The 72,089-nt window shown below is 34.3% G+C and overlaps 1 protein-coding gene and 1 long non-coding RNA gene across 2 annotated transcripts; both read left to right on the top strand.

The window, feature by feature from the left end:
- Positions 1-14,767: 14,767 nt before the first annotated feature.
- LOC123544933 (uncharacterized) lies at positions 14,768-53,006 on the top strand. Its single transcript, XM_053524394.1, has 6 exons — positions 14,768-15,203; positions 29,818-29,916; positions 41,109-41,216; positions 50,095-50,396; positions 50,794-50,898; positions 51,168-53,006. Exons 1-6 carry the CDS (start codon positions 15,140-15,142, stop codon positions 51,672-51,674), a joined length of 1,185 nt encoding a protein of 394 aa, XP_053380369.1. The 5' UTR covers positions 14,768-15,139; the 3' UTR covers positions 51,675-53,006.
- LOC123557704 (uncharacterized) lies at positions 31,373-34,832 on the top strand. The gene is made up of 3 exons (XR_008367275.1): positions 31,373-31,549; positions 32,614-32,725; positions 33,263-34,832. It is a non-coding gene; the product is annotated as an uncharacterized LOC123557704 (long non-coding RNA).
- Positions 53,007-72,089: the final 19,083 nt, after the last annotated feature.

Genomic DNA, 72,089 nt, shown 5'->3' with positions numbered 1-72,089 from the left:
TATGCAATGCAGTAATGGCGTTCCATAATTAACAGTATCGGTACTTTACAATTATCATGTTACACAAATTTCAGCACAAATCTTACAGCTTTTAAAACGACACATTTTTAGATTCCTCTTTCGAAATAATTTACAAAAGTCTGAAAAAATTAATAAATTATCCTGACATATCGAAACTAGCCAAAATCACATGCCGAAAAGTAAATTTACAGAATTCTATAGAATGACAAAAAAATTACCAAATAAAATTGTAATTCAAAAAATATACTAACATATAACAAATAAACTTCTTACCTCGATCGAGCACAAATTTCTAGCAAGAAAAATAAATCTAACGTAGATTCGTCTAATGTCGAAATGTGGTGTGCTCTAGGCATATCTAGTCCAGTTTATTTGTAGGGTAATGTCCCGCCAAATACTAAATTTCATGGGACTCACGACATATGCGTGAACTATGACTATTTGCTTTTCCAAGGGAATCATGATATAGCCGGGAATTCTGACTATTTTGGCGCGGATTGAAATTGACAATTTGAGGCCCGTTATTGTGGTTTTGGGGATAAAAGCATGAATTACTGAAGTTTATAAAATACCAACTTTCTTATTACTGAACTGATTAAAAAAAATACATGGAAATTTAAGTTATGAAATACAGAAAACATGAGAGGTATTTTATGCGAAAAATCAGACATTTATCTCAATAACTCAAAAATTTACAAAAAGATGATCCAATACCTACAATGAGGCCCGTATGTCAGTTTGTGACACATACCTCTCTAAACCCATTACCGGATAGCCATCCTTTTTATGAATCGGAAACTAAATTGAGCAATCTTGTTACAGAATCAAACAGAGAACATTTTTGTGAAATTATTATAAAATCGGACACACACTTTCTGACAAGAAATGATGCCACAGCCCTACATTGGGACCAAAATGATACACATCGAAAACAAGAGATGTTTAGCCAATAATAAAAACGTTTTGTAATGAAAGTAACAATAAAGGAATGGTATTTAAAATAATAGGATTTCAGAGTAATCTCCCTTTGCAAATAAAGCAATACCAAAGACCTACTGTTCACATGCAATCATCAGTTTTCAGGTCACTGTGACCTAGACCTACTAAACCAAAAAAGTCATCTGATCATAAGCAATCATCCTGTGAAGTTTGACCACTGTAGATCAACACTAACACTAACAAATGCAAAATAATAAACAAGTACCAATAGCTTCCTTGCTTGGTGCTCAGCATTAAAAGAGAAACAGGTCTCTTCTCCCATACCATCGTGGCGACAAATTCCTTCAGGAATGAGGTGTCGAGAGTGATAAATGTAAGGTTTAAAACTTCCTTCACAATCGAGCTTAAATAAATTCTGTATAAACTAAGCGCTTATAGATATTGAGCAGAAACAATTTTTAGTCTTGAGGACACTGTGACCTTGACCTTTTATCTGCTGACCCCAAAAACATTAGTGGTCTACCACAGGCAAGCATCCTATAAAGTTTGACAGCTGTAGGCCGAAAGGTTCTCTCGTAATTGAGCTAAAACTTTTTTTCTGTTTTGAGGAAATTGTGACCTTGACCTTGACTCTGCTGACCCCAAAAGCTAAAGGTATCGTTTACTGACCACAGCAATTCTCCTTTAAAGTTTGACAGGTGTAGATCTATGGGTTCTCTTGTTACTGAGTTTTGAGGGAACTGTGACTTCGACCTTTATCCTGCAGACTAATGACCTCCAAAACAATAAGGATCATCTACTGACCACAGGCAATCATCCTATTTAGTCTGACAGCTGTAGATCTATGGGTTATCCAGTTTAGCGGGTAACATGTTCAGTTTTGAGCTATCTGTGATCTTGACGTTTGACCTACTGACCCTCAAAAAACATGGTTCACCTACTGACCACAGGTAATCACAGGTAATCAACAGGCAATCAACTTATGAAGTTTAAACGTCGTAGGTCAAAGCGTTCTCTAGACATTGAGCGGAAACCAACTGGTATACCGACAGTCTGATAAACGAGCAAAACAATATACCCCTCTTCTTTAAAGGGACGGGGGTGGGGGAGGGGTAAGCATAAGATGTTCAGTCAGATTTTGTCGGAACCCGGGGCTTTGAAATACAGTTTCATTGTTTTATTAACTAAGTTATCCTACCTTTCACACATTTTAATGATTTTTAATGGAGTTTTATACCGTTACACATGGTCAGCTTTAACAAAGGTACAAAATGCGTAGTTAGCATTTTTAAAGAAAGCATTACCCCCCTTATTACTACTTTTGTATTATCCGACTCGATGACAGGCTCTGGATAAAAAAATGAGCATGACCCACAATCAGGACAGTTTAAATCACACTTAACAACTTAGAAACTTTAGATTTATTAGTTTCCGTTTCTATTCGTAATGTTTACAAATCAATTAAGGCAGTAGACTCATTTTGACACTCGGTTATTTCTGTGCAATTTCTTGTTATCATATAAACCAGAGAAAGCCGAAATACATAATCAAAAAGAAAATGCAATTTGTCGTTATTGGTCTACTACCTTAAAATCAAATAGAAGCAAGTACTACCAAGCAAAATCAGTCATTTCAAGCCCTCACAATATTCTAGTATATGAGTCGATTTAAATTTCTGCAGTTTTTTTATATGTGGTACGATCGAATTAATAAATATTCTCAAAACACGATTTTGGTTTTGATAAAGATTTAACTTTTTCAATATTTAATTGTTTTCATTTAAGCGACCTTTAACGATATTTCATTTTCTGCAGTATTGATTTATACGCTTCGTATGATTCCCTGTGGTTGTCCTTAGTGTAACAGTTGTATTATTTTAAAACTGAAAAGTTAAATTGCTTTCAAAATTATATCTTGAACATAAAGTTTTAATTTGTATTTGTTCTTAGCTAAAAACAGGATTTAAGACAGCTATAGAAAATTATGAAAATGACTTTATTGATTTCTTTCAATATTGGCGAAATAAAATATTTACCATTCCCTAAATATGAAAGTAAAGTTTATAAAAGCTTTCGGTTTGAAAAAATACAGGGCATTACTATAAAGAAAAGAATATGTTACTTCCAGTGTATAATTACTTTTATTAATTTATGAGAAGATATAAATAGTAAATGGTACATCAAAGACAGTAGATGCCACACCAAGTTGCACTACATGTCACCAAAGACAACATTAAAAAGTTCATTTTATGTTCGGTTTAACATCGCACCAATACACATATAGGTCATATGGCGACTTTCTTGCTCTAATGATGGAGAAAGTCCCCCAGGTGCCCCTCCGTGCATACTTTCATCATGAGCGGGCACATGCTTGAATCACCGTCCTTTTTTACTTAATATTAAAACATGAACAACAACTGCTATTAAATACACATTTCTACTTTTAAGGAGTTTTAATGTTCTACTACTACACCTCCTAACTTAAAAGCATTAAAACTAACAATCAAAATATTTACTCTCTAGTATTAGAAAACAACCAAAAGGGGACATAATGCTTGCAATAAAAGCAATCGAGACTTACTGTACTTGTTGAGCAGAGTAAGATTTAAATGGCGATAATGGCCAATTAATGCTCATGGTTTAAAGCAATAGCTTTGACCGTTAAGGAGATAAAATGACCTGAACGCAAAACTTAGGCAAGGAATTTGATATTTTCGATGTCCAAAAGAGGCCATAATTCTTGCAAAAAGCTGGATGGGGTTATGTTTCTTGTTGTACAGAGTCAGGTTTTAATGGTGAACAAGTGTTCCTAGTGTTAAAGCAATAGCTTCGATTGTTTAGGAGAAAAGCTGAACTAACAACAAATTTAACCAAGAAATCTGAATTTCTATGTCAGGAAATTGCCATAATTCTTGCAAAAAGCAAAATGAAGTCAAGTTTCTTCCTGTACAGAGTCTACTATTGATGTTAACAAGTGTTGCAAGTTTTAAAGCAATAACTGAGGAGAAAGCTGACCTAAACATAAAACGAGGCAACGCCGACGCAGATGACATTAACTCATAATTTCTTTTTCAAACATCAGATTAGCTAAAACTATACTTGTTATTTCCTCACAATGTTAAGGTTAACGTTTTTGCAAAAATATCTCAGGCCTACATAGCTCTGATTTGGAGGGCAAATATTCACCTCCTAAAATTTCATAAAATCCTTTGATACTTTCAACAGAAAACTTTACACAGAGTATGCTATAGTTGAGTTGGCAGCCTATGACAGTCTTAATAAATTGAACAAAGTAAACAAATCATGCTTCTAATGTAACTATGTCCATTTTACACCGTGGCAATTACATATGTCATGTTTTTATCCAATGGGGTATTTTGTTGTTAATATACAGTTAGTAACTACCATTTGGAGAGCTCAAGTTGAATTGCAATGCTAAATATGTACTAATTACACAAACCACATTAACAGCACAGTTATTATATATATTTGAACTTTTTAATTTTCCGTTTTAATATTTAATGTATCTGTCTGTGGTGTGACAGACATTAATGTCCTTGGTGTAATGATATGAAAATCGATGATATGTTCTCTCCACAAACGGAAATACAAAGAATTACATGGGAGGAGTTCCATTTTAATATGAATTTGTCACAGTCACAGAAATATACTCTTCCGAACAGAGGAGGAAAAAAGAGTTTATTTCAGTGATGGAAATGTGCTGTTACATGATTTTGTTACACTACAGACACGGATCTGTGGGAAATAATCTGGGAAAAAATGTTCACTTAATATTTATAATCATGCATTCCTGGTATCACTTTAAATATGTTTTAAAGCCAAATGAATGAAATGATTACATATTATTTAGTGTAAGATGGTGTAGTTTGAAACTTAAATGTTGATTTATTTAAGAACAGTCATTTTAATGCATATTTTGGGTAATTCAGATTAAGATAGCTAATATTTGGATGATAGTTTGAAGATAAATGATACGTTCTAGACTGAAATGTAATACGTTAAATTCATTTGCAATTGAATCATACTGATTTTAAAATATATAACAAACAAGAAAATCTGCAAAATTTTAAATTGACATTTACAACACTATCACAGCATTTTCTACAATATACAGAAAACTAGCGTAATGTTGAATGACAGATCGTAACAATTTCTCAAAAAGCGTCAACCACATTTAAACAAGAGTTGTTTGCAACCCCTCTAATGAAGACGAGTTAGAGGTAACGTCATAGACTATTTTTAGCCTCAATTTGGTGACTTGACCTTTGACTTTCTTCTTAACAGAACACTTTTCTGCGCAAGTGCCTAGAATGTATAGTTGATATTTAATCAGTTTTCAAAACCAGATGCTGTATTTGACATTTCAAGATTTCGCTTTTATTGGACGGCTTCCTGACAACATTAGATTTGGTTACCAGTTCTGTCAGGGCATTTTCTCTAGTTGTGTCAAGCTTTTCCCTTTACCTTTATAAAAAGAAAGAGAAATGCAATATTGATTTTTGGAAACATTACTGGAGAACTCCCTTCCTATCAGATCCTATAAAAAGAAACAAGGACATAATTATACAAATACATAAATCTAGATAAACAAATATATTGCACTAAGTCAGGGACCATAACTTGATAAGAGGTCTTAAACACTGTTCTCAAGCTGGATTTTATTAACATTATTTGCAGAAGGTTAAGTAATTTGCATACACTACACTTTTTAACATTTTTATTCATCTACACTATTTCGAATGGCCCTGGTCTAGCAAATGGCACAAGTTGAAAGTATAGGGTCATGAACTAACCACCGACAAATAATCTACTAATTTTGACCACGGTAGGTCAAAGCGTTTTCTAGTTGTTGAACGGAAACCAAATGGTCTACCGACAGACCCACTGACCGACATGAGCAAAACAATATAAACCCTCTTCTTTGAGGGCATAAAAAGGGCAATAACACCAGAAACAATCTGACAAAATCTGAAATCACAACAATATTTACTTTTCCACTTCATGTTTCTGATGAATATTGAGTTTCATTTTTATCTGCCCGACAGGGAGACTGTTCTTGGTATCGCAGGTTTCTGCTGAAACTAGAAGTCAGATGATTCAGGTATTTCTGTATTTAAAGTTACTACTACGTTTTATTTTCCTGTAGCTTGTCTTTTCTGTGTCATCTCTGAGTTAGAATCAGCTCTTTTAAGTATCTTGTCCGATGGTATAAGGTGCTGAAATACAGGGAAGGTCACTTGTGCCCTTTGTGAGGGTGCAGGAATTTGTGTTAAATATAAAACAGTACAAATCATAAATAGGAGTCATGATGACGCTATATCCTTCATCAGTAAAACTTGGCCTTGGAAGCATCAAGATAAACATTCTGACAAAGTTTCATGAAGATTCGGTCATAGATTACCTCAAGAGCAGTAACAAGCTTTCATTTCAAGGGGTGGCCTAGTATTTTATTCCACATGACCTAGTTTCAAATTTGCCCTAGGAATCATAAGTTTCACAAGTTTCATGATGTTTGAGTCATAGATGTGGCCTCAAGAGTTTTTACAAGCTTTTCCTTTGATTTGACCAGGTGACCTAGATTTTGACCCAATCTGACCCAGGTTTGAACTTGGTCTAGAAATCATCAAAATAAACACTTAATGCAAGTTTGGATCAAATCTAATCAAAGTAAAAATGAAATATCTATATGGCTGAATGGCCAAACTGGAAAAGTTTACCCCTTTCAGGAGCACCAGCTCCAGAACCTATATAGGAATCTGGCCAATTTTCGACAGGAACCGAGATCTTATTGATTAAATTTGTTTTCAAATGTGGTTAAAATGGAATTTAAAATGTCACTTCTATTATGTTCCCAAGGTGAAAGTAAACTAATTTTGGCTCTTTCTGGGGTCAGTTAGGGGTCGTAACTCCGGAACCAATGAATGGATCTGATGGTTTTATGAAATCAAAAATCTATTGCTGTTAAAGATATTTTGGAAATTTGTATCATATTAAACCATAAATGAAATCTCTTTATTACGGGAAAAGCCAAAATAGCAAATTGTGTCCCTTTAAAGGACTTATGATGGGAGCTTGCCAGTTTTTGAAAAGAAGGTATTAAACCAATACAAGTTGTGTGCAAGTTTTATTAAATCGACTGCTACATTGGGTCTCTGTTGTGTTTACAAGCCAAAAAAAGCATATTTTGGCCCTTTAAGTGGCCATAACTTTAGAACTCATGACAGGATCTGGCCAGTTTTCGAAAGGAACAAATACAAGATCTGTTCCAGTTTGATTAAAATCAATTCTAAAATGTGGCCTCTATCGTGCTCACAAGAAAATTTGAACGGACGCTGCACGGGCGCCGGACGAATGCGATCACGAAAGCTCACCTTGTCACTACGTGACAGCTGAGTTTAAAAACACTCTCACAGAAGCTGTGAAAAAGATTGTATATAGGATGAATCATACATTTAGTGCATGGATATATGTATTAAAACTCCGCGATTATTTTATCATAAATCTGATTGCAATCATTTCTAAAGTGTAAAAGATTTTTCTTGACTGCGATAATGTCTGAACAGTCGGAATCCAAACATATTTTCCAATTGAAGACCTCTGTTTTCTTTTACAATGCGAAGTGTTCCCAATCCCTCTTGAAATATCGATGAAGCTGTTGGTTCTTCTACAGTAATCTGATGCGCTTCTGTAAAAAAAATTGTGAATAGAGTAACTTTTAAAATGAAATTAAGCTCATCATTGTGGTATTTCTGCAATGAACAACTGCAATGGTAGCCCGAATACAAAGATAACAAGTGTTTCATGCGGTGCCTTTCAATGGTTTTGAATAAGTGTGGACACCAGGCCCCACTGTTACAAACATTTCACCCAAAATCAGTTTCAGAAATTCGTAAACGGTGCCAGCATGTTTTTTTAAGAATGTATTTGTTTCACTCAAAAATCATGCAAGAAATGTTGCTAAGACTGCCAGTACCACAAGGCAGCGAATAGGAAATGACGTCACTGTGACACCGGCTTTGCGTATTTTTTGCAAAGTATGATAGTCGCTGTAACAGCATGCCAAGAGTTTTCAAATTTTCACTTGAGTATGCATTCTCTGAAGAGGGAGGACTACCATGTTAAACGTTATCTGTTAGATGTCACCAGAAAGCTTTGACCGGTTGTCACCCTTAAGAGGCCCTTTATAGTGACATAAACGAGGTCAAAAATCTTTCTGTGCATATTTTCATGGGTTTTTTATTTTTTTATTTTTTTTTTTTTTTTGTGGGGGTGGGGGGGGGGGGGGGGGGGGGGGGGGGGGTTAACGAGGGTCTTTTTAACAGTATTTCATGTAACGGCGGGCAGTAAACCTCACCAGAGTTCCTGAATTCTTTACCAGTAAAATCCTATTGTCCACAAGTAACTGCCAACTTCCCGACATGAATTATCAGAGGTGCAGTGCGCATAATATAAGACATCTTTTATCAAATCGTCACGGAGAAAATACGCCCCGCCCGGGGATCGAACTTGTGACCCTGCAAGCCGTAGACAAACGCTGCATATTTTCATGTGTGTCAACCAGTGATAAGAAATTTATCAGTTTAGTTGATATCTAGGTAAAGCTTGTAAATATTCCATGCATTAAGAATATAATTTGTGTTTAACACTTATTCAAATACTACACACCTTAGTTTACACAGTTCAATCTTTTCTCTATACACAATACCCAAGTACTTTGTTTTTAAAATGTCACAACTATATTGCCATCGTTGCAATTTACATTTCTAAAGTTGTTATACAAAAAGCCTCGAATGCACATTCAAACATGCAAATCTGGTTAGATACGTAGCATTTGCACATTAATTGTTACATTTTACCGATGCAAGGTTGTGAAGCTTTGTGTGTACAAACTGGCATATATGTATAGCTAGGATGGCCTGCCTGTATACACAGGATACAAATATGGTCAGTCTGTACAACTCCGATACCAAAAGTGGCCTGCATTTATACCTAAGGTACCCATAGTTGCCTCGTTTTATGCCACGGACACTCATGGGCTAATTGTATGTATCACTAGCCTGACCTCTATGTATAATCATGTATACCTGGGATACCTAGGCGGTATTTCTGTATACCAAGGTTATCCGTATTGACATAATTATATGTATATATATAGCCTGTATGTATCGAGGGCTCTTCAAAAATAACGTAGACTTTTTCTCTAACTTTTATACGCTTTAATGAAGCAAAACAAGAAATATATCATATTTATTTGCTATCTTTCTACTAACTTCACTGCAAATTTGACTTGATTATGACCATACATTCAGGAATTACGCCTCCTCGAAAACAGTCACTTACATGGACTCGGCGCACGGCAATATATTTCAACGACGTTATCGGCGTCGTGCCTTCATTGTGATGCTTTCATTAAGTTTGCATTAATTCATATTGGTAAATTTATTTCATAAATTTTCATGAGCAGTACTTAAGTCATAAAATGTTGTTTGGTTAGAATAATAAAAATGTATGAACACTTATGACACACATCTCAGACAGGGTGCCCAACATTAGTACTTGGTCTTTATCTACGGCGTCATACATTGGCGTTTACATTTGCAGTTGTTCCCTTTTCTCCCTCCTGCCTTTAAGCAATTCTGGACAATATGAGAACCGTTTCTACTACTCGAAGGTAAAGACACAGATGAATGAATATTTTTGTGGCGTCTACTTTATTATTTATGAATTTCAGTTGCTGTTCACCAAAATTTCTCGATACCTAAACAACTGTCTTATTATCTTTGCGAGTCGATGACGACATTACATGCATTGTAAACAGTAATAAACACTTAGTCTAAACGTTGTTTTCTTCCGCCTCCCACGTCAGAATGACTCAATACTCAAGTTAGCCTACCCAGGATACACTCAGGTGGTCTGTCTATATACCAGGTGGATGGATAGCTCAGTGGTTTGCACACTGGCCTTCCAATCCTGAGGTTGGGGGTTCGATCCCCGTCAGCTACTCGGGAATTTTCAAAAACGCTTTTCATTGTTTCCCACCCAACTAGAGGTGTACTGGTCAGGAACCCAGGCAATCCTTGCGTGTATCAGTGCTATAAACTGGACACGTTAAAGAACCAGGCTGTCTATTCGCAAAGAGCTAGGCTAAGTTAGCCGGACAAGCCTGTATCTGATTTCTGATCTCTCTGTCACGGGGGCTTTGTCTCACTCTGTCCCTCTGGTCAGATCGCTCTGTGTCTGTACTAGTAGAGGATGAATTGTGCGCCCTGTGTGACTGCATTTGAACTATGTAAAGCGCATTTGAACGTGAAATTGATCATGAAAAGGACGCTATATAAATCTGGTATAATAATATAATATAATAATAATACCAAATATACTCAACGCATATACTAGCCTAGTGTCTAGCAATGGTATTCTGCTTGTATACCGATTTCTTTTAACCAGAAAGGCCTTTATGTAAAATAGGGATATCCATAATGGCTAGTATATATGGCCACGATGACATGTTTGTATATCCAGGCTACACAGTGTGGCATCAATCTATACCTTGGATACATATGTAACCTGTCTGTTTTCCAATTCCACCAAAAATGACCTGCATGTATAGCCATGATGGCAAGTCTATATACCCAAGATACACAAAATGATGTGTATGAAAATCGAAGATACCCTTAGTAGTCTTTACAGTCCCTGGCTCGCGGATTTTTCAAAGTCCGCGCTTCTCCGCGATTGGACCCTAGCCCGGACACTTTTATGAGCCGCGGGGATGCGCGGTTTTTCTGCCATCCCGTAATATATTTTTCAGCTTCAACCGCGATAAAAAGCAAGCAATAGATCGATTGCGATGTATCGCGAAGACATATCGCAGCGCATCGCGGTCAAGTACTGGTGGTTCTAGGTGAATTGCGGTTGATCGCCGCGATTTACAGGTAAGAGAATAATGATATAAATGCTATAAAGAGAGTAGAATGCATATAAACTGACAGGATTATTTAGAGGAAAAAATGACTAGTAAATGGCTTTTCGTCATGTTTAATAATGATAACTTCAACTTATTTTGCATAGATTATTCAGTTATACGTATTTTTATAATATAGTTACCATTTTTTGTTGGATTTAACGTCGCACCGACACATGATAGGTCATATGGCGACTTTCCAGCTTTAATGGTGGAGGAAGACCCCAGATGCCCCCCGTGAATTTTTTCATCACGAGCGGGCACCTGGGTAGAACCATCGACCTTCCGTAAGCCAGCTGGATGGCTTCCTCACTTTACCATTTCTAATATGTTACGTTTGTTTTTCATTGTGGCTGTATTATGTAAAAACTAAATATCTCCATAGAGTGAAAACTTAATTTTTGTTTATTATTATAATGATAAAATAATTAGAAAATGTCATATCCATGTAATTGATTTTTTCATTTATATAAAAAAACTTACAAAAGAATGGTTAAATATTTTTATCATAAACGTACAATCATGCACAGCTACTGAAATATAACACAACAGGATAAAATCAGATTATTGAGTTTCACCTGTACAAGAAGTGTCTAAACTGATGAAAGTAAATATGAATGAATAGGGAAGATAAATCGTATACATATATATATCAAAGACCCTGTCTTAGATTAATGATATGTATGTATTTGCTTTAAACTGCAATACAAACAGTCTACGCGTTTTTAAAATTAAATCAGTAAATGTAATGTGACATTCCGCTAGAAACATTTTGAAAAATGCGCGCTATATTGGTTATCTGGGGTGTTTAATTTTTCCCTGTAAAGTTTCCCAGTAATTCCGTGTAAAATTTATCGCATACTAATTTAAAGCACACAAAACATTCTAGTCATGTTTTGTTCAAATAAGAAAACAAAAACAAATTTTCCAATCGGGGTTTTTCCCTGTTTTTCCTATTGGAAAATGTCCCACTGGAAAAAATCCGATTAGAAAATTTTTTGGGTTGCCTTTTTTCAGCAAAAAAAAATTAGGCTTGGCATAATTCCGATTGGATTTTCAAAAGTTTCTCAGAAGACGGTTAATTTATGATGATAACTTTCACACACCATTTTAACACTATCTAAGCATTTTTGCACATTTTTTTTTTTTGAAAAAAAAAACCTCATCATTTAAGTCGGGAAAAATATCCAGCACGCCGAAATATGGATAAACGTTCTATTGGATTTTCAAGAAATTATTATTATTATCATCATCATCATCATCATCATTGTATACTACATTTTTATAGCACTCTTTTCTTACAAAATACGTTCAAAAGTGCTTTACATATAAGCATTTATATAATGTTCAATAAACAAAAGGTAATTGAACTATTATAGAAAGAATGTAAAATTAAGATATGCGATCAGACACCATATATCCAATCAAAGTTTGGGAAAAAAACGATCGGTCAAAGTTTCTTATTTGATATTATTGTACATAAATTATTTTGAAATAATGCAAAACACAGTCATATATTTTTCCCTAAACTCCATTGGAACCAAAACAGAAACTCCTGAGGTACCTAGAAAAGGCTGTGAAGTTTGCCAAAATCCTGGTTTTGCAAAGAAATCCAGGTGGCTGTTCCAAGTTACATAAAATCCCTCCATGCTTAAAGATGAAATGCTCTTGAAAGTCATTTTTGTATCTGACCTTTTGTCTCAAACTGTGACCTTGATCTTAGACATAGCGACCTGGCTCTTGCGCATGACATTCTGTCTAATCGAGTTGAACAAGAAATGCTCCGAAGAAAATATCGAACTTTGAAATCTACGTATGTCACTGACCTTAGACCGAGGTACACTGCTTTTGCGCCTGACACTTTGTCTCATCATGGTAAACATTAATGCCAAGTAACATCAACATCCCTCCAGGCATGAAGAAGATATGTTCCGGACAAAGACTGATAACGCCGCAGAATAAGAAAAAAAATGAATGTAATCAACTTTTGAACGTAACTGTTTTGCAGCTTTGTGTTAGATAGGATATCTAGTGTATGTGCAGAAAAATCAGAAGTTTCCTTATACAGTCCTACGACTTGCTACCATATCTATACGACTTTTCTTGGACTTAATTAATACTTATGTGATTATTGCATGTGAAATCAGAAATCAGTTTTTCACCGCAGGGAACTACGGGGATCCACAGATTATCATTACCACATGTTGTCTTGGGGCAGTTACCAATAGATACAAGATAAAGATCAAGTAACATTTTATTGTGTAATTTCATATGTAAATACATGCAATTGAAAATAGTCTACTTTCACGCACACGCACACGCACACACACACACACACACACACACACACACACGCACATTCAATAACTGTCTGATTAAGTATAGAATCATTTATTAATATTAATTAATGTATCTATCAAAACTTTTTATCAAGTAATGGATTTTAAATCACTGTCAAAAGTGTTCCGTTTTTTTTTTTTGTCATTTTCCATGGCCATCCGTTGAAACAGCAGGACTGTATAATTGTGAAAAGCACGGAAGGTTAAGGAATGGTATGTGTGTTGGCACTTTTGTCTCCTGGGAAATATACATGTATGGTATTTACAAAGATGACATGATAAAGTTTTGTTTTAATGTCGGAAATAATGCTTGTAGAACATATTTCAAGGCACAGACCTTTAGATTTAGGCTAAATCAAGATCTTTCTTTCAAATAAAATTTGGTTATATAATAAACATTAGAATATGAGTTTTCATTTATAAGCTATTTATAAATGCCAAATAAAGAAACATCGATGCTGTGTTGGGAGTCGAACCCAGACCACCACGGAAATAAAATGGTGCGAATAAAAATAAACCGCCATAATTCGGAAATTTTACTTACTTTTTGCTAAACCGATATTTCTCAAAATATTTTTTTTTTTGCTTTTATTAATTTAGGCCACACCAAATTAATTTCTTGGTCATCAGATTTTTTTTCAAATAAATTTAGGAGCGGGCAGCAAAATAAAAATCAAAATATTTGTTTTGGGATTTCACCTATTTTTGGAGCGGGCGAGGAGCGATTTAAAGAAAAAAAAGCAACGAGGTATCGGTATGGTCTACACATGTATATGTTTCCTACAGAATTGTTGACCAACTTATATTGAATGTCGCATAAAATACTCATGGTTTAATTTTTATAGAAAACTATAACAATTCAACCGGTAAGTATTTAGTATCTGACGTATCAGCAACATGATAAATTATTGTAAAAAATATTTACCACTATCTTCGTCTTGATATCAAGATGTATCATTGGTCACACACGTTGTATCTAAGTCTTTGCAATTAAATAAAATCATATACACCGGCTGAAACTCAAAAAAAAATTTTCGTACATATTCTTATAGAATCATTACTTTTTTATTATCGTGCACTAACCACTATTAACTGTTTGACATATTCTTACTTTATGTCTCGTTTTGATTTCATATATTCTTTTTAACATATCATCTGGGATCATCACAAAATAAATCTATTTTATTTATTATTTCCTGATTCTTATCTCAGTGTGCACATGCTACAGCACCCCAGAAACAGCACTGCTGACCCAGCATGATAATTAGATTTTTATTACTTGTAGTCTATTAACCAAATTAGTGGCACTGATAACTAGAGCATCAGGATGATGCTGGATTTGTCTGTAAGTCGTATGACTGTATATTGACATATTGTTTTGAGCTTTCGACCGCTGCAGAAAAAAAATGTTAGCGATTGGGTTACGTATAACTTCACGCCGAGTATTCATAACTTTGCATAAGTTGATACAAAAGCGTCCTGATAGTATAATCAAACACGTTTAAATTGGTACAAAATAGGGGGGAATAACTGATCAAACCTTTATGTTGAAGAATCGTCTCTTTTCATTCTTGTCAAAACCCGTTGGTCCCATTTTGAAATATTGTCTCATGATAACTTTTAAAAAATGCCAATATCGAATACAACTTTACTGATCTATCTATCGTGCGCACTAATGGTGAAACAGTATAGTGGAAAGTTGCCTTCAGAAACTAAGACTATCAATATTTCATTACAAAAAAATAACAAACGCTTATTGAGCATCTCTGTATTACAAAATATGATATCTGGACTTGCTTTAACAGTTCGAAATTGGTTGCTAGTACATTTGCTGCAAGCTGGAATCTCATTGTTTTGTTATGGAATCTACAAATTACTTTCGGAATTTTGAGTATAGCGTACTGGATTTTAAATTAGGAAAGTGTAAGTATTTCAGTTGGTCTGCTCTTGTCTAAAATATCAGTCTGCTTTTAATGATAAATATTCTTACTCTCTCCAGGAATGAAAGCAGTATTCTAATGTCAATTATTTTGCGGACTATTTCCTGTATTTAATTTCTGAATAAAGAATACTGAAGTTTGTGTGGGACACACCCATCATTAAAGTACAATTTTCATTTCGGATCAAACTTGAAAAATAATAGTATACCTGGAACTTATTCATGAGGTCACGATATTCCCATGTACGTATACCTGGACAACATACACTTTGAACCAGGAACATTCACCGATCCAACCGTCCTCTGCCCTTGTCAAAGGTAAACAAATATGCTGTAGCATTTTAACACGTATTTCACATAGGCGACGGTCAGGAGTGGAAGACGGTTGGATGTGTGTGTTTGTTACGACTCAAGGTGTCTGTGAGCTGGACATGGATTTTAAGCTTAATGCTGTAATTGTTATACTCTCGCAGAAAATATCAAGTTATTGTCTTCTGTTATTGTATCAGTAATAAAACTTTTGTAGGAAAACGAAAATAGTACAATATATACTGTTGATATCACTTATGTTTAGTTTCTGCATACAAGTTACTTTATTTCATGTCATTCAATTCACTCCTACTGAAGACAGAAATTTAAAATCATTACGTCAGATAAGTACATGTTGTTTACACAATTAACATACAATCAAAACCGTGAACAAAGACCACTCTTCGGAACAAGTAAAAGTGGTCTTTGTTCACAGGTGGTCTTTATTCGGGGGAAAGGGTCACTTCTTAGTTAGCCATTATCATGCTGATAAAAAAGTATTTTTACACCTTCTTTCTTTCTTTATGTTCTATGTATTAATTCGGCCGGTACAAACTTGCAAATTTTCAGTCAAGCAGTAATTCTTATGTTTACTATATTGCAAAAGTCGTGAAAATTCGGCGGTTTCAAATCTTTTCATGTCGGAACAGTCCAGCTTGGTCGTTATTGGGGCGTGGGGGAGGGGGTGCAAATATGACCCTTGGGAATGAATTAGGCCGGTCGCTGGTCGCGGTCGCCAGGTGGTCGCTATTCACAGCCTTTTTATGATCATTTTTCTACGGGGGACCAGAGACCGGTCGTTGTCGACAGGTGGTCGCTATTCACGGGTGGTCGCTAGCACAAGTTTGACTGTATTGCTTTAAATTAATATCACCATTGGTAACATGCAGTTTAAGTCTGCCCATTGTTCGCTTGTTTAGAACTAGTCTATTGTTTCGACTCGGAACCAACGCCAGTTATCATTGTATTGCGCTGTAGCATATCATTTAAGGTTCCATGTACACGACTATATGAACACATCAGCTGATGTCCATAAATTGTATTTCGGTGCTTATGGCATATAGCCTGTACAAACGTTTAGTTCTGCTCAAATCGGGACACAGAACATGAAACTATATTCATATCTTTTCTCTATCGTCTATGAATAGGCTGAATCAAACTGAACCTGCAACGTTTTCATTTATGTCTTGTTAGATAAACTGTAATATTTACACTTTGGGAGTCATGTCTTTACTTCATTCTGAAGTATGCTAAATTAAACATCGAGACAGCATGCAGAAGACAGACAAGGGAGACTTTAACTTTTCGGTTCTGTGTTTCAGGAAAATTTCTCTTACCTGATACTTGTGTTATGCTCAACTCGTGACATGCTTCTTCCTATGTGGTTTCGTGGATGCAATACTAAGAAGTTCGCAAACCCCTTGCCCTTCGTCGATGCGCAGATTGGGGCCTTACTCGGGGCAATGAATTTTCATGTGAAGAAGCAATCTAGCAGTTTCTACCTAGATACACGCCCATGATTGTGATTATACTATGCACGGAATGGGCATCTAGTGTCTTCCCCAACCATCAACACTTGACTGTCGCCAAAAAAAACAACAAAAATACGTACGAGTTATTTTTCTCTGGCATGGATTTATCTTTCGGTTCATCGCAAAACAATAAGAAAGAAAATAAAACGCAACTAAGACAATTGAAAGGAAAAAATGTTTATAAGAAGTGTACTGGTCAGGAACCCAGACAATCCTTGCGTGTATCAGTGCTATATACTGGGTACGTTAAAGAACCAGGCTGTCTATTCGCAACGAGCTAAGCTAAGTTAGCCGGACAAGCCTGTATCTGATTTCTGATCTCTCTGTCGTGGGGGCTTTGTCTCACTCTGTCCCTCTGGTCAGATCGCTCTGTGTCTGTACTAGTAGAGGATGAATTATGCGCCCTGTGTGGCTGCATTTGAACTATGTAAAGCGCCTTTGGACGTGAAATTGATCATGAAAAGGGCGCTATATAAATCTGGTATAATAATAATAATAATAATAAGAAGAAGAAGAAGAAGAAGAAGAATGTCGTTGTAATAATATTTTCCATTTAGAAATAATACGACCATTTTATCCTGTGATAACAGCAAAATATTTTTTTTTTCAGACTCTCTACTTTAAAATTAAGTTTTAAAAATGGCGGCGTCAGTCAAATTCGAAAAGGAATATTGAAATTATATTTTTCATATGTAACTGCGCAATAGGATGATACAGTACGATCCTCAAATATCAATATATATTGCTTTTGATAAATTTTGAGTTTGTAAGTACCTCGTTCATTTTAGTAAGGAATTGTGTCTTTATGTGGTTTGATTTGTGTTTTAAGTAGTGTCTATCTTGGAATTTTAGTGTTTTGCTAATTCCATTTTGGATGATAGTTTTTTCTTTCCTTCTTCTTTTGTTTTGTGTGGTTTCTTTTTTTTTTCTTTTCTTTTTTTTTTTTTTTTTTGGTTATTCCGATTGTTTCTCTGCCGTAATCTTTTTATGTCTTACCTTTTTCAGGTATCACTTTAACACTTTTCCAAATCTACTGGTATATATTCTATCGGTTCAGCGACTTCTTGTATTTTGGATTCTTCTGCTTCTTGCCAGCCTTTGATTATTTCTGCCCCTTCCCGGCTTATTTGTCATATCAAATTGCATCTGCTTTTTTTTCCTTTTGACAATGTACACTTACCATTGTTTGGCAAATTAACGTCTCACAAAATCAAGTTTACTTTCCTTCTATCATCTTAGTCGTCACATATATTCAGTCGGTTCAGTGATTTCTTGTCTTTCGGATTCTTCTGCTTCTTGCCGGCTTATTTGTCATATCAAATTGCATCTGTTTTTTTCCTTTTGACAATGCACAATTATCTTTTTTTTGCAAATTAACGCCACACAAAATCAAATGTATTTTCCTTCGATCGTCACATTTTACTACGTTCAGCAACTTTCATAGTACGTTCACACAAAGATATTGAACACGTCATGGCAATGTGTATTAAAATTTCTATTTGCTAGAAGGCAGTGGCTTAGGGTCAATTGGTTGGGTAAAGTGAAATCCCTTATTGCATTTTTACAATACAGCTGGTGATATAAACAAGATTGTAAAATACCTGGCCGAGTAAATCACTTCTGTATCCCTAACATGTTTGAGCTGGATATCCGATCTGCTTACATAGTCCCTTGTTAGATTCCGCGGTGGGTGGGGGCATCTAGTGACAAATCTAAACAAATTGAACATGGAAAAACAAAATGCAAACAAACGACCGCATACCTAAACAGACCCAAACGGCATGGAAGGGGAAAATCCATCTCACCGACCATACACATCCAACATGATATTTCCAAGATTTCTATTAATTCAGTCAACTGATGAAACTTTTAAAATGACATGTCTTTCTCCATTCGTAATTGAAAAATCACTTCAAGGTGTAGCTGGTGTTCCAAAATCCGTCAAAATGTTACGCACATAGGATCTGCTCGTTGAAGTAGAAGAAGCAGCATGCTCAAAACCTTCTTCAACCGGCCATGTAGAATGGAGGTCATTTGCTGTCCTGATCTTGCTGGAGTTTTGGAGTCTGAAATTGTGCACGGCCTTACTCATCAACATGTCACGGCTACTAGACGAATCAAATTAAACGATTAGGAAAATAAATTAACACAAACACTATTACGTTACTTTCGGCATACCTTTCCTTCCTTTAGTTATAAAAGTTGGATAACTTGGATGACAAAAGTTACAACATATATCCCTAATCCACTTCAATGCTACTGCTGCTTTAAGTTCGGACACAACGAGAGAAACTGCAAAAGTGATCACATTTGCCAAAAGTACTGTCGAGATGGCCATTCCCATGACGAGGACAAGTGCAATTATCCAATGCGTTGTGTAAATTGCAGCGATCTACATTCAGCCAGGTCTCGCAAATGCATCACATGGAAACTCGAGAAGGAGGTTCTTCATGTCAAATTCACACATGGCATTGGATTTCCAGAATCCAGACAAATTGCCAATGCTAGATTTACATCTCCATCACTCGCACAAACGTATTCATCAATCACTAAATATGTCGCTAACAAAACAACACAGAGTGTTGATGCTTTTACTCAAACAGTTTCAGTGACAGTTTCTCAAAATCCAGCCCCAACTTCGGAATCCAGTAAATAACAATCACATGTACTGATAAATCCTCAAGCTAAAGCTCTAGCTGCAATACAAAACATCCCTAATTACAATACGATCTGTAAAAAGATCCTTTGGAAGCAGCGAATTAAACAAAGAAGAATAATAATAGACTCGGTTTGATTGAGTCTGTTCATGAGAGGTAATGAAATGTGAAACACCTCTCACGCCCCCTAGCATCGGCTTACAAGCCACAATAACAACGAACATGCAATATATCTAACAATTCAACAAGTACTTCATCATCGATATAGGTGAATTAAACACTCACACAAAGAATGGAACTAAATACAGGAGGAGTGGTGAAGGGATCTAATGATCCTATTATAACCACTACAACCTTTTTGAACATATAGCAGTAGATGTAGATATGGAGGATGAGGAGGACGGACGTTCGTCTAAGCTTCCTGTCATGCCTCCTAATTTTTGACGGAGAAAACGTTTACTAAAGTTGCTTCTCCTGAGAAGACTGAATAGTGTGAATACCATGTTTCCAGATAGAACAAATTTATGTCGAATAAAATAATCCAGTGAAACTGTCGTGAACTTAAAGCTAATTATAATGAAATTCTTCTTCTTCTATCAAAATATGATATATCTTTGATATGTTTAGGTGAAGCCTTTTTGAAAGAATGTGACAACATATCCTTTAAAAATTATTCAACGTACAACTTTGTCAATAAAAGTTCAGAAAAGGCTTCTGGTGGCGCATCAATTTTAATAAATAATGCACGACCGCATAGAGAATTTGTTTTGATTACTACTATTCAGTCAGTCGCATTACATGTAACTACGGATCGACCGATAACAGTTTGTTCAATATATATACTTCCTAAATTTAAACTTAATCTTGAAAACCTTGACAACCTAATCAATCAACTACCGCAACCGTTTATTCTGTTGGGAGATTTTAATGGTCACCACGAGTTTTGAGGCTGTTCTGATAACAATACTAGAGGTCAGAATATTGAAACCTTTATTGAAAGACATTCTCTCTGCTTACTGAATGATAAATCCAAAACATACCTACATACTGCTACAGGACACTACTCTTGATTTTTCAATTTGCCAACCAAGCCTTTTTCTTGACTTCGAATGCAGGATGTTAGATGACTCACATGGGAGTGATAATTTCCTGATTATCTTATCAACTATTTTTAATTAAACGTAAGTTGATTCCTCTTATTTTAAATTTGATAAAGCTGACTGGCAGCAATATCAGTCTTTATATAAAAATGATTTTTCTTTGGTGAATTTCACTAACTTTTTTTTTATCCTATTTATCGGTTTTCTGTTATTTTATCAAATACTGCAGACAAGTCAATTCCAAAAACTTCAAGAAATGGTAAATTAAAAAATAAATCATGGTATAATGCTGATTGTTAGCCCGCTATTTGAAAACGTAGAGCGGCCATTAATAAATGTAATATTCGACCGACAAAGACAATCTGCAATCAGTTAAGGTTCTTAGAGCAGACGCTCGCAGAACTATAAAACAAGCAAAGAACAACTCCGGGCATTCATACGTTCCTAAACTAAATTCTACGTCATCGGTTAAAAAAAGCCTTGGAAATGATTCGTAAAATAAGTGGAAAAGCAAAAACTTCAAATGTTTCTTATCTTAAACAATCTGACCAGTCTACTGCATCTACCAAAGAGGACATTGCTAAAACTCTTGGTGAAGCTTTTTCAAAAAACTCTACATCACATAATTATGACCAAAGATTGAGAAAAAAATACCCGCTCGCTTAGCTCTGTAGAGAGAACGTTGGTCTCCGGATCTCGTGGTCGAAGAAAGATCCCGAAACATTAAATTAACTAAAGAAAGCAAACTTCTGAATTTTGATTCAAATAATGAAGAAGATTATAATAAAACTTTTTCGACCACAGGGTTACTTGACTCTGTAGACAAATGGCATGATACTGCAGCTGGTCCGGACCAAATACATTACCAACTTTTAAAACACTTACCTTCTCCTTGAAATCTACAATATTAATGGAAAACTGGTATTTTTCCAGACTCCTAGAGAGAAGCTATTGTAATTCAAATACAAAAGCCCGGAAAAAATAGCACAAACCCAAGTAATTATATTATTATAGACCGATAGCACTTACTAGCTGTTTATGTAAAACTCTGGACCGTATGATTAATTCTAGACTAGTCTGGTACCTCAAATCGCAAGGATTAATTACAAACTTTCAAAGCGGCTTTCATAAACATGCCACACAACTGATCATCTTGTTCGACTGGAAAATTTTATTCGTGATGCATTTACTCAAAAAGAGCATCAAGTGTCTGTCTTTTTAGATTTAGAAAAAGCTTATGACACTACATGGACATAAGTTTAAAAGGTCGTCTGCAACATTTATATCACAAATTCTGTTGACGATTATGGTGACGATTTTTTGATATGTTATCGTTAAAATATGTGCACGATTGTACGCCAAGTACAACAGTGTTTGAATAAAGTTCAAACTTGGGCCATGGAAAAGGGGTTTAAATATTCATAATCGAAAACCCAGTGTGTCCACTTTTGTCAGTTACGGAAACATCATTGTGACCCTGAGCTTTTCCTAAATGGTACAAAAATACCCATTGTTGAAGAAGCAAAATTTCTTGTTGTAATATTTGATAAAAAGCTTTCCTTTGTGCCGCATATAACATACTTAAAAGCCAAATGTCTGAAGTCATTGAATCTTTTAAAGGTAATTTTAAATACTGAGGCGGGAGCCGATTGCACGGTTTTATTATGTTTTTATAGGGCTTTAATTAGATCTAAGCTTAAATACGGCTGTATTGTTTATTGTTCAGCAGGAAAATATAATATTTGCAAATGTTATATACCATCCATAATCAAGATCTTCGTATTGCTCTTGGTGCATTCTGAACATCGCCAGTTGAAAGTTTATATGCTGAAGCAAACACACCATCTCTTTAAACACGCCTTTAAAACTTTCCATTGCAATATGCTTTAAGAGTGGCTGTCACCAAATCCAATCTTGCTCATGATTTTTTTTTAAACCAAAATACTCCGATTCATGTGAGGAAAAACCAAAACAAATCAAACCGTTTGGATTTCGCATAAAATCTTCTATGAATGTAACCGACTTTGAATTCGATGGTATTAAAGAAAATTCAATTCCAGATATACCAGCATGGACTCTTCATACCCCTTCAGTTCTTTTTTATTTGAAAACTTTAGAAAGTCTGAAACAAACTCTGAAATATTCAAGTCCAAATATCATGAAATCAAAACAACTTACGAGGACTATTTCGCAATTTACACAGGCGGTTCAAAAGATGAATCAAAGGTTGGTTGTGCTGCTGTCAGCCTCCTTCATCAATCAAAATTACGTTTGCCAAATAATGCAACAATATTTTCAGCCGAGGCCAAAGCTGTTGATTTAGCGCTAAATTTTATATAAAAATTAGTAAAGAAAATTTATTATCTTTTCCCACTCGCTTTTTGTTTTACAGTCAATTCATAACCGAAATATGGAAAATCATTCATTCAAAATATTCCTCTCGGGTTTCATGAACTATCTTAAAAAAAGTCTATCATATTTTGTTGGATTCCCAGTCATGATGGTATTCATAGAAACGAGGATGCTGATATTGCAGCAAAGAAATCAGTTTTATTATCACACTCTATTTTGAAATTACCACATACGGATTTTAGGCCCAATATAAACAAATACATTTGATCTAAATGACAATCGTTACGGAACAATGCTTCATTCAATAAACTTCATGATATCAAACCTACTCTAGGGGAATGGCACTAAGGGAACAGATCTGTTCGCAGGAAGGACGTTGTTCTTCCTCGCTGTCGAATTGGTCATACCCGTTTGACTTATTCTTATCTTTTGAATAAAGATCAACCCGAATGTGTACCAAATCAAACACCGCTGACTATTAAACATATTTTAATCGTGTGTGTGGACTTTGCTGCGCAATGCAGTACAAATTATGGCGTTCAATCTTTGAAAGAGTTATTTGGAAACGTTTCAGTCGGAAATGTTTTATCGTTTTTAATGCAGATAGAAATATATCAAAATATATAAAAAAATCTAACATTTCATATTTTTTACATCTTGCAATATTATTCTGTTTGCAGCTGATATTTTACGTAACTGATTTTTAGATATGCTTAACATTTTTACATAGATGATATGTTTTACATTTTTACATGGATGTTTTGATATGCTTTAAATTTTTACCTCGATGTTTGTGCTTTACAGTTTGCATTATGACTTCTTCTCGGCGATATATGACCAGTTTGTGTCGATTCGCCGTAAAACCCAACTCACTCATTCGGTTAATGCAGTTACATCTTGTGTCAAATCTTTTGATATATTTGTAAGAAGTAACGCTAATTGTTGTTTTATATTCAATGCCTGTCAATAAATAATACATAGTTGTTACTTGGTTTAAGGTATTAGATCACTAATATTCTAAAAGATAACCATGATGTTTTGCATTATTTTGCAATTTTTAAACAAGTTTTATCTTGCCGTATTTTATCAAATTTTGTAAAACTTACGGTTTCTCCTCAAGCTCAGTTAGAGACAAATTTCAAAGTGATAACCAATATCTAAAAGGTTTGCAGATAACTCATCTTACCATTAATTAAATAAAAGAAACATCAAACTATTGGTAAACAATCATACAACATAAAATAAAAATGTCAATAATTAGTGAGACAGAATCCATACTTCAACATTGAAAAAATAAGGTCGAATGGTGTGTTTCTGTTTTTAATTGTGCTTACTCCTTTTAAAAATAAACGTAAAACCTACCTAACTTTCTTCCACAATTTATAATCTAAGAGTGAAAGCAAACTAGAGAACTTGCACTGCGTTAACTCAATATGTTTAAAGATGTGTAACTCTACTCATTCTAGTAAATTCACTTTAAACACCAAGAAATCGCTTATAAAATTCATCTGTTTTCATTTTTTCGTACAGGAAATCAATTATAAGTCTTGAAAGAAGTAAAAACTTACTAGAAAAAGGATAAAAAGGGAAAAAACATATTGGTCCCAGTATGGCTTGAACCTTGCAAGCCCCCCCCCCCCCCCCCATGCGCCCACCCCCCACCCCCACCTCCCCATCCCCCAACAATTGCAGTAAAAGTAGCTTGATGGTAGGAACTGAAACTCTTCAAAAAGGAGATTATCTATTAGTGATCTATTGCCTAGAATGAAAAGTTCGACTACATTAGAATAATTACATTTCAAAGTATATCAAATGATGAACTTAAATCAGATAAAGTCTGGTGTAGAAAGTGAGCACAATTTATTCAAGAACCTATCACAACTTGTTTCTTTTTTTTTTTTCATAGAACATAGGTTTCTACGTATTTATGCAAATGGCAAAACCTTGGGTTTTTAGTCCGGGTTATAGGATTTGTTTTCAGTTTCATGTCATAAGTTACTTATTAACCTACCTTCTGACGCTGTTTAATTAATTCGAGCACATAGGTATTTACTTATTGATAGGACGTGATTCATTATCGGTGCCCTGATTTCAATTAGTTATTTTTTATGAAACGTTTCAATTAGCTGATCAGTAATATCTTTTGTCCGAAAGTGTAATAAAGACACATCGGTAGCGAGGGGACATAAATACTCACACACACAACACACACATACACATAAGTTCATACATTTATGTTCATACTTCCATGTATATATGTACAAGATTATTGTCAACCAGTTACATAAAGAATTGAAATGTCACACAGCATTTAAACGACGGTCAAAGTGAATAATATTCATGTCATAATGAACTGCTTTCAACAAAATAAAACCTAATGCTGAAGTTTTTTTTTTATTTACGATAAATGTCACATTTAACATTTAAGACTGATCGCGTGTTTCCGCCTTACGGAAATGTTGTCTAAAAGTACAATATATATACAAAGATATGTGTACAATTGAAAGCGCTTGCAGTGAAGAATTAAAATAATCGAAAAACACAGACTTCTGCTGCTGTTATTCCTTACAAATTGAACTTTTATATATATATATATGTGTATTGATTGGCAATACGGATATTCAATAGCGGAAAAAAATATGAATCAAGACGCCTGAAATTATTTTAAATATTTAATTATGCTAATCCAAGTAAATTGTATAAAATAATGTAACTCAACTGGTTTCACCCGTTTACGGGATCTTCAGGAGAATACTGTACTGTTGACGTTAGTAACGTTGCTTGGTAACGACGTCGTTTTATTGTAATAAGGGACGATAAATTGAAAGGGCGAATTAAAAGAAGTAAGGTTCATTTTAAAGTTTGAAATCTCAATGATCTTTATTTGAACTTCAACTTCATATGTTAACTTAGCAAGAGACGTTGAAGAGGAAGGCGAAGGTTGGAATCTCAAACTCTCTATTGTGTACAAAATAACCTCATCATCAATTCCAAACAGACTGAATGAAGACAAATCTAACATTCACGTGCAGGATATAAGTAAAATGTTCACAAATCAAAAGTTATAGCCGGCTTGTCCATTCCTGCGTTTTTCAGAGCCGTTGAATTATTTTGCTATTGATCATTCGTTCTATAATGCTTTAGTCATTAACATAACTGCTAAGTGTGATGTCTCTTATTTACATTGTTTTGTCCAACTTGTTAGTTATATAAAGGGCTAGTGTCAGGTTGGCATTACCAGAACGCGTGACCCAAAGTTTCCATTTTGTTAGGTTACCACCCGTTCAAATGCAAAGTCACTATATCCAACGTTTCTTTGACTTTTTTGTTGGTGTTGTTACTTTTAATTTTGCCCCGCCCAAATCCTTGACTTTTATGTTTTAAAAACCCTCTGTTATTTTACAAAGAGTGATATTTAAACCCACCATACACTGGCTGGAAGTCTTAACCATTTATTTTGCCACCGGTCCTGGGCGGAGTTCCACTGTGTTCTCACTTCCTTTCTATATATTATTTCTTTCATATTTAGTCATATGTACGTGTGTACATGCGCGTGTTCGCGCACGTGTGTGTGTGTGTGTGTGTGTGTGCGTGTGTGCGTACGTGCGTGTGCGTGTGTGCGTGAATGCGTATGTTTGCCTACTGTGCGGCATGCCTGCACTGCTGTGGTTTGGAATACAGGTAGGCTTCGTTTCTTTTAGCGTGATTGTTGACCTTTTGAATTTGCATCCTTGTTTTATTTCCGCTTTCGCAAGCAAAACCACCACTTGTCTGTCTTATCCCTATTTAGTCATCTTTCATATATTTAAGAAGTATTTTGATGGATTTGTAAAGTAACTCCTTTGTTATTTTTTAAAACAACATCTCGATTTGTGTCGGGCCTACATTGCGATGTGATTCAAAAACGTCTACCTTTACTTTTCTTTTTTATACCCCAGTATGACGGACAAAATTGTTCTCTAATTCACTTCCACCTTCCGCCAGGTACACGAGTCTAAAAAGATGTTTCTTCCACTGTTCTGTTGATAGCATTCAACGTTATCAAATACAGACAAACGGCTGATATTTATTAAACACTCCAGCGACAAAATACAGGTAAATAAACACAACAGATCAAAGAAAGTTCTTTACTTCATGATATTGATCATTTTATTTCTGACAAAAGAAAAATGGTTCTTTCGACTGACATTTCAAAATTTGTTTTCCTATGTATTTAGACAATGGCGTTGTTTGTCACCCTGTTTAAAAAAAATAAGATATACAGCAGCTTTTTTCCACGGTGAGGCAATTTCTCTAATACATTATCACACTAGACGAATATCCCTCACTCAATAAGACATTTTACCTCTAATACTAAGTCAACACTACGCACTGCCAACTTACATATATGCCATTTTAAGATCGTTTGTAACAGAAACGCTTAATTCAGGAGGAGTGGTGTATATTGTTTGGTTACATAGCTATGAAAGCTTAAAAAGACCGTACCTGTATAAACCTAGATGTAAATAGTAAATTTCAAAAGAACCAGGACGTTGCTCTCCTCACTCTCTCTCTCTCTCTCTCTCTCTCTCTCTCTCTCTCCTCTCTCTCTCTCTCTCTCATTTTGTTGGAATTATTAAGCACACTGTGAGCGATGTCAAATTGTCTGTTAGTTTCTGAACTCATAACAGACGCCAATTCCGGTAATGGACGAGTCACTGTTCGCCTTTATAAGGACAACACACATTTTCGACAAGGCAGAACTTTTATATTGTTAAGAGGTCTTCATACGTAAATGGCAAGTATTCTACTTGCCGACCTTTCAAATAGTAGTGGTAGGCTACTTGTGACAGATAAATTCGATATGGCTGTTGCTAATGTAGCTGAATCATTTCCAAAAACCAGTTATGCACACCGAGTCGTGCTTGCCTTACCCTTTATTCTACACTAAAGCGCTTTCGACATATGCACTTAAATTCCCCAGCAGAAGGCCTGCATGCATGCACCCATAATAAGTATTTTGGTCATTCGTACTTGCACTCGATTGAAATCTTCTAATGTTTTGCTGTTGAGGCTAAAAATACTTTCAGGAATGCATTAAATCATTAATGATCATAATTCTTTCGGTATTTGCTCTTGATCAAGCAAATAATATAAGGTGAAATTTGTAAACAGAATGCCACCTTACATCATTTGCTTGATCAAGGTGAAATACTGAAGGTTCTTTTCACTCTATACTGCGTGCAGATTGCGCAAAGGAAGATGAGATAATTTATTTTAGCATCAGATTCAGATTCGGTTGTTAACACCCTACGGCCTGTTGTATATCGCACATCCCGACAGTATGCCCCAAAACAAGCGATTACTTTTCTAGTTCTGCATTTGGATTATCTCAGTATACTAGATGTTGGACATTTATACAGCAAATAGCCTTAAAGTGGAAACGGTGTTTGATAGTGGTAGGAGCGCGAGGCGTCAGGTAGCGGCATTATTTCCTATTCAGTGAAGAGAATTACTTGAACTACTTGAGTTTTCAGGCCAGGGGCGTATTTACAGAAAAGTAGACTAACTCGTATGTGCAGCTTTGTGCAAAACCCAGATTTGTAATTTATACACACGAAATATGACTTAGAACCTTTCATCATTGAGGATTGTACATGAGGATATTTATACGACAAAGCATCTGGAGCATAACAGTAGATACTAAATACGATAGTGAGTGAGTTGGGTTGTACGACGAATCGACACAGAATGGTCATATATAGCCGACCAGAAACGAAAGAACATTATAATCTAAACTACAGACCTGGATATATCTGGAAATGAGTAATCGTTTGCAATTTTAAACACGTATCACGTACCCGAGTACAAATTTGTAAATTACATTTGCCAATCAAGACCAAGAGGTTTCCCAATTTTCAATGCTTTCAAATGATGCTACGCTGTGTCTTGCATCTAATGGACAAATGCAATCATTTAGAATTTATTGCAAGCTGTAACAGAGGGCTATATTTGTCTATCAGAGGCAAGGCAAGTTACACGAGGTGGGATTTCACAGTCGGTAGTGACATTAACAGCTATTAAATAAACAAGATTAGACCTGGTGCTGACGGACAAAAACGTACTCTTATACATGTAATTCCTGTTCTTGAAGAACTAATCAAATTAAAACGAAGGAATAGATGGACATCTACCAACGATGTTTGGGTGTTTGGTTGCTCTGACAATCCTTGTTTACAATATTTAAGATGAGAACGTTAAGAAGCATTTAAATGTATTATAAATAAATGCAAAAATACAATTTTAATACGATAAATGAAACACTTTTCCTCCTAATTATCTATGTCTTAACTTATATATTTATAGGTCAATTTGATTAAGTATCCACTGTATTTGTCCACATGTTTATCGAAAGTGAAGTTTCATATTTTTCTATTAGAAATGTAAATTAAGTGTAAGCAAAATGAAAGTGGAACTGTCACTAAACCTGCTTCTGATGCCTTTAGGAGTCATACTGTTGTCCTGCCTTTGTCATACGGAGAAGGTATAGATAAATTATTGGGAATGTTTAAAAACGGGTTAAAGTATGCAAAATCAAACAACTCTATATACACCGTAAGATAATACAGTATAACAATTTAAATCTATATGATCTGTCTCCTTTTTCAGACATTGTTTGCAATACTGGTTTAATTCAATGGATGTCAAAGAAGTTCTTCCTATTTGCCTTCATTAACAGTTTGCTACTGTCATTAGGCTATTATATAAGTAAGTATTATAACAAAAACTACTTCCAATAGTTTAAAATCACGGGGACGGTTTGTATGTTTTGGAAATTTGGAGGTATCTTATAATAAACATGTTTTAAGAAGGCCAAATATGTTAGCAAAGTGTTTATATATTCCACGTGCAAACACTTCGGAGAAATAAACAATATCACGTTCCTTTTAATGTTTTAATTCTACATGGATGAATTAAAGAGACCATTGTAAACATATATATATTCTCTATGCATGAATAGCTTGTCTTGTATTTTCTGGATTAAAGGGACAAGTTGAATATTTCAGAAAAAACAAAGTTACAACAACATTGAACTGAGACCAGATGTTTTGTCATGCTTTTTGAAAACCAATTATATAGAACTTTGTTTTAGGTCTTAGCACCAAACATAATCTAATTTAGATACAGAGTGTATGACAGATTTTATGGACCCAATGACACATGGTATGTTTAATTGCCGACTTGACTTTAAATATAATTGAAAATCAATGACTTATGTGTAGCAATGTAATTAAATATGTTCATTTTTCATTATTCAGTGAATTTATACTTCAGTAATTCTATATTTCTACAGGCACTTTGGCAAACAAATACACTATTGCAAATGACTGAATTATGATAACCTCTCTAGAACACCTACTTATTTCATAGAGTTTTTTAAAACTTTATCAAGTTGTCATTTTCAAACGACACAACTCACAGCTGACAAACAAAACAAACAAATTTACAAAAAAAATAAATAAATACATTTTGAAATATCGATAATATTTTTTCTTGTCATTATCTGCTATTTTATCAAGATAAAAAAAACATTAAAAGCATGCTGATGGTCATTTTCAACTAAAATTAGGGCTTTTTTAAGATCTACCTCCCATAAAAGGAGACAATTCCAGAGAAAATAGCTTTTTTGTCCAAATTCTGAATAACAAATTATCAAATGTGTGTTACCTAATACATAAGTGTCCGATGTTTTAAAATAGTTTTGCAAATGTGTACTAGCATTTAGGAGTGACCTGTCGCTTTTATTAATATATTTGAAAGGTTACTGGAATAAACCACTTCAGTAAAGGGGTACTCTACCTTTTTATAACTTATTTTTGTAATAAATATTTAAATGACTTCCTTCGACAATTAGACGCCGTGAAGCAGGGTAAGCGTGACGGTTCTAGAATATAACTCCTGCGAGTTCGGATTCCAACGGAGATCAATATCTTTCTTTTCATTTTATATTTTTTCATTTTATATTTTGCTAACATATGTGTCGCGCCATGAGATTTTTGGCCAAAATGCGGCGTCATTCGAGAAAAACCCGATTAAAGTTACGTCACAAAAATGAGTAGAGTTCAACACGTTTTCGCGTCAATTAATGCATTTTATCAATTAACACTATAATATTGGGACAATAAATGAATGAAGAGACAAACGTCATTTATCAAGCATGCATTGTAACATTTCCGTGTTAAATTGTCATTTCGTTTCGTTATCAAATAACTGACATTTTATCGCCCTTTGTATCAACACGCCATTTGTAAACATGACAGGTCGTGAGAAAGGAAACTCTTAAACAGTTATTTGACGATTAATTTAAAAGGGATAATGAATGGCATTGTGCGATTTACGAGTAAGTAGTAATATTATCACAATATGTAGATTTCAAAAATATTAATTAAATCCATATCAACCGTTTTGTCAGTGTTTTTCTTCAAAAATATCCCAGAAATGTCAACTGGGCTTTAATTTTAGCTAAAAATATTCAGCTCAGAGATGTTTATATGCTGTTACGGACCTGTGATTGTAATGGAAAATAATCACAAAATTAAAACAGCGCCAGTTAAGTTATCTCAGCCAAAACACCCGCAGTTTTTCAAAAAAGAAAATTACCCCCCTCCCGGATACATTTTACCCACCTTCTCCATTCCACAACTGGGTTACCTCAAATTACCCCCCTCCCAATCAACTTCCTGTCAAATACCTCCCTTCTATTTCCCTCCCATTGTCATATGAAATACATCCTTCCCCTGCTTGCGAACTGCTTCCTCACTACATAAACTAAATACACCCCTCTTCCCCCCCCCCACCCCTCTTTTCTTTTATCTGTAAATTACGCCCCCCCCCCCCCTCCCCTCAGATATTCTCCAAATAAGCGGGGGTAGGGGGACATTCAGGAAGCTAACTTTTTTCCACAACAGTTTTCACTCTTATTTCTGATCAGTGTATCAGTATGAAAGACCAGTAGGCCAAAAGTCACAGCCTTACCCATATTTATGTAGTGACTTACACATTTGTTACAGGAACAGTTGTATCACATCTTTTGTCAGTCTAAATAAATTATTTCTTATTCATCTCAAACTAACTTTAATAATAAAAAGTACAAAGAATAGTGTTTTGTTTTTATTTTGTATAAAACAGATGCTCAATAGCTTTTCATTTAAATTTGCATTCAGTTCATTTGACCATGATTGTTGGATTCCTCACCACTACACAATGTTCTTTACAAGTTACAAACAACTTCTACAAATTAATATATTTTAAACTTTAAAGACATTTTGTTAAGAAAGTCATGCTTTTGATCGAAACATATTACACTCTTAATATAAATCTTTGTGTTCTATGTGCTGAAGTAACTAGCTAGGCCATCTTTATTTCACATTTCAGCTTTTTTAAAAAGTATTTTTATTTTTACAGATCCACTTTTGATCAACAACTGAGGAACATCTGGCATATTGCTATGTCCTTAAACAAAAAAAAAGGATTTCTCAAGGCATGCCTACATACCACATGTTGGAAGAGTTTGTGGGTTTGTAACTTTCATTGTTTTTCTATTGTAAGAAAGATAAATACATCTTAAAAATATATACAAAAAATAAATTCCTCTTAAAATAAGTAAAAGTAAGTTAAATACATCTTAAAATATCATACACATATAAGACCTGATTGTATTAATAGCATTTTAAAAGAAATCATTACTAACAGATTCATTCAACACACATATCTAGCATAGTAAGAGGAGAGTGGGGAAATATACAAAATGATTGAATATTATCATACATGTATTTTTCCAAGAAACTGTTGCAGTATTTGAGTATTCGTTTCGTTAGACTGAATGAATTAATTCTTTTAAGTGTATGTCTAGTATGTCAGAAAATTAGCTAGCTTTTGTATTCTTGAAAATTATGAGATTGATGATGGATGGATGGATAATTTTTAGTTTTTAGTCATGCTTTTATGTAGATTACGCATAAAGACACTTTTATTTTAAAAAAATGCCTCACAGTGTTCTATTCTGTAACTTTCTACTTAAAGTTACTAATACTTATGCAATTTTGTTTTGCAGAATGGCTGAAGGATGAAAGAATTTCCAGAAAAAAATAAAATTCTTTATGAATTTGTGAATGGAAATGAAACCCAAGGAACTAATATATTTGCTTACCATCCAGTTGAAAGTATGCCAATGGAATAAAGTGCAACTGTCACAGAAGTGCACAAAATAAGGCCATGCTTTCTTCAAAAGTTCACCAAGCTGAATCAAACTACAAATGGGAGTCAGTCAAGAAAAAAGTAAAACTAACTGAACTGTCACAGTTCAACTGTGAGAAATGTTTGGTAATAGTATGTTTTGTTGCCAGAACAGCAGTGAAGTGGTTAGAGTAAAACTGTCTTAATTGTTTAAGCAAAACAGAATATTTTGTTTAAAACTTACTCCATGCATAAAATATCTTGAGTGCTCTTTTTTATTTAAATGATCATACAGTTTCAAGAAATTTGACAATAAATGCAACTTCTATTTTTATAAGAAAATAGTGCATTGTTGCCATGGTATTAAACATAAATCTGACTATAAATTATTGTAAAACATCTTTCATGTTTATGTGTTCTATTTGTTAAAAAAAAAATAATGTATGGTCATATTCTTTTCTAAGTAATGCCTGCATCAACAAAACATTATGTTATCATATGAATCTGCTTTGAACTAGCAAGAGTTGTAACTGTGCCGTGTGTATCAGAAAATTATGTATATCCCATACAGTGTCACATCAGTTTACATGAAATAAGGTTTTCTTACTTTTAAAAGTAGACAGCTTTCGATGTAAATAGTATTTTGAAAAACAGTTTAACATATTCAGTTTTTTTTCAAGAACTTGATAGAAATGGTACTTTTGGTAAGAAAATACATCAGTGTTGCCATGGTAACGAGTCACTGATCAGTATGGCATCTGTACTACTACTACTTTAAGCAACATCAGTTATAATATTTCTAATAATTATTTCTTTTTGCCTAATTTTCTGTCTAACAGTTACAAAGAAATATGCCAATGAGTCAAGTATTCTAACAAAAAGGTTAATGTTCTAGTTCTGTCATGTTATCTAACTTGATCTCCAGTAAAGCTATTTTTGTACAAAAGAAAGCCTTAAGAGTTTTGCAAAAAAACTGTTATCTTTAAAATCTGTTTGTACACTAGAAAATGTTGACAGTATATATAAACTATACTTTCTAGATGTTAATTTTGGCTTGATTTACCAAGGAACTATTAAAATTGGAATTAACAACTTTGTTGCCATGGGAACGATTTTTATGGGAAAATGATATGTGCTAATATGAAAGAAAGAATCAGAAATAAATAAATTTAATTAACTGCATGTTGTGTTTGATATTTCATTATGTACATTCTTTTCATAGTATTTTAAGAAGGAGTCTGCATTAAGATGTTCTGCGCCTATTTTGATTCAGTTAGACGAAAATATGGTGTCCGAAAAGCGGTAATTTCTCCATAACAGTGGCTGATTTCTATTGTCAAATTGCAAATTTTTATTTGGAACATGACAATCTGTCAGATTAGCTGAAAAACCCATTTTCGACCAAAATCGAATTTGGGCCAAAAATCTCATGTCCTGACACATATATTTAAAAATGATGATAATGTTAAACATGTATTTGAATCGCATTACTTGTATCATTTTGCTATTTTCGCAAATAACATAGGTTTTTAGCTCACCTGAGCACAAAGTGCTCAGGGTGGGGTATTGTGATCGCTCACCGTCCGGCGTCCGTCCGTCCGTCCGTTGTACGTCCGTTCGTCGTCCGTCCACACTTTCCTTTAAACAACATCTCCTCCTAAACCAATAGGCCAATTTTGATGAAACTTCACAGGGATGTTCCTTGGATGGTCTTCTTAAAAAATATTGTCCAAAGAATTGAATTCCATGCAGAACTCTGGTTACCATGGCAACCGAAATGAAAAATTTAAAAATCTTCTTCTCAAAAAGCAGGAGCCCTAGAGCTTAGATATTAAGTGTGAAGCATTGTCTAGTGGACCTCTACCAAGTTTGTTCAAATCATGACCCCGGGGTCAAAATTGACCCCGTCCCATGGGTCACGTTATTTAAAATAGAAAAATCTTAAAAAATCTTCTTCTCAAAAACCGGAAGCCCTAGACCTTAGATATATGATTTGTAGCATTGCCTAGTAGACGTCTACTAAAGTTGTTCAAATCATAACCCCAGGATCAAAAATAACCCCGCCCCAGGGGTCACTTGATTTTACATATGAAAATTTTCAAAAAATTTCTAAAAATAAACCAGAAGACCTAGAGCTTAGATGTTTAACATGTAGCATTGCCTAGTGAACTTCTACAAAATTTGTTCAAATCATGATACCCAGGGTCAAAACTGACCCCGTCCCAGCGGTCACTTGATTTTACATAGGAAAATTTTAAAACATCTTCTTCTCTAAAACCAGAAGCCATAGACCTTAGATATTTGACTTGTAGCATTGCCTAGTGGACCTCTACTAAAGTTGTTCAAATCATGACTCCGGAGTTAAAATTGACCCAGCCCCAAGGGTCACTTGATTTTACATATGAAAAATTTCAAAAAATTTCTAAAAATAAATCAGAAAGCCTAGAGCTTCGATGTTTCACATGTAGCATTGCCTAGTAGACCTCTACAAAATTTGTTCAAATTATAACCCCCAGGGTCAAAATTGACGCCGCCCCAGGGGTCATTTAGTTTTACATAGGAAAATATTTAAAAATCTTCTCCTCAAAAACCAGAAGCCCTAGAGCTTAGATATTTCACATGCAGCATTGCCTAGTAGATTTCTACTAAAATTGTTCAAATCATGACCCCAGGGTCAAAATTGACTCCGCCCTGGGGGTCACTTGATTTTACATATGAAAATCATCAAAAATTTTCTTTAAAAAAAAACAGACGGCCTAGAGCTTAGATATTTCACATGTAGCGTTGCCTAGTAGACTTCTACAATATTTGTTCAAATTATGACCCCCGGGGTCAAAATTGACCCCGCCCCAGGGGTCACTTGATTTTACATACGAAAATCTTCAAAAATTTCCTAAAAATAAACCAAACGGCCTAGTTCTTAGATATTTGACATGTAGCATTGTCTAGTAGACTTCTACAAAATTTATTCAAATCATGATCCCCAGGGTCAAATTGACCCCGCCCCCTGGGGTTTCTTGATTGTAGATAGAAAAAAACTTCAATTTTTTTTAAAAATAAACAGAAAGCCTAGAGCTTAAATATTTGACATGTAGCATTGCCTGGTGGACCTCTACAAAATTTGTTCAAATCTTGACCCCCCAGGGTCAAATTGCCCCAGCCCGAGGGGTTACTTGATTGTACATAGGGAAATTTTCATAAATTTGCTTAAAATAAACTAGAAGGCCTAGATCTTAGATATTCGATATGTAACATTGCCTATTAGACTTCTACAAACTTTATTCAAATCATGACCCCCGGGGTAAAATTGGTCCCGCCCCAGGGGTTACTTGATTGTACATCGGAAAATTTTCCAAAAAATTTCTAAAAATCATCAGTTTGACATTTGAAACATGTAACTCATATTACTCTGGTGAGCGATCCAGGGTCATCATGACACTCTTGTTCAAATATCTTCTTGACTGTGAATTATGCAACATGGTTGGCATAGATCTTGACAATTTGGTCATTCAACTAGATGATGACACTAATTTGGAAGAAACCGACACCGCCATGGAGTGTGAATATGCTCAATTGGACGCGTGTGTTTGAAATGTATTGAATATATTAAAATTGTACGAATGAAATAAAATGAAATAAAAAAAAAAAAACATGAAATATGTAAATAAAACAAATTCAATCATAAAACAAATCGCCCTGTGTGGGATTTGAACCCACAGCCTCCTAATCGCAAAAGTTTAATCACTTACAAGATTCTTCGATTGTACCAATTGAGCTACCGATGAATTTTCTATTTGTACCTTATTTGAAATATATTTATAGTTTTAAAAAGTCAAATATCTTTTAAACCCTAACTTAATAGATGGAACAGTCCTGAAAATCCAAATCTAAAAATAAAAGCGACAGGTCGCTCCTAATTGCTAATATATATTTCGTTTATTAAAACAACATTTATTCTGTCGATTAATTACTGAAATGTAATCCATTAATAGCTTACAAAGAAAATATTTTTATATCAAATATGATAATTTGGAAAAATTCCACAATATACAATTTGCCCTATTCCACTGGTGCTGGTGCTTGCTATGTAGTGCATGGCATTCCCAAAATGATAACAAAACGCCTAAAAGTGTTATTTTAGTAAAAGAATAAGAAATCTCTGTCCAATGTTTAAGAAAATAACCTCTGTATGGTCCTTGAGTCTGTTGAAGGTGACTGAATGTATTCCATAGCTTGTAGTTTTTATATGTCAGACTAAAACATAATCTATTCTGAGGTTCACCAGTTTTCATTGTAGTGTAATCCTTTTACACTGATCCTTCAGTCAGCTGATACAAACTTCTCTTATGGAGATACAAGGACAGATTTCTATCCACAGTTTAAACTCATTTCTGCCAGAGACTTTTCCAAAACAATGTTGTTATTCAGCAAATTTTAAATGTGGACTTAGTTTGAAGAGACACATCCAAGCATCACATGCCCATTTAGCATCTCTGACTGTCTTTGTATTAATATACTAAATATTTGCAAACTCCGAATAGAAGTCTGATTTCAGCATAATTCAGGAAGTAAACTTAGTTAAGCTCTTTGTGGCTTTCTAAATGAAGAGCATCAATGGGAGGTAATGAAAATAGGAAAAATACCCAACATCATAAAATTTGGCCCAAATCTACAAGAACGTGTCTGAATGACCTACTACAATTTATGTTTCTTTTTAAAATATCATCCTCCCTTAATACAAACAGATATATATATTTCTGCTGAGACCTGTGTTCTTTTCAAGATGTAGAGCACAATATAAACGCATGTTTTCCTCTATAAGTATAGTTTTTTCTTGCAGATGAAAGTCGAAATCATACAAGAATCAAATAAATATTTGGAAATATTTGTTTGGTATGAAACTTTGTTCATTTGCCATTAAAACTTGCGCGTACAAAAATAAAGGATACTTTCAAGTACTTTCGAGATAACAAAATAGGCATGCAGCAATAATTTTTTGAAAATTAAGCAAGTCGGAGATTTGCATCCTCTTTTCCATGACAACCGGGACAGGATTTTCTTAATTGTTTATCAATAAAAGGCCGGTTTAAAAAAAAACCTGTGACTATTGAGTTTCCATCTTTTTTATTTTTACAGAGAATTGGTCTTTAATAATTATTAAGCTCTAGCCTAAAGAACAATAGTTTTTAAACATTTTATTACTTCCCTTTACAATTGGATGACATTTATTTTATTGAATATATATCATTATTTTAGTAAATAACTTATGAGTAAAATGTGTGTATATTCAGTTTCAAAATAAAATAAAGTAAAAAGCAAGGAAGAATATCCATCAGGGACAGCCACGTTAAAAAAAAAAACGCAACCTCCCTAAAGAAAAATTTTAGAGCGTGTTGTCCGCTAATCAGAGAACCCTCTCGATTCTGCTTATCATATATCACAAACATCGTGCAAAGCGCACTGGACTTTGAAGTTCTGTTTAATCGGATATTAGTCACGTGTTAAGCAGTATAGTTTATTGCCTTTGTGCACGGTCTGTTGCGTAGAAGTGATAATTACTTTATATGAATATGTCTTTTTCTGTTCTTTATGCCTTTTCCTTTAGAGTGCTACATATACATTTTATTCGTTATTTCTCTACATGTTTGTGTCTCCGTGCATGTATGTCCTCTTTATTCCAACTGTATATAAATAGTTGTTTCAAAGCATTTGCTGCTACAAAAATCCTCTCCAAGCCCTCTTTTTATTTGTACAAAAAAATGTACAAATGTAATATATAGAATATCAACAAGGTTACATAATTCATTTTTAAGATGATTGTCGAACAGAGTGAATTCAATATTATTCGTAATACCTTAAAACAAAAAGTAAAGATATTGTTGTTCTGGGGTTGGGGAGGGAAATTTGTCGGGTCGAAGACTGACTTGGTTTGCACTGAATTAAAGGCGTCGTCAATTAGAAAGATGAGTTTTAATAATTGTATTGCAGTATACGTGTCTAAAATGTACATACAATATAAATCTTTCTTTCTACTGTCTTTCACTACCTTCTTGCTATCTAACATCACATTAATTTACTACAAAATGTTTGTTTGCTTGTTTGTTTTGGGTTTAAGCGCAGTTTGGTAACAGTATTTTAGACATGTAACGGCGGGCAGTAAACCTAACCAGTATTCCTGGATTCTGTTCCAGTACAAACCTATTCCCCGCAAGTAACTGCAAACTTCCCCACATGAATTATCAGAGATGGAGCACGAATGGTTTCAAACACAACGTCTTTTTTCAAATCGTCACGGAGAACATACGCTCCGCCCGGATATCGAACTCGCGACCACGCGATCCTTAGTACAAAGTTCTCCCTACCCAGTTAAGCGGGTGGGCTTACTATAATATGGTAAAATAAAAAAAAAATCTAAACGAAAGTTTTTATCTTATTTATTCAAAATTATGTTGTCGTCTATCCTTAGTTAAATCTGCAATTTATTTCTGTGGATAATGTAGTCGTCACATTAGTCAACAAGGTTACTAAAAAGAGCAGTCAGAGTTACGCATCTTTTTAGATGACGGTTCTGTATAAGTCAAAATGTTTATTACAAATTCCAGTGCAAATTTCTTTGTAGGTCTTAAAGATAATTAAGAAGAGCATCCCTTCTATCACATTAGTCAATTATCGAACACTGATATGTTAACTAAAATTTCAATCCCAATAGTAGCATTTCGTTTCAGACATTTAAGGTTGTTCTGCACGTTTGAAAAACCGAGTGATGGCGTAACGTTATTTATCCGGAAAACGTAGCATAAAGCCTGGATTCGGCGTACGGAAATGAAAATCAATTTATGAATTAATTGAAACCTGCGAGTAAATTTATTACAGAGGTACTATTGCTATATTTCTAAAGTCAAAATATAATATTTAAATATACGGCACGTTGAAAAATCCAAAATAACATGTTAAAATTAGCGTGAAATGTCCGGTTCACTTTAATCATCGTCAAATATAAAAAAAAAGCACACGGATCTATACATTTTATTTCACCAAATTATAGTCCATACGTTTATTAAAAACCGTGCGAAGTTTCATCAAAATCTACATTGTAAAAAAAAATCTATCGGGAAAATGTTATGGAAGATATGATTTTCCCATAGACTCTCATTATGAAATATTGCATGAGGTCCAAATTTTTCAAATCAGTCTAGCAAAAAATCAAGCACACGACCCTATCATTTTTATTTGCTGAATTTTCTAGGTATATTCAGAAGTTTTGAAAAACCAGAGTTTAATCAAATTCTACATTGTAGAAAATGTTTTGATACAAACGTGCAGAACTGCCTTAATGATATATCATTATTTTTACAGCACTAAGACTATTCATTCGACTAACATTTTCATTTATGTCTTTTGAGCAACAGTGGAGTTTCAATATTTTTTTTCTATTTTAGCACATCAGATGTCTACATTTGTTTCATGATTTGCATCTTATTTTTTTTTAAATTGGAATAATTACATGTATATTTTTTAAATATCCGAGGCAAATAATATAGAAATGACAGAACATGACTAAACTGATGAATACAAAAAAAAAAAAACAAAAAAAAAACGATTTCTATCTAGCATAACCCTACCACCTTGTACGGTAAGAGTAAAATTCGTTAACAAAACACTATTCCTATGTTTATTTTATTTTTTTTTTTTTTATAATTTTTTTTACTTTTTTTTTTTTGGAGTTTTTAGCAACGTCATTTTGAAATCATCAGCTAGACAATTGCAGTGGATTAAAAGTAAGAATTCCATTTTGGCAACGAAAACGATATTTACCGAAACACCACGAGAACGTAAGTGTTTATTTTCTTTCACCATAAAATTAGAAAATGAAGTTTCATGTTAGAGTTATTTGACTACAATTTACACAAACGCCCCACATGCCAAATTAAAGCCGCTTTGCTCATAATTTGCTTGAAAATTATGCATATTGATGAAACAAAGTATTCAACATCAGGTTGTAACTTGTGAAGTAACGGTCAATGGTTTTTACCTTTAAGATTATATTTTAAAGCAGGTTTAACGGTTTTGGCGGACACATTGTAAACGAAAACATAATAATAAAATGTATTGTAGTAGATAGTAAGATGATAAAATTGCGGTAACAAGAGCAAGTTGTGTAAGAGATGTTTATCTACGTTTTATGCTGTATCACTCTGGTAGTTATCACTTCATTGTGTTCATAGTAAAGGGGGGTCCCAGTTAGGTATCTGCGCAAAATGTTTTTTGATTTTATCTATACTTTGTGGTAATATACCTACATGTATTACGTTTCATTAACAAGTATTACTGTTTCCAGTTTTGCCTTACGTTTGTAGATATTCACATTTAAAGTGGGTGGGTTAATCTGACATGTGACCAGCCAGAAACACAATTTCTATCATTTTTTTTAATGGTTCAAACGTTTTACCTGAAACTTTCATGATAAAATAACTAAGCAATGGACATTCAAACACATGTTGCATTTTAAATTGTACTGAATACTTTTTTCATAACAGAGCCACAAATTTTCAATGGACGAACTTTACCAAAAAGCTAAAACATTTTTCATAAGTTGAGATAATAAAGTGTTATTTTTAGCAGATATTGTAAACTAAATAAACATTAAACTGACAGTATATCAGTACACTCTGATTACTATTGAAAGAGTGGTACACTCTCAAACTGGGAAAAGTGGGTGGGGTAAATAAATATTCGAAGTGTGCAGTTGTTAAGAAATGGCCTCAGATTATTACTATCTTAATTTTATTAAAAACAGCATTGATTGATAAATTATAACAAAAACTTTCCCACTTTATACATGTGTGTCATGGAAAAAGCATGGATCTTGAACATGACATGTAGACAAACCAAATTAACCATGAAACCTCAGAGTATTTAACAAAAGGTTTTGCCTGAGGCAGTATATTTTGAGGAAAGCTATTGTTCAATTTAAAATTAAATTTTAGCCTAAAAAATGAAAAGGATTCATTATTCTATACCATATACTTTTTTAGCTATGAGCATCACAAACAAAATATCCACTATTTTGGCTATTTCAAGGGCCATAACTCTGTAATGAATGCTAAAATTCTCAAGAAGAATGCCATGTGTGCAAAGGCCACATTTTGATAAAGACTTCAGCAAGGTTTCATGAATTTACATTTAAATAATTCTGAGTAAGGCACCGAGAATACTTCTGAGTAAGGCACATAAGTAAGTAAAAATGTGCATTTTTTATTTCAGGGGCCATAACTCTGGAAATAGGATGCAGACCCAGGTAAAAATAGCAGGTATGCAAGTTCATATCATGATAAACACTCATCAATTTATATCAAATACTCTTTGAGCTAGGCGTGTCACAAGGTGAAAATGTGCATTTTTGACTATTTCAGGGGCCATAACCCTAGAAATAGGGCGCGGACTCAGATTAAAAATAGGAGATGCGCAAATTTATATGATTAAGACTAATGCAAGGTTTCATGAATCTATATCAAGTATGTTTTGAGCTAGGCATATCACAAGGTGAAAATGTGCATTTTTTACTACTTCAGGGACCATAACTATAGAAATAGGGGGCGGGGTCGGACGAAAAATAGAAGGTGTGCAACTTCATATCATTATAAAAACTCGTGCAAGATTTCATCAATTTATATCAAGTACTTTTTGAACTAGGCGTGTCGTGAAAATGTGCATTTTTTAATTTTTCAGGGGAAGTAACTCTAAAATTAGGGGGTAAAGCCAGACGAAAAATAGAAGGTGCGCAAATTTATATCATGATAAAGACTCTTGCAAAGTTTCATCAATTTATATATTTGAGCTAGGCGCGTCACGAACTTCGGACGGACGCACACACGGACAAAAGCAAACTATATGCCCCCACCACTCATGGGTGGCACAGTTAAGATAGAAATAGACAATCTGAGGCCATTTCGTAACAACTGCACAATTTTTGTAGTGTTGCTTCGAATATTTATTTACCCCAGCCACTTTTACCCAGTTTGAGAGAGTACCACTCTTCCAATATTAATCAGAGTACACTGATATACTGTCATTTTATGTTTATTTAGTTTACAATATCTGCTGAAAATAACACCTTCATATCTCAACTAATAAAAAATGTTTTAGCTTTTGGGTGAAGTTCGTCCATTGAAAATCAGTAAATTTGATTAGACCACTTTGTGGCTCTGTGATGAAAAAAGTATTCAGTACAATTTAAAATGCAACATGTTGTGTAAATGTCCATTGCATAGTTGTTTCAGGTAAAAAGTTAGAACCATTTCTAAAAAAAAACAACAACAGAAATTTTGTTCCTGGCTGGTCACATGTCAGATTACCCCACCCACTTTAAATGTGAATATCTATAAAAGCAAGTCAAAGCTGGTAACAGTAACACTTGTTAATGAAACTTAATACATGTAGGTATATTACCACAAAATATAAATAAAATCAAAAAACATTTTGCACAGACACCTAACTGGAACCCCTCCCCCCCCACCCCCCCCCTTGTATAATTTACTACGTTTGATCACAGTATTTTATACAGGCTCTGTTTGTCGCCACTACTTTTAAGAAAAATAGTAAATTAAGTATTCTTGTCTATCAGAAATTTAGATATTGAGAGAAGAAAATAAATATTGATACAGTGCAACTTCTCAAGAGCGGCCCTCTCCACAGCAAAAACATCTCCATAACAGCATCATCAAAATTTCCCATAGCTGAAATTTACTATCAATTTAACCTCTATAGAGCAACAACCTCTCAACAAAGGTCAATATCTGCATCTCCCAAAGGGTGTTGCTCTGCAGAGGTTGCACTGTATTTTTACATTTTCCCCAAAGAGACAAAATGCAAATACTGATATGTTTATAATTTTTTTTAAGTGTTCTGACATGTGTCTTGCATCGATATGTCGTCTAAGTGGTTTACATAGGCTTAACATTTCGGCCAAATTTAACATCTTTAGTAAGCACAATATTTTCAAAATAGAAGATAAACACTGTCCAGAATGCAAGTGTACTCATTTGTCTGCCATAATTATAAATATTTTCTGCCCAATATCTCCCTTTTCCGTAACAAATGTTTGCTCGAAGTTTCAAAAAGAAATTCTGCCCCAAAATTGATCCTCACAAGTATGTCGACAGAAATAAATATTCATTGCACTGAACAGCCCACTGTTGTGTGTTTTAATTAAACAATTATTCGTTTGCACATGACTGTTCATCGTTTAAAAATCAATTTATAGGTGTGTTTTTGTTAAGCTTCAATAACATTATGAAAATCATATTAATTATCAAAAAGAATCAGCAGGCAACCTTTATCTTTGAACGAACTATTGCTGCTTTGATTGTGCAGTAATCGATAATATTCAATTATAGAATCAAGTTAAATACCTACCTAAGTTAAACAAAGAATAGTAAACAGTCACTGTCCTTAATAGAAATGAAAAAGCCGAAAATGATACTGATCACCTATTCAATACCCATACCCTTTAAAATGTACCCATCAAAGATTAATGAAGGTGAAATCAGCAGCTTACAAAATGCTAGTTTCTTCTTCCTTGGTTACATAGAACGCATTTGATTACCACATTATATATTTAAGAACGACTAGATTAAAACAATAAACGCACAAAAAATCACGCTTCATTTCATAAATGTGTTTTATTAGAAAAATAAAATACACCCCTTAATACACTTTTAAAACTTGGACTTACACACCAGGAATACTATGGAGATGTAGTTATTAAAATTCGGAAAATTAAACATACCCCTTATTTTAATCAACATGTTGTAAAACTGGTTAAAAGGTTTATCAATAGAGGATAAGATGCGAAAATTGTAAAACACGTGCATGTTCAGTGATTGACCCCTCTACAGTTAATTGCTACGCTTTCCTATTTGATGGTGCAATGACTAATAAAGTGTAGGACTCCATGATGCTTTTCTCTTAAATCCTACATACAACGGACGGAGGGAGTTGATTTTTGTTTTACAGTTTTCTTACTCGTGCCCTTAAAATTTGGGCTCTTGTTGCTCTGACTTCAGACAAGGTGTTAAGTATATTGTTGTAGTTGTACCTTAAATTTACCTTAATTTTATGTTTTGCTTATTTATTTATCTGTTACTTTTGCACTAATGTTAGAGCCTTTCTCAGCGTGGATTTTATTTACATTGTGTTGTTTAACTTGTTGAAAATAGGGTAGGTGCGAGGTATTGTAAAGATATGGTGAAAAAGTATACGAAAACTCGGGTAAAAACTTATTTTGGTTGGTAAAAAATTCTGGCGAAATCCTGGATAAATTTATAATTAAAAATTACAGGGTGTCTTCAGTCAGTACTTACGATTTTTCCACTCTTTATACTACTTTACCTCATAACTTAATAAAGGAAAAAAAAACTTACTGCCCTAATTCAAAAGACTTTTGCCAGGGAAAATACTACTTTTCTCGCTTTCAATTTCGATAAATTATATTATATTATTATACCAGATTTATATAGCGCCCTTTTCATGTCGATAAAGCATTTTTACTAGTTGCATTGTAAAGAATTTTACTATGTGGACCTGTGACGAAGTTTGTAAAGCCCTTTCCTTTTTATTGAACAATCTTTACGTCAGGTTTGGGAATGCGGTTTTCAGACAAGTAATTGGTATTCCCATGGAAACAAATTGTGCACCCCTTGTTGCAGATTTGTTTTTATATTGTTATGAAAGAGATTTTATGTTGAGCCTTTCTCAAGGTACACAGGCAGACATTATAACTGCATTTAATAATAATCACGCTATCTGGATGATATACTAAATATGGATAATCCGTTTTTTCCTGATCAGTTCGTGGAAAATATACATCCCAGGGAGCTGCAGTTAAATAAAACTAACAACTCGGATAATACTACTTCATTTCTAGATTTACATCTCTCTATTTACGACAATTTCATACATACCAAAATTTATGACAAGAGGGATGACTTTAATTTCAGTATTGTACACATTTGGATGGGGATGTACCCCAGGCTACATCTTATGGGGTATATGTTTCTCAGTTAATTCGATCATGTAGTCATGTTCATAATTAAATGAACTTAACTTATTTATTACAAAATTAGCTTCTTCAACAAGGCTACCGTTATTATAAATTACGTAAATACTTTTCTAAATTTTACTATCGTAATTCAGATTTGGTTTTAAAATACAATAGCAATTTACTTCTGCGGGAAGGTATATAAAACCTGCTTTTTATGGGGATGCGGTTTACAAACTTCGTAAGATTTTGGGTCATGGCAATTTTCCAATTGTATTTAGTAAAGTAATTAAACGTTTTATGAAATGAGGTTATGATCCAACTGTTTTGAGACACACCGCATCTTTGGTGTTCAACCCTTTTACAGCTGGACGCTACGCTTTCCTCTTTGATTGTTTCTGACAGATCAGGTGGAAGACTCTATGATTGGTAGTTCTTAAATCCTACCAGGACTGAGCTATTTTGATTTCTGTCTTCTGGTCTGTTCCATCGGGCCCTTAAGGTCTTCTGCAAAGGCATTGAGTACATGCGTTTTAGGTTCTTAAGGACTGCATGTTTATATTATATCTACAAGGGTATCTTTGTGTTTTACATTACATACCTTCTGTTGCCTTTTCTTATGTTAAGGTTTCACCTGGCGGGGATTACTTTTATTTACACTGTCTTGTGACTTTGGAACATGGTGGGGGTAAGAGTGAGGTTAGTGCACCATAAAGCGGATTAATCTCCCCAGTTGTGATTTTGCCACTGACCGTTCCAATGCGGTGCCCCACTGTGTCCCTGTATTTGTGTGTTTCGTCCCTTTGTGTTCATTTTTGTGTATGGTGTGCGAGAATTGTTCGTGTGTGTCTTTGGGGAGGCTGCGTGTTTTGAACGTGGCTTTCCCTGTTGGATATTCTTCCTTGTTTTTTTGGCATGCCTGCCCTAAACGCGTTTAAACCCCTAGTTTCCTTTATTTAGGTTACTGACCGTTCCAAGGTGGTGCCCCTATTTTCAACTGGTTGTTTTGTTTGTCTTCTATTGTCTATTGCGTATGCTTTCTTGGTTGTTGCACGTGTTTTTCCTCCGCCCCACTCCCCCTTTTGCTCTTTCCTTTCCCTTGCATTTACACCACATTTTGCATCCCCTCCCCCTTTTCTTTCAGTAAGTTTTCATGGCTTCTCTTTGTTTTGACAGCCGGATCCCAAGACGGTACTTGATTGTTTTTTCCTACGTGTGTGTGTGTATGTGCGTTAGTAAGCTGGTGAGTGTATATAGAAGGCTGTCCTACTGTTTTCTCATGTGTTGCTTCTTCGTTTTTCTATGTTATTCAGTTGATCGTCGTTGTGTGTTTTTCTTTGGTACTTGAGTGTCTACGCTATTGTGGTTTACGTTGTAGTGCAACTGGTTTTAATGGCATTCCCTTGTATATTTGTCCGTGTTCAACATTCCCCTTCGTAATCCTCCCCAACCCCCGACCCGATTCCGCCCCTTACCAATTCCTTCCCCTTTATTAACATTCAGCTTATATTAATATGTACTTGTTGGATGTTTGAAGGAACCCGTCTGAAATATTTTTTCCATTACAGCTTCTTTTTGTTGTGGGACTTCTATGTAAATGTGTGGCTTTGAGACTGTAATTTTGGTACTCTGTGCTTCCGAGAAATATACCCTTACCTATTATCTTTTGTTATATTTTCTATAAACGATAACTTAGAACAATGTTCGTTTAAAACACTCAGGAATGATGTTACGTCCCCTCCGATATTTACTTCTTATCAGAGTTAGCACAAGCTTGCAAACGGAAGTTAGTGGATAAATTACAGTTAACCTGTCTCGTATTTTCATCAAACCTGTACGATATACCCACTGGTCATCTTTGTTTGTATTTTCAAAAATGTTAGCCCAGTCAAATCCAGCTGTTGGCGTAGATGTTTTCTTATGTCCAAGTCGGTGGCACACACACACACACACGCACACACACACACACACACACACACACATACACACACACACACACACACACATATAAAACATTATTAGGAGCGGGTGGAGTTTATGATTAACGTTATGTTCACGACTTTTCAGGAGAACACTGGGCAAAAGTCATTTGATCGATATATAGACTACATGTTTCTTTTAATGTACATATCAGTTTTTGTATGACCACATAGTGGTGTATACCTTCTCAAACGCCAGACTGTTGTTTACTAATGTGTATTAATTCCAGATCTACACTCAGTACAGTTTAACCCCAGTCGGCCCTATAATAATATTAATTATTAATATATTTAATAAGTGTAATATTGTTAGGACCGTAGGATCAAGCACAAGATTGCTAAAACTTGTAATGTAGATATGTTGAAATAAAAATGTTTAAACTATCTTCAGTTGAGGATTAATAAGTAGATGAAATGTGTAAAAACTCAAGAAACTTTCTCACCCATAACTTTTTCATAGGCTCAGTTTTATTGAATATGTTCGTCTAAAATATGTAATTATCCTATTGGGTTTAACGTTGCATAAACATAAATACATGTGGAATACCACAGGTGCCCCTCCTTGCATTATTTCCTAACGTGGGGACACCTGGGTAGAACCACAGACCTTCCGTAAGCCAGCTGGATGGCTATTTCACTTTTTCAACGATGCGAAAAAAAAGATATTCCTTATTTTGACAGTTTTAAAGATCCTACTGAAGAAGAAGTTAGAAAACTACTACACATATTCTACTAACAAAAGTGCTAAAATCGTACTTACATGAACTATTACCTGTTAAAGCATTACAGAGATGTTATCAGGTTTATATTATTATTACTGTCACCAAAATGTTTGTACAGTAAGCTTATCTGAAGACGTAGCTTTGGTGATATTTGAGTATACTGTGTCTAAAAATAAAACAAAACTGGCTTCCATTCAATCATTGTTAATAAACATAAAAAATATTCTTCTCAATAGCTTAGAATAAAAGAAGACTCGGTTTCATTGTCCATAAGAAGTAATGCAATGTGCAGCACTTCTCACGTCCCCTAGCACATGTATTACACATACATTGTGTTGACTGTATGGACCCACAGGACCAGACAATATAACAACTTTCTATCCAAATACAGGCCTAGCCATTAATTAGTAAATTAGCTTTGATTTCAAATAAAGCAATCTTAAGGATCATATCCATTGTGACAGTTTTTGTACTGAAATTTATATACAAACATACGCAGATTTCTTAAAATCCTCATAATTGTACGAAACAGGCTACTATCTACGCATATAAGAAAATCTGACAAACAATTTGAGGAATGTAAGCACAATTCCTGTGATTCCCTCTCATAAAGGGAACACAGATAAATCATTTTGCCATACAAAAAACATAAAAAACAAGGACGAATATCCAACAGGGAAAGCCACGCTCCAAAAACGCAGCCATCCCAAAATATATATACAAGGGAAAAAAACAAACAAATACAGGAACACAGTAGGGTACCGTTTTGGAATGGTCAGTGGCAAAACCAACACTGGGGAGTTTTAACCTAACCACAATTGACACTAAAATAACTAGAAATAGTGTAGAAACATAAGAAAACACACTATATCTCCTGTGGTGACTAAAAGTGCGTAATAAGTCAGAGAAACACGACATCAAATGCCTTCATATACCATTTATAATAACAAAAATACTTCTATTTTTCCAGAAAGGACGTTTGTTTGCAATGAAGTATTTAAAATTACACTTGAAGAAAATTTGAAGGTCATTCAAAACTATCCAATAGGTAATGCTAAGATGTACCTAAAGAGACTAGGGGTAAACAACCTTGAACCAAATCAATTACGAAGTTTTCCAGTTTTCGTAACTGCTTTTGATAGCACATATTTCAATGAATCTGAAGGCTTGTTTAAATCTTTGCATGAAAATTTTCTGGACAATTCAAAATATAAAAAAGATGTGCATATAGTTGCTTACGACATGGGGTTGACGACACTGGAGGCATTAATGGTAATAAATCATTCCTTATTAAATGATATTTATTCTTGAATCTATATACCTATATGTTAACTAATTTTGATGGTGGTCAATTAACATTTTGCATTACAAAAATATTATCGTTGCTGTAAAAGCGATTGAACGTTTGAAGTGGAATATGGCTTAACAGATTTGGTAACGGATAAATGTTTCTTAATATTGTGGAGGAAGAGGCCAAGTGTCCCTCTGTGCATTTTCACATCACGGGCGGGCACCTGGGTAGAACCACCGACCTTCCATAATTCAGCTTGATGGCATTTAGGAACATTTAGGAAATTTTGCTTGTATTTTATTCTAATTAAACTTTGAAGAGACAAAACGATTGTTTCTTTTCAGCAGCTGGCAAATTCTGCATTGTTTATTTTCACAGGTAAAGAGATCGTGCCAATGCGAGCTTCGGAAATTTCAGTTTGAATACCTACCACTGCATGTGCGAGCACTTACAACATACGCATTCAAACCAATCATTGTACAGGTAAATGCAGTCTCTTATGTGATATGTTGCGGATAGAGATAATGAAATAAAGAATTGTATCTGTATACCTAAACTGAAAGGAAATAGAAACATCTGATCTTGAATAGCAAAGTTGGAAGGGTAGACGTAACTTGTTTAAATACTAGCTTTACTTATAAAATGTTCATTAACTTAATTGTTGTTCAGGTTTTACCGGGAATGCCTAACATAATAATGTGTTGCGAACACAAAAATACGTAAAATAAAAGTGGTGAAATTACTTTTTTCAGGAGGTGCTGATGGAATTTGGTTTTGTTTGGTGGGTTGATACTTCTATACGCTTTACCACTAATAATATTGATTTACAAATAGCCTACACTAAAGCAAAAGGTATACTTTACACAGTCTCAAGAAACAGTTTAATGAAAGGGTCACTAACGAAAAATACATTAAACGCAACATTTAATTATTTCCAAGAGGATCATTGCAAGTTCCGGCCCTTTCATGCAGTATGGGCAACTACACTTCTTTTCCATTTTGATCGCGTGACACGTGCCGTTGTCAAAGCATGGGTAATATGTGCACTAAACAAACCTTGCATTGCACCAACCGGAAGTGAATATAAAAGGGGATGCAGCTTGAAAGAAAACTACGATGGAAGGTGTCACAGATTTGATCAATCGGCATTTGGGATTATAATACGCAGACTTTTCCACGATCAGGATTACCCAGTCGATAAGAATCTCACGCTCATTTATACAATTAAACGTAATGATTATGTTCAGTATTTCAAATAACATTTATTGTCTTTCACATGGTGTTTCTACCATAGGGTTTTCATTCAAATTATTGAGAAACAAAGAACACACTGAAACATTTTGGAAGTAAAATTTATTTGTATAATAGTAGCAAACTGCAGTATTTCTGAATTCAGATTAATAATCATTCAAAGATTGAAAATGATGAGAAGAAAGGTACTTTTGGTATTTCCAGCTAGGCGTGATATAATGGAATGCTTCTGGATGATACTTTGTCGACCTATTACTTGTTTTGTTAATTTTGGGTCATAAAGACAAATACGAAAACCCAAAAGCATTTGCCACTTTAAAAGTTCGCAGCCTTAACAAAATTAAACTATACATCAGTGTTTGTACGGGTGTGAAGATGACTGAAATTCACACAAAAAGCATAGGCATAATAGCGATTGAAAATAAATACCATGTGCAGTGCTGGTAATTGTAAGTGGTTAAACACTGCAGAGTTAAAATCGATTAATGGAGCCCACCAACCTCTTTCAGACCACTCGATATCCAACAATATGACAGGATAGTTTTAATTAAGATATCCAATGCAGGCGAATCTATAACACATGTAATCATAACAAAATGCACGATTCATAAGCTATATTAATACTGTGTAGCAACCATTAAGGGTCCAACGAAACAGGAAAACAAGTCATAATGTTATCTAGTTCCGCTTCAGTGGTTTTACCTTATACTATGGTATAAAAACTTGTTTATTCCTTAGATTAACCAATCAATTGTTTTTGTTCTACCACTGTCCATATATATACCGAGACACAAAAGTGTATCGGTCGGTTAGATACTGCATATCTAAGGTCAGTATAACAAGGCTTAGCTTTGACACTTAAACCTGGACTTAGTCCACTGCTCATCAACGAACAATGTTGACCATTAAATACGGCCATATCAATATATTTTCAAATAAATCAATATAATTATAAATCTTTAAATACATTTAGGACTTACAATATAATTATCATTAATTTAATAGCTAGCTTCTATATTAGTATAATTGAATATATACTAAATAAAATATAATAGTCACTATATACTGTAGGCTTACTTATTTTAGCGGTGTACTAATAACAGCGCTTTTAGCGCTATTGCACATGCGCTAAATCATGTCCGCGCATTGATTTGTCCAAGCATTTTCATGTACATCTTCATTTGATGATGTTTTCTTAGAACTTTTGCAAATAAATAGTTTTGAGTTTGCACTAGTTACACTGCTTGCTGATATTTTAAGATTCGTATGATATTCTTGTTTATTGTTCATATTATTATTTTAAATATATGATCATGCAAAATAAAATATTTAAGCTTGTAGTTTGTGTTTTTCTTAATTTGATCAAGTTGTTATCGATTTCCGTATCACCTTCGGGCATGTCCATTGTTGATTACGGAAAGGTGTGAGCGTTTGTATTAAGACACAATGCATGTAGGACAAAGGGGGTTCAATGATTAAAATGTGTGAAATCTCGTTTTATTTCAGCAATTATAACTAGTATACAGAATATAAAACACGCAGATTATTATAATTAAATACAAGAAGACAATACTGTTACGCAGGCAATATTATACTTTATATACTGTACATAAACATAAAGCTACATCACCGTTGAAAGTATCATTGAAAAAATACAAGTATCATCACGGCACACTATCTTAAAGTCATACTTGGTACATGCTAACGGATTTTTTCGACTGCGTCCATTAGACCTGTAAGGCGCCACCCTGTCATGACTGATTCTTTTTTCACATTTTTGTGTACATCGACCAGCCAGGCAGCATGGATAGGTTTTAGTCTACTCAATTTTAAGTTTACGTCAAGATTTTCATAATCAGTATGACGTATAATTACAGCAGAAACAGTCATTACATAAAAATTGCCAACGGTTAAGTTTATTTCTGAAAATCTTCGTGAATCTCCGTAACTCTCCGAAAGCCTCATCTCGGACAGCGCTAAAATTAGAAATTAGCAGTCTCGCGAGAGCGCTAATTCACATCCACGCATTAATTAGATATTTCACCAAAAATTGCGTTTGCGCTAAATTTTTGCCACGCTAATAAATGTATGCCTACAGTATTTAGTTTTCCTTTAATAACAGTGTCGCACATCCAGTGTCCCACTGTCTACAAGTGTGTTCATGATTATCCGTCCGTCTGTCCGTGCAACGCCACTGTGATAACTTGCTGTTCGTCAGTCCGAGGTTATGCTAAGAACCTGGGGCCACTATTACTATTGCACGCTAAAGAATGAGAGAAGCTTTTGGAATTGGATCGTTTTTGTATCCTGTACTATCTTCCAACTAACAATACTAACAGTCTTCTGGAGAAGTAATAAATAGGGTATATAGATTTGGTCCATTTGTCCATCCGTTTTTTCCGCTTTGTATGTTCTAAACCCCTCGATGGATGTTCATGAATCTTGAGTCAAATAATCACCTCAAAAAGACAATGTGCAGAACACATGTGTCAGCCATGTCGGCTCAAGGTCAAGGTAACATCACAAGGTCAAAGGTTTGGGCCTTTTTGTGTCCGCTCTGTATCTCCAAAACCAATTGAAGGATTTTCGAAACTTAGGTCAAATGTTCACCTCACCAAGACGATGTGCAGATCTTGTGAGTCAGCCATATCGGCTTAAGTTAAAAGTCACAAGTCAATGTCAAATTGTTTAAGCTCTGTATCTCCTAAACCCCTTTAAAGATTTTCATCAAACTAAGGTGTGCAGAACAGATACTTCGGCGATGTTGGATCAAGGCCTCGGTCACAAGTCAAGGTCAAACATTTGAGCATTTTATTTCCGCTCTGTATCTCATAATCCTCTTGAAAGATTTTCAAATTCATTGATGTTGTCATACATGGACTATAAAATATATACTTAACAACGTCAATGCTTCCACCCAATACCAGCAACCCTTCCACGATCCGAAACAGTGGCGAGGTATGTAGATAAAATCTGAAAAGTAGATCCCTCGGAAGCACCGAGAACAAGGCAAAATGACTGCCTTGTCCTATTTGATAATGTCTACATTCCTATTGAGTTGCAATTCTGCATTTTAAAACAAATACTTTTCTAAAGTGCAGATTTTATTCAACTGTGCTTTATAACGTGTATAGTAACCGAAGGAAATTCAGTAATTTGAAAGATAAGACCATATGTTTGATTTATAGTTAGATAGATTTGACCTTATTATCATTTTAAATTGAGATATATAAATATTCGAAATTTCCAATGGGAATATTAGTCAGTAAATTGCACTTTTTATTCAAATCAGTTTGTTTGTTGGTTTGTTTTGTGCTTAGCGCCGTTCATTAACAGTATATCAGTTATGTAACAACGGGCAGTTAAACTTATCAGTGTTAATTGATTCTCTACAAAACATTTTTTTCTCTGTAAGTAACTGCAAAATTTTGGGTCCCGAGCAACTGGAGAAATTATTAATTGTGACAAATACCAGTTTGATCAGTAATGTTTGAAGTTTATTTTAAGCCGTGTCACCAGTCAAAATTCCGCGTCTTCAATATGGTGACCATTCTTTTTTAAATAAATCTATCACCATCTTCAAATGAATGAGTTGTTTGATTTTGATGATAAAAGTGAGCTATTTTGTAGTTTACATCGTACACACACATACTTATCTCACATTTTGGTTTTTTTTTAATAAAAAGAACATAATTAATACAATGATAAAGATATAGTATATCCAAATGGCATACTAGTATCTGAATATATGAAAACTTACCATATACTATCTATGTGCACGTGATAATAGAATTAACATATTGTTAGTAATTTTAAAAGACTACATACTTATAAATATGTAACAGAATCTATAAGAAGATCCTTTGAAAGCACAAGCAAGGTAACAGCTGACTCAGTTTGATTGGTCCCTTTCATAAAAGGGTATAGAAAGTGCAAAATCCCTTATGCACCTTAGCATCGGCCTAAATAGAACATTACATATGTTTTGAATGAACTCCATGTCCCCAAAAGACCATAAAATATAACAACATTGAATCCAAGTAGGAAGAGACTTTAACAGCCTTTAACACGCACGCACGCACACACACACACACACACACACACACACACACACGAACGCACGCAGTACACAGTACACAGCATGAATATGTTAGACTACTAAAAATCTGGAAGTTTGTTCGAAACAAATGGCTTTTACTATACAGACAAGTAATTGTGATTGCTGCATATACATGTACATTAAGTTAAGATTTAAATCGATATGAAATGATGAGATATTTAAAGACAAAGAAAATCTCCTATATAAGTGACCCCCCTCAAATACCAGACTTTCTAATCCCCAATATACAAGATCCTGCCTGGTCCAGTCTGATAAGAGTCCATAAAACCCCTGTAGACTTGACATGTAGCCTAATTATTGTCAGAGAATCATAAATTTTATTGCCTACAGATAAACTGGTTATTTCATGTGTTTTGCATTTTATTGATTGAAATGCTGTTTTTGTTTTTGTTTAGAATGTACACAAAATTATTTTAATTGATGTTGAGTAATGTCCAGGCCGATTAAATAATAACTCTTATAGCAAAGCAATTCTCACTCCTTAACCATTAAATAATTACTTAAAACTTAATAAAAGAAATTAAAAGTTTGTTTATTCAATGATTATGATCTTTTTATTAAAAGTAACAAAATAAAAACAGAAAAAAAGATAATTGCTGGATTTTATTAGAAATTAAGCGTTCAGTTGCATTTTAATAGATAAAATGGAATATGGACAGAAGGAATGCATAATTCCCCTTGTGTTGTCTAAATAATGATCATTCTTTTATGTATGATAAAATCCAGCAATAAAGAGATATCATTGTTCAAAATACACATAATTTATTATTTCTAAAAGCTATGTGCCTGAATGCATTTTTTATATTTTTATTAAAAAAAACAAAAAAACAGCAATGATGAAATGTAATTGTTAAAAAAACTTGATTATTAAAAATATGAAAAAAACACTGTTGTGTCTTATCACTTTGTTTATTTAGCCCTAATTCAATCAAGCTTTCTAAACTCGTTATAAAGGTGAGAACTGATTTGCTATGAAGGTGAGAAATATCACCTGTAATTTATGTACTGCACAGTAGCTATACAGTAGCTTATTATGATAAACAGAAGCAAGTCTATCAATGGTCCAGTCTTGTGTATTGGTGATTACCACCAATACGCAGACCTTATCATTCCCATAGGCCACATACCTGGCATACCAGAATCAGTGTCTTTAAGTGAACATGATACATCTTTAAAGGAATATGGAATAAAACAAATCATTTCTATGCTGTATCGTTATAAATGTAAATCAAATATAAATACCCGTATTTATAATGATTATAAACTTACATAACGTAAAACTATGTTAATAACTAAAAAAAAAATAAACCAAAAACACTGAAAGGTAGGGGTTCATTTGCATAGATGCAAATCATTGCATTTAATTAAATTCAGATGTTTCAAATCATTGTGCAGTTTAAAGCTATACGAATGCTGAGCCGGCAAATAGAATAATTTCTAGAATATTTATGGGTAGTATAGATTGAGCTTTGTTCAATTACAGGCTAAATAAATATCAAAATTGGCATGTATACATCTGTTATAAATAGTTTAAAACACATATAAAAACCGTTGGAATATGATTATATTCATTTCTTTTAATGGTAAATGTTAAACTGTACTGTGTAACGTAAGTGAATTTTAAGATAAGCAAAGTTATTGATTCGAGGAACTCAGATTGGAGACATGTCTTATTGTGACTTTCAGACATTTTCTAATAGTTTGGTATATGTCGCCATTAATCTTATTTCAAATCGCACGGGATTCCCGTTCTATATATGAATTAGAGGTGTAGGACAAGGGTTTCGGGTACAAAGTCTTTTATCAAGTCGGAGTACTGCGCCTCACCCGGGAATCGAACTCACAACCCAGCAATACGTAGAACGGCGCTCTCCTTATTGAGCTAAAGCAATGGTCACATTTACGTTCACGCACGTAGTAGGTCGTAGTTCATTTTAAACGTAGTTTGTCGTAGTAATACTACGGTCAACTAGGTTGAAGTACGCTCGAACTAGGTTTAAAAGATGAAATATGGAAAGTCTAAGTACGTTGAAGTACATGTAAGTACAAACAACTACGTTCAACTACGAGTAAATCGGGTAGAGTTAACTAGGGTATCACTATGTCTTACCACGAGTTACTACGTTACACTACGTATATACTACGATCGAAGTACGAACAACTGCGACAAATTACGATCAACTACGTTGAGCTACGGAAAAGCGTTGTGGTTGCGCCTGCGCAGGACGGGATAGCTACGGTCATTTTGCTCTAGGAAGTTGACGAGACAGCATCATTTAAGCTTCAGTATGCCGCCTAGGAAAAAACGATGTTATAAAACAGAATGGCCGAAAAACTGAATTTAAAAGTATAATGCATAAAAATGCGCAATTTATACAACAGATTTGCTAACTAATGCAAAGAAAATATAATTTAAATGCAATATATAAAATGAATTTTTCCCGGTCTTCATGGTAAATGAACAGTTGATTGCTAGCGCGATTCATGTACATGTATTTGCCGATCCAAAACTGTTGTTCATTTCGCATGAATACCGAAAAAATTCTATTTAATTTTTTAAGTATTTATAATTACCGATATTATCATACTAGAACTGAAATTAATTTATATAACAGTAAAGTTTTTGTGTAATCGGCTCTCGTTTCATATCATGTTTGTACTTGTACTACGATCAAAAACGATACACACTACTGTTAAGTACGATCAAGTACGTTTAACTAAGATCAACTACGTTCAAACTACGGTCACAGTAGGGTCAAAACATCGTAGTTAATCGTACTCAGATTTTGAACATGTCGAAAAATTATTTGCTTACTACGGACAAATCGTAAGTTCGAACTACGATCATTACTACGTTTGACTACGATTATCTACGTGTAACTACGCTTAGTACGATCAACTACGATCATTCCTTACTACGATTAACTACGTGTAGTGTGACCACGCCTTAAGCGGGAAGGCTTAAAACAAGTAAATAACTCTTGATTCTACAAATGGTTTCATCCTTGCAGCACAATACACTGACTTAAGTACATTACTGCATAATTCGTCGCCATTGCTATTTTAATAAAATAGAATAGCTTTGTTACTATTAATACTATAGACTTGAAACTTAAGAAATGTATTTTCTATTATAGTCTACATCAAGAGTCAAAATTCTGGTAACTCTGATATGAATTTAGACAGATTTATGCCCGTTTGTCAACATGGAATGTATTGACATTGAAAATTAAAATAGTTATTTACTATCAAAATCTACACATCTCCATGACTCTGATTTGAATTTTGACAGAGCCCTTTTGTAACTTAGAAGTATTTGCTTAAATTTTTTCATCAAGTCAGAAATATCTTTTACTATAAAAGCTTATGACTTGAAACTTAAAATAGCTTTTTACTATCAATGTCTATACCAGGAGCAACAATCCTCATAACTCAGACTTGAAGTTTGGCAGACGTTTGCCCCTTTTAAACCTATAAATTTAAGGTTAAAGTTCTGATTATATATTTGATTGAGTAAGCACTTATTTATAGTCAAGCACTGAGAAACGTCTAGCATGATGTCCTTCTGACAGCAGACAGCTGTTGCTTTTATTTCTGTAACTTTAATAAAATCTGTAAAAAGATCCTTTGGAAGCAAAGAATGCAACCAAGAAGAATAATAGCAGACTCGGTTTGATTGAGTCTGTTCATGAGAGGTAATGAAATGTGCAACACCTCTCACGCCCCCTAGCACCGGCTTAAGCGGAACTCTATTATACATATGTTGAATGAATTCCATGATCCCAAAGGACCAGAAAATATAACAATACTGAATCCAAGTACGGGGAGACTTTTTACAGCCGCCACACGGCACTTAAAGATTGCTGTTGTGATAATTAATAAAATCTGTAAAAAGATCATTTAGAAACGTACTATTGCAGAAGATGATCATTTTGAACAATGTACTTGTTGTTCAAAAATATTTATTTACTTTACAATGTTTTATTTTTAAATAAATAAAAATCAACCTTTATCATATGACGTATTTAAAAATATAAATGTAGCTGCTCCTGGTTTATTGTACTTGTTACTGATATGATACATTTTGTTATACGAATAAAGTTTATTATATGTCATGTTGAGATTTCAAAGAATATTTATTGCTTTGTCCGTCTGTCTATTTGACCTTCCGTCACATTTTCAATTCCTTTGTTAAAATCACGGTGGTACAACTGACATCTCAGTGAAACTTAAAATGGACATAGATATTGCTGAGACGAAGTGCATCTTACACGAACCTGAAGTCTATATTGAATAGTATTCAAATTGTTTCCGTTATGTATCTAGTGTTTTCTTGTTTAAAGTATTTAGAACATCGCTGACAGTGTAAATTGTATGAGATGGAGAGCAGTACAGAAGAACAGTAACTACGTCGAATGCATTAGAAATAATATCCATTCTGTCAAATGCCATTTCCGAAAATGCTAGACACATTTCAATGGAAGTTGCAATTGTAATGTATACCAAGGAGAAAAGTAAATTGAACAAGAATCTTTACTCTGTTTTGGATTATTTTTTTTCAATCCTCTGCCAAAAGCGGAAGCATGCCCGTCCGGCTGTCCGTCCTCATAATACGGAATATAGTTAAGCTAGAGTCGCAACATAATTATAAAAAAGCACATTACTTTTGTCAACATATTATCACGTAATATTCCCCTTTACTCGGTAAATGCAGACATTTTTTATTTTTTATCAATGATTGTTTGATTAACATGAAACTGCTAAAACGTAAACATGGTTTAAGTTAAAATCACCAGAACTCACATTATGATAATCTAGCATAGTGCAACAACGCATTGGCGGATCCTTGATGTATGTGCAGGACGTATGTGGGCTCTATAGCCGAGTGGTTAATTTCGCTGACGTCGAGTTAATTGCCTCTCACCGATGCAGGTTCAAGCCTCATTCGGGGCTCTGAATACCTCAAGTCAAGAAGCGATTCTGTTTGATTAGGGAATGTCCATTACCAACATTTAGTAACATTTCTTTACCGATTTATCGGGACAGCGTTACCTATTACAAAAAAAAAAAATCAATAAAACCAATAATCCTATATCACCTCTACTTGACGGATTCGTCAATTTCCGTAAGCTAAGTGTTGTTGTTGTTGTATTAACACGTGGACAAAATCGTTAAGTAGCAGCTTTGGTAATTATCTCACTGGATTTATTTATATATTTACAGGCGGACGGTATACCTAACGATGTGGTTGAATGACGTTTTATCATCAATGTGTAAAGCGGAACAAGTTGAAAATGTATATTATAATCTATTAATAGTCAATTAAATGTAATATTTAAGGACATGGCTAGGTTATCTAGAATATGTAGAACGAAGTTACGTAATACACATATAATACATGCATTTTTACTTTAAGTTAGAATATAACAATTATCTTGCTGCTGTATTCTAGCATATAAAAATGAAAATAAACTATAATAGTTTAGACTTTACAAAGGCTACAAAATAAGTTAATTTGCCCGTTTAGTATACACTAAGCGGAACGTCTATAAACCCAGCTTCAGAATTTAAAACTTGTTACGAAGCATATTGCTGGACATAGGTTTATGTAAAAACAAATATTAACGCACAAGATACGGTTTCTGTAAATGAACATTTGAAACAGGAATAACATATATTATACAGCACCACTGAGTCGTGAATTAAACTTAGGACAAACTGTAATGGCTTTGCGACCGATGCAGTCCAGAATCGTTACTGTTTGCTATTCACTCAGTAAATATTTAGGAAACAACCATATTAACGTTTAATGATACAATTTAAATACATAGATGGAAGAGTCCATGATAATAATTTATCAGTGTTAAGCCCCGAGAGAAAGAAAAAAGGACAATATAAATACAGGAGAAAGTGAAATAAATATTGGTTTATTAGTATTAATTAAATATACCATGTACAAAAACACATACAATAACATTTAACAAGCTCTCAGCTAAAACTTATATCAATTCATGATATATTACAATGCAATAACCATAAAACCTTAGCACACGTATCACTTGTATTAAGTCTGGTAACTTAACATTAACCTTTTATGATCCTGTTTGAAACATCACTGTCCGGGTATTGCTTACCCTATGACAGTATTGTAATACACACTGAAATTTAAGGGTAATTAAACATTCGATGCAATTCAAATGTTTTATGAATATTTGAAACTAAAAATGTAATTGTGTGCAATCATGGGACTACTTAATTTCATATGAATAAATAAATAACACAATTTTCAAACAATTATCTAATAAGTCCTGAGGTGCATTAATAACAACTTTACTCAATAAAAACATTTAATGTCTTTTTTGGTACATGTTTATACGGTTATATGATGATGATAACAGAGTGAATACGATACAATACAAAATGAAGTACGTTTAATTGCTGTTCAATTCAATTCAATTACTGTCTGATACAAAAGTGTATTGTTCATGGATAAAAACTTGATAGATGCAAACGAAATTGCAGTAGATCCATTTTAAAGTGTCTCTTATATCAAACACACAAACGCGAAATTCATTGACCGGACACATTACTTGTCTAAGCAGAACAACCTTTAACTTAGAACACCGGCAATTAGGTCTGAGAGAAAAAAGCAGTTCCGTATTGTCAATCATTCAGACTATTAAACAAATTCAGAATATTAACATTACATTTAAACTTTTAGATACGTGCATGATAAAAGTGTTATTATATATGGATCAATAATTATGCACTCCTATGTGACAGGAAAGGCCGTACCTGCGACAGTAACCATTAGAACAAATCAACACCCTTTACAATATTTACAAATTTATTTACATAAGATGATTATTTGCAATGAATAGATGATATGAAAAAAAAAAACTGATAAGAAAAAAAAAATAAAAGTTCAGTATCACCAGATACAAAGTTCGTATAGTTCCATTCTAATGTGACGTGTTACAGTTCTTTAATTTAATTGCAAACTTTAAGTAGCACAAACAAAACGTATATCTAAATCCAGTCCCTTTAAACCGTGAATACGTTGATTCCGTATTGGCTCCTTATGGTGGTAGGTGATTGCATCCCTGAGCTGACTTCAGAGGATAACAAAAATCATCGTCTTTGCGGTTAACGGCACAACCATGGGACGAAAGCTCTGCGCTGGGAATATCACATCCAGGCGAGTGAAGACAAGTGAACCTCGGGCATTGTACTTCCGGGTTATGACGTCACCAGGAAAATCGTCTGGCGGAAGAAGCTAAAATATATAACAAATGGTAAGCACCATAGCAAAACAAATAAGTCAGGGCATAAAACTGCTCCTTTGGGTACACCATACCTCCGTAGGCTCCCATAAATAATACGTGCTACTTATACAAAACATATGTGCTACTAAGTTCATACGTCACGTGATTCAAATACGTCACTAATTACTTCCATTATTACAAAAATTACTTACTTAAAAGACTAAAGTTAAAGTATGAAAAAGATATGAAACTTTTATGATGAAACATTATAGATACGGAAATGATAAACTGCAGCTATTATTTACAACTAGAAATTAACAAATGCAATATAAATCAAACGTTATATCATAGTTGGCATCCATATAATATCTAATGCCATACACTACAACGGACATTAATTAGATGGGCTATAGACTGGCACACAATTACAAATTACAATAATATATTACATACATGGTACTAGACTTGCCATATAGATTTATACATAACAATACAATGCAGTAATGGCGTTCCATAATTAACAAAATGTTTGACATAAGTTTTTGAAACAGTGCTTTACAATTATCACGATACAAATTTCAGTATAAATCTAACATCTTATATAAACGAAACGTTTAGACTCCTCTTTCTAAATAATTTATAAAAGTCTGAAAAATTTAATAAATTATCCTGACATACCGAAACTAGCCAAAATCACATGCCGAAAAGTAAATGTTACAGAATTCTGTAGAATGCACAAAAATTTACCAAATAATAATCGTAATGCAACAATCATACAAAAATCTAACAAATAAATTTCTTACCTCGATCGAGCATAAATTTCTAGCAAGAAAATAATTCAGACATAGATTCGTCTATAATGTCGGAAGGTGGTGTGCGCAAGGCATATCTAGTCCAGTCTATTTAAAGGGTAATGTCCCGCCAAATACTAAATTTCATGGGATTCTCGGCTAAGCCGTGAGCTATGACTATTGTCATTTTCACGGGATTTACGGTATAGCCGGGAAATCTGACTATTTTGGCGCGAATTGAAATTGACAATTTGAGGCCCATTATAGTGGTTTTGGGGATAAAAACACGAATTACTGAAGTTTATAAAATATCAACTTTCTTATTACTGAACAGAATTTAATGAAATTTACATGGAAATTTAAGTTATGAAATACAGAAAAACATTAGAGGGATTTTATGCGTGAAATCTGACATTTACCTCAATAACTCAAAAATTTACAAAAAGATGATGCAATACCTGCATTTCACTACAGATAAAATAAGGCCCGTATGTCAGTTTGTGACATTCTTTAGCGGAAGAATATTGCGTTGCTAAAGTCGCGCACTATATCCGCAGCGGAACTCGAGCATATTTCCCGCAACCTACAAGTATAGTACACTAAATTAAATGAATAAAGGATAATAGCTAGACATTGGACCGGATCCTGATATTATGTGCATATCCTTTTAGGAGAGAAGTTTCTCTCAAAGTTTCGCTTATTTCCGGTCAGTGGTTTCAGACGAAAATATGCGAGATTGACGGACATAGCAGCGACATGCTATTTAGGATATTGAATGAACAGTATACTGATAAGTCTTTCACATGTATGAATTTTAGTTCTGGCATACAGGATAGAGCTTCCTATTTTTGTACACTGATGCCTCCGAAACTCGTATTGTATGAAATTTATTTACATATTTTCATACCTTACTCTATAGTCCAGGAAATTCGTGAAATAATTGAGCACTTCCTGTGGAAAGTATGAAACTTGGCATGATTGTAGATTACTATTATTATTTCATTATACCAGATTTGTTGAGCGCCCTTTTCATATGGAATATACGTTCAAAGGCGCTTTACAATTAAGGTATTGGACCAGTAATAAAGCATCTCCTTTTTGAAGAGTATTCAATTCCTACCATAAACCTATTTCGACTGCAATTTTCAGGGGGGGTGCGTAGGTTCAAACCCCACTAGGACCAAATATTTTTCCATATTTTCCTTTTTGTCTAGTAAGTGTTTAATACTTTCAAAACTAACTATGGATGAATTGTACAAAAGTGGAAAATTTTCATTTTATAAGCGATTTTTTGCTGTTTAATGTGAATTTACCTGTGAATCAGCAGGGGTAGAGTTATACATCTTTAAGAGTACTGAGTTACGTGCGGTAAAAAGTCTATATTTTGCCTTCATTCGTTAGATTACATGTTTTGGAAGAAATGCAGGTAGGTTTTACTGTTGCCCCAATGTTATTTTTGAATGAAGTGACAAAATTCAAAACAGACCCACCGGATTTGACCTTAATTTTTCAATTTTAGAGTTAGAATTCTGTCTCATTGAATCTGTTTACTTTAGGCACCCTAGACGAAATAATTTGTAAAGTTTTATTTTGTGTTTTATAATTGTTTAACAATAGTTTGATGTTTCTTTTATCAAAATTAATGTTGTAATGAATTCTCTGCAAGCGTTTTAGATAGTGGCCATCACATTGAATTTTGTCTGTTCTTGAGCGTGAGGAAATACCATATTTTATACAAAATTTACAAAAAACGGCACGATGCAACACAGTGTGAAACATGGTCAGCTTTAAGAATATACCAAATGCCATTTTTAAAACATTACTATTAGGGGTCCAATACCTTAAACATGTGACATATTGCAGGTATGTAGGAAAATAACAAAACATGGCATATGCAATCAGACAACTGCAACTGAACAATTTGATTAAACGCCTTTTTCATATAATGATATATTCAATAGCGTTGTACATAATAATAAAAATAATAGCTATTACAACAATATCATCAATGAATAATGATAATATTTACAGCCTTATTGTAACAAACAGCCATGACCGCACCCCTCCCCTTGAGGTCGATTTACCCCTATTGCCAATACCAGTGCCTTAAGCACCTGGTACACTCAGACGGGCTATATGTAGAAGTTCAACTCCCCGGTTAATGGTGCCATCATATACTGTATTAGATAGAAATACCACACACTTCAAGTGAAACTTAAGTCTTGCAAATAAACACACACATAGAACGTCATAACACTTAAAATGTGACATAATGAAATAAAAGATGAATTGTCAATTTAGTTAATTCCATGATGAATTGTACAGTTAAGAGATCTTCGTCAGCGACTAATGACTTGCCGTAGTTCTGTATCACAAAAATAACGATGGCATATTTATTATGGGTAGAACAGTCACAGCTGGTATCTATGTGTTGTAGAAAATTTTGAAAAGGTGTGTCTTGAGAGCTCTTTTGAATGAATTAAGTGATGAATCTTTTCTGAGATTGTCATGGAGAGAGTTCCATAGTTTTGCGGCGGCAACTCTGAAACTTCTATCCCCGTAGGTAACCAGTCGGCTATTTTTGTGGCACAAGGGTTGTTTGCTGCACTTGCTGACCTCAGATTTCTAGTTGGCACGTACACCTCTAGTAAGTCTCTCATATACACCAGTGACTGTCCATGCTAGGCCTTGAATGTTTGAATGAGAATTTTGTATTTGATTCTGTCTTGTAGTCTTGTTTATGAAGCTAATGAAGATATTTTAGTATTGGTGTTATATGTTCAAAACTGGTTGTTTTCGTAATAAGACGTGAAGCTGTGTTTTTGGACATTTTGCAGTTTGGTCGTTATTGATTTTGGCACGCCATAAAAAAGAGCATCGCAGTAATCTAATCGTGAGGTTACAAGCGAGTTTATAAGGGTTTTGGTGGCTTCAATTGTCAAATATGGTCGAATATGACCAATGTGTTGTATTTGACCGTAGTATGTTCGAGTCACAGAATTAACATGATGGTCCATGTGCATGTTCGAATCAAACGTAGCACCAAGGTTTCGAACAGTTTTTGGTGGTCTTATGCTCGATTCCCCAACTTTCAGTTCTAGATTTTCAACATGTTTGGAGTGTTTTTCACTCGAAGATGTATGTATTGTCCTTCATTTTCGACTGGGAGGCAGGTTGCAGATATTCAAAATGGCCGCCAAAATTCAAGATGGTCCCATTGTGCGAAAAGGATGAAATGTTCCATGGTTTCATATTTGCATAGTACACTCCTCAAACAATTTTACACTAACAGTGGATAAACGAATTCTAAATGGACTACAAAATTCAAAATAGCTACCACAACTTTTTTTTTTATAAAAATCATTAATCATATAGTGTGTAAATTTTGAAATCTTGCAGTAGTATATATAATTTTACAACACGCTCTCTAAACAACCGTTAAACTTACATTAAATACAAAATTTACTATGGTCAAACGAATTCAAATTGGCCGCCATCAAAATTTTCTTTGAAATCTTCAGTTGGGCATATTATGTGAATATTGTGAACATTGCATGATGATATATAGAATTGTAAAATATGCTCATGAAAAATTAAACACTTACATCTGGAAAAAAAGTCCATGAATATGATCAAGAAATCAAAGATGACCGCGAAAAAGCATCAGATATAATGGACTTACCCCTGCGACCTCGTATATCTAAAACAGGTCTCAGTTATTGCCATTTGATTTAATTATCAATATACAGCTCCGTTTGCTTATGTTGGTACATGTTGTTATTCTGTCATTGACTGACCCTAGATTTAACGTGCTGCTTCAAATTAAACATTTTTCATTCCATCAATAATATAATTGAGGAGACGGACAAATAACAATGCTTAGTACCATTCTCTTAGTTTGTCGCATTAAGGCTGCCAATGTAGACAAATCTAGTGTCCCTTAACTGCTAACAGCTCCATTATGGTAGTAATAACAAAATAATTATGTTGCACATACGAAAGGAAAGGACAACATTTCATTAGACTACCCATATAATGTCAATAAAAAAATACCCTGGGAAATATCAGATGCCACCCTGTAAGCTCCGATGTTGCTTTCAAGGAAACTGCTGGTGTCTTACATTTTTCACAATATTTGAATGGGGTTTTATCGCAATGCGCTTTGAGAATTTTCTAAAGTAGATTTTGTCACAAATTGACATACGGGCCTTATTGTATCTGTAGTGTAAATGCAGGTATTGCATGATCTTTTTGTAAATTTTTGAGTTATTGAGGTAAATGTCAGATTTCACGCATAAAAATACCTCTAATGTTTTTTCATACTTCATAACTTAAATTTCGGTGTAAAATTTATTAAATTCGGTTCAGTAAATTAAATAAGAAAGTAGATATTTTATAAACTTCAGTAATTTATGTTTTTATCCCCAAAACCCAAACTATAACGGGCCTAAAATTTGGTCAATTTCAATCCGCGCCAAATAGCCAGATTCCCGGCAAAATCGGAATCCCGTGAAAATAAAAATAGTCAGAGCTCACGCATTAGCCGTGAGCCCCAGAAATTTAGTATTTGGCGGGACATTACCCTACCAGACGGGACTAGATATGCTAGCGCACACCACATTCCGACATTAGACGAATCTATGTCAGACAAATTTTTTTCTTGCTAGAAATTTATGCCGATCGAGGTAAGAAACTTATTTGTTAGATTTTTGTATGATTTTTGAATTACGATTTTTATTTGGTAAATTTTTGTGCATTCTACAGAATTCTGTAACATTTACTTTTCGGCATGTGATTTTGGCTAGTTTCGGTATGTCAGGATAATTTATTAAATTTTTCAGACTTTTGTATATTAATTCGGAAGAGGAGTCTAAAATGTTTCGTTTATATAAGATGTAAAATTTGTACTGAAATTTGTAACATGATAATTGTAAAGTACTCTGTTTCAAAAACATATGTCAAACAATTCGTTGTTATGGAACGCTGATACTGCATTGTACTGTAATGTGTAAATCTATGTGGCAAGTCTAGTACCATGTATGTAATATATTATTGTAATTTGAAATATTGTGCCAGTCTATAGCATATACTACAATGCCCGTTTTTTTGTATGGCATTAGTTTATTATATGGATGCCAACTATGAAATAACGTTTGTTTTTACATTGAATTTGTTAATTTGTAGTTGTAAATAATAGCTGCAGTTTATCATTTCCATTACTATATTTTTCATCAAAACTTTTCATATCTTTGTCACCCCTTTAATTTATCTTTTAAGTAAAAATTTTTAGTATAATGTAAGTAATAAGTGACGTATTTTAATCACGTGACGTCTGAACTTAGTAGCACATATATTTTGTATAAGTAGCACATATTATGTATGGGAGCCTACGGAGGTACGGTGTACCCAAAGGAGCAGTTTTATGCCCTGACTTGTTTTGCTATGGTTCTTACCATATGTTATATATTTTAGCTTCTTCCACCAGACGATTTTACCTGGTGATATCATAACCCGGAAGTACAATACCCGGGGTTCACTTGTCTTCACTCGCCTGGAAATGTGATTTTCCCAGCGCAGAGCTTTCGACCCATGGTTGTGCCATAAACCGCAAAGACGATGAATTTTGTTATCCTCTGAAGTCAGCTCAGGGATGCAATCACCTACTATCATAGGGAGCCAAAACGGAGTCAACCTATTCACGGTTTAAAGGGACTTTATTGGAAGATATGTTATATCTTTTGTGCTACTTAAAGTTCAAAATTAACTGAAACACCTGTGCCACGTAACGTTACAAAGAAACTGTCAGTGATAGAACTTTGTAACTAGAGATACTTAACTCTGAGTATTTTTTTCTTTTCTTTCTTATAATCAGTTTTTTTTTCTATTAATCATCTATTCATTGTTAATAATCATATTATGTAAATGAATATATTGTAAAGGGTGTTGAGTTGTTCTGATAGCTAGTGTCGCCGGTACGTCGATCCTTGTCACAAAATGGTGTCAGAAGTGGGATTGGTCGACCAGACACAGTAGCTATTCGAACATTAACACCCATTAAACTGCAGCAATAATCTGTAAAGATTCCTCTTGTTCTGTTCTATTGTTACACATATAATAGTTTTATTCATTTTTCAGAGTGACGTCTTACCTCAGACAAGACAAGACAGATCCATAGCTCCACTAACCCTTTGTGGTCACAGACTGATAGACAGTTGCATACGACACTTGGTTCTGGGTGAGTTCGTTCCTGTTATTTTTCTTTTGGGTTGATTTTGTGTCACTCTATGATTAAGCCACCATATATCTGTGATGAGAGTGACCGCCCTTGACAAGAAGAATTATCCTACTCACTCTTAATTCTGCGTCGCCCTACTTCTCCCAGTGATCCTATTATGTATTCGTGTACTGTATACATACAGTACTTTAATTTGTGTGTGTTAGCAAGCTTGTTTACTTGCATATACTTTTAACCTCCTTTTTAAGTTTTAGTGCTTCACAGTTATGTGATACCTACCCTTTATCTTAGAACAAAGCACTTTGGTTTATTTTTGTTTTATTTGTTACACTGAAGTGTTAACACCAGTTACAGTTGATTGTTATTTGATACGGCTAGGGTATTGTTACAGCCTACTGTCACTGTATATTGTTGATTGTTGCCTATGCAACCTTGATTGACACATAGTACTGTTGCGCAACTTAATGTATTATAATTTTAGTGATGACGTTTTGTATAGTATATACGTAGAGTATAGAACTTTGTTTGGCTTCAGTGGTAACTGTATAGCCTCAAACCATTTACTTTATTTGGGGACCAAACGCCGCTCTTCATGGAATTACACGCCTCAACACGTGTATCTTTGAAGGTTCCTGTCACGCCGTTGAATCACTGCGATTCTCAAGTAGCTTTAGACTTTAGCATTGAAAATTTGAGCCTGCTCACCCGGGGTAAGCGCGTGACGATAGCATGCATTTCCACACATCAGGAACGGCCAAATCAAACCGGCCTGCAACATTTCGTTTTGCGTGTTGAGCGCCTGTGAATTTCTACATTTCTATTTAGTTTAACTTGATTAGTTTCCTCACGATTGTTTTTTAGTGTTCGTTTTATGGTAGCGTTGCGGTAGTGTAATAGTGTTAACGTAGTGTCTCATTAAACAGACTGTGTATTGATTAACGGGAGGACGGATTAGGTTATAAGAGTGGAGTTACGTAACTTTGTTAGGAAAGCAGCTATAACGTAGGAAGACTAGTAGATTAGAAGCAGAGAAATATGGGTTAGAACAGGACAGAAAGAGAAAAGGAAAGGTTAAAAGCAGATGGGGAAAGATTAGAATTAGAAGCTAGGTTGCAGAAGGAAAAGATAGAGTATGAACGTAAATAAGAATTAGATAAGTTAGAATACGAACGTAAGTTAGAAAAGGATAAGTTAGAAATGAAAAAGGAGAAGTTAATGTTAGCTAGGAAGTTAGAAACAGAGAAGGAGGAAGCAGAAACAGAGCATAAGGTTAAGAGAGACTTAGAAACGATGAGTAAGAAAAAGGAAAAGGTTTTATGATGTCTCCCTTGATGAAAAATTGATTCCATGGATGCGTACTTGAATGTGAAACAAAACGAAACGGGGTTGCGCAAGATTGGGTTAAAGAGTTGGTCACTAACTTACCGTTCCTTCTAAAGGGTACGGCAAGAGAGGTTTTTGATAGGCTTCCCTTGGAAGATAGGAAGGACTACGATAAACTGAAAGCCGCTTTGCTACGTCAGTTTGAACTCACTGACGATGGCTATCAGAAAAAGTTTAGAAACTGAAAAGCCTCGTGATAATGAGACCTTTGTGATGTTTCTAGCCAGAATAAATAGGTATTTAGATGGTTGGCTTAGATTGAGTAAAGTAGAGAAAACGTACGAAGGATTGTTAGATTTTTTTACTTAGGGACCAATTCTTAGACTATGTAATAAAAGAACTATACCAAATTTTAGTAGTAAGATGTTAGTTAGTGCTAGGGTGTAGCCCAATAGCAGATTTTTTTGCAAAGACTCGCGGAGGTCCCAAGTATGTCGTGAATTGAACCAATAAGGACCGAAGCCATAAACCATATGAAAAAACTTCAGAGACGTATCCTAGTAGTCGCAATGTAGGCACTAGTATATAGTTAGTAGCAATGTTGCAAATAGAGGTAGAGGTTATCAAACCTTTATTGTACTGAAGTGTACTAATTGCGGTCGTATTGGCATAAGCTCATATTCTGTAGG

This window comes from Mercenaria mercenaria, chromosome 15, assembly GCF_021730395.1.
Source record: "Mercenaria mercenaria strain notata chromosome 15, MADL_Memer_1, whole genome shotgun sequence".
NCBI lineage: Eukaryota > Metazoa > Mollusca > Bivalvia > Venerida > Veneridae > Mercenaria > Mercenaria mercenaria.
This window is presented reverse-complemented; position numbering and strand designations above follow the sequence as displayed.

What these genes read in the sequence shown, in the direction of transcription:
- LOC123544933 (XM_053524394.1), top strand. Translation starts at nt 15,140, where the DNA reads ATGGAATCTACAAATTACTTTCGGAATTTTGAGTATAGCGTACTGGAT. An exon ending in TACCGAAACACCACGAGAAC is followed by an intron (nt 41,217 to 50,094) that starts GTAAGTGTTTAT and finishes CTATTTTTCCAG; the next exon opens with AAAGGACGTTTGTTTGCAAT. An exon ending in CGACACTGGAGGCATTAATG is followed by an intron (nt 50,397 to 50,793) that starts GTAATAAATCAT and finishes TTATTTTCACAG; the next exon opens with GTAAAGAGATCGTGCCAATG.